This window comes from Rhineura floridana, chromosome 1 (assembly GCF_030035675.1).
Source record: "Rhineura floridana isolate rRhiFlo1 chromosome 1, rRhiFlo1.hap2, whole genome shotgun sequence".
Lineage (NCBI taxonomy): Eukaryota > Metazoa > Chordata > Lepidosauria > Squamata > Rhineuridae > Rhineura > Rhineura floridana.
In genome coordinates this window covers 232142137-232214225 of record NC_084480.1, presented here as the reverse complement: position 1 = coordinate 232214225, position 72089 = coordinate 232142137, and the positions used below count along the sequence as shown (strand labels likewise).

At 41.7% G+C, this 72089-nt stretch overlaps 1 protein-coding gene across 2 annotated transcripts; it reads right to left on the bottom strand.

The window, feature by feature from the left end:
• Positions 1–31647: 31647 nt before the first annotated feature.
• On the bottom strand, positions 31648–42980 carry DSEL (dermatan sulfate epimerase like). 2 transcript variants are annotated; one of them, XM_061594688.1, is made up of 2 exons: positions 42103–42980; positions 31648–41328 (listed from the first exon to the last, which is right to left on the bottom strand). In XM_061594688.1, the coding sequence occupies exon 2, from the start codon at positions 40415–40417 to the stop codon at positions 36758–36760; it is 3660 nt and encodes a 1219-aa protein (XP_061450672.1). In that variant the 5' UTR covers positions 40418–41328; positions 42103–42980; the 3' UTR covers positions 31648–36757. The 2 variants fall into 2 exon arrangements, with proteins under 2 accessions (XP_061450672.1, XP_061450677.1); XM_061594693.1 differs by lacking the exon at positions 42103–42980 and adding an exon at positions 41792–41870.
• Between the last annotated feature and the right edge of the window lie 29109 nt (positions 42981–72089).

The window sequence follows — 72089 nt, the reverse complement described above, 5'->3', positions numbered from 1 at the left end:
ATTGTTAAACCACTCTGAGAACTGTATGAAAATGCATATATTAGGAGGTGTGCATAAAAATAAATGTATTAGTGAAAATAACAAAAATGCATTGTTAGAAGAAATGGCTTGCAAAAATGTCAAAACTGGATATGAAAATGAGTTTATTAAGAGAAATTTGCATTAAAATGCTGAAGAATTTTCATGAGGATTCTTTTTTTAAAAACATGTAAATTGCATGAGAAATGTGGAGAACTGAATTTAGGACTGGAAAACTGAGAAAACTAGAACTGGTAGATCTTTCCATCCCTAGTAATGAGTGTGTGTGTCTGTGTGGGAAGGTTGCTCACAAGCTTCATGAACACCAGGCAAAAACCACAAGGAACCACAGCTTCCATGTTTGTAATCCTTAGTTTATAAGATTGGGTGCCAGCAACAAGCCTATAATATTTGGCTCTTTAGAAATCAAAATATGTAAAGGAAGGTTTATGGGAGAAAATTGATCCAGCTATTCTTCTTATGATCCTGCACTAAGTAAAGAAAGAAGGATTAAAAAAATGACCTTCAAGTATATTTTGCTTAAATATTACCACAAATCCACAATCCACTGCTCATCAATTAATTAACATCACTATCAATCAATCAGTACTTTTCTGTCACCACCCACCCAAAATGCTCATAAAAGTAATTTCATCAACAGCAATCAGCTCTATCATTCTCCTTGTCTTTTTAATTCATTAACACAGGACTGATTCATTCATCCCATGCTCCAGAAAATGTTCATTTCTGACAAAATGATTAACATTACAGAATCAATCAATTTATATTTTAATTTCCCTACTATTTTTTTTAATGGTTTAAAAATTAGATCCAGCTCCCAGACTGGTATATTTCAAATATTTGCCTCTAGCAAGAGCTGAGGTGGAATTTTCCTTTTCTGTCCTGCTCCAAGGAAGGTATAAGATTATTTGACTAAAATTGGGGGGGGGGACTTATGGTCCTCCAGATGTTATTGGACTCTAGCTCTCATTAGCTCTGGAAGGAATGATAAGTGGTAGAGGAAAATGAACAACATCTGGAGGGCCATAGGTTCCCTACAGCTGAACTGAGGACTGTAGAGCTCTAAGCTGATCCTGTCAAACTGTAGAGAAATGAGGGCAGATTATACCACACCTTCCCACATGTGCTGAAAGCCCATGAAGGGGTCAGAGGATCATGCCAGTTAGCCTTACTCCCCACCACCACCAATGAGCACACTTGTATTACCATGAAGAATTTGCTTCAGGAAGGTATTTTTTTTAATAATATTTGTATACCGCTTAATATACAAAATCCCTAAGCGGTTTACATAAAATACCATAAGGTCATAAAAACGAATATACATACAACATTATACACAGAAATATATCAGTAAAAACAGAGAATCCATCAATAAAACATTGTTAAATATCAATAAATAAATAATAAACCAGCAGTGTGATTAATCTTAGGAGCCTAATTGAGGGGAAGAGCTGTTTTCTGCCTCTATCTCAGACGTTCTTGTGATGTTCCTGATTTGTAATGTAAATATGGTAAGTGCTGGTATAATATAAGACATATGGTAAGTGGAGTGAGTGAGGAGGGGGAGTACATGGGCTGTAGAATGCTGGATGATTGGCTGAGCGTTTGAATGGCTGGAAGTATAAGTGAGAGGATGACAGTTGAATTGAGTTGGTGGTGTTTTGGTGGTGTGTTGTTGGTGTGTTGTTGGTGTGTTGGAGAGGTTGGTGTGGAGAGTATAAGGTGGCTGTTGAGAGAGTGAAATAGGAGTTCTGAGGCAATTATTAAGAAGTAAAGTACATAAGAGAACATATATGAAACCATACGCTTGTCAACAAAGTCTTAAGTAATCTTGTTATTTCTAATGCTTAATAAATATTTCTTGGTTTACTAAAAGTCTGATTCTTCAGCTGGGATACACAGACCAGGCGGGATGGCAGAGTAACCAAGGCTGAAAAGTAATTGTATCAAATGGTGGCAGTGGTGGAGGAAAAGATATTGTATCCAGTACCACAGAGAAACCCAGAGCTGTAAGCTTCAGAGGCAAGAGGCTGCAGGGGGGGTTGGGAATTACCTATACCCATAGATACAAGGTATTGAGATAGCCAGGCAGAGACTAAGGCACAGTCTATAGGCTATAAGGGATACAGAGTGTTGGGTAGAGTGGCCTAGCAGGGGGATCTTTTGAGATCTGTGCTAGTGCGGTGAAAGGTAAAAATAAACCTGACGTTCCTGACTGGGGGTGGCCAGAGGTGGGCTGCACATCATAAGGTGGGCCTGACAGTGGTGAGACATCACTAGTGATCACAGGCGGGGAAGGACATCACAGTTCTCCCCAATGTGAAGTTAAAAACCAAGTAACCTATAGGCATACTGATTCTGTCAACTATGAAATTTGTGTGTGTTTTGGTAATTTGCATTAAAATGTATGCCAGTAATAGGGATGTATGAACATGTCTCAATCTGATTTTTTAAAAAAACAATATGTTCATTGTAAAAGTTTTCAAATACATAGAATGAGAGGACATATGTCCAACAACAAAATAAAACAAATCTGTTCTGACATACGTCCACACTTTCATGTGGTACTTTATGTTCTGCTGCAATTGGTTTATTTTGCAAAAGTCTTTCTTCTGTTTCATCATCTGCTAATGTGGAAATACACATTTTTTACTTGTATCTTAACATACATGCATATCCAGCCATCAAGAGATATTTATAAATCAATTACATTCCCTGTGTGTTCACTTTCAAAATTAATGAATTTCCAGAGTAGTATATGACATCAAGTGTGGGACAGGTAAGGACATGGCTAAAAGGGGCTTGGAGGAACTACTGATCAGCTGATCAAAGGCATCTGCAAAACACTGTGTACCTGACTTCACAAGCTCCAACAATCAGTTGATTGGTCTTACAAAACTTCCTGCATATTGCTTCAAAAAGCCTGATAATTAGGTGATTCTCAGGCTTGCAGGGCGCTGAGCAAAGGTCATGTGAAGCCCCCATGGATAGCACTCAAGGCCCAAAATCAGCTGATTGCTGGGTTTGTGGAGTGCTCTGGAAAGGGTTTCACAAGACCCATGCAGGTTCATGCAGGTTGTGCTTTTGTCTATATGGTTTGATTGCAAACTGTGTGGATGAAAAAAGGGTCACCTGATGCCATCATGACTTCAAGTGATTAACAGGTGGCTGGCCCTAACCACCTGTCAAACTTGGCCTGGGGAGGGTGGGGGAGATAATAATCTGGCCCCACTGGCCAGATCTGTTTCCTCACTTGATTCAGTGGGTCAGAAATGAACAATCAAATCCAAATTATTCTCCCTACTTAGACAAAAAGACACAGACTTTAGCTGAGGAACACAGATAAAGTCATAGAATAGTAGAGTTGGAAGAGGCCTATAAGGCCACTGAGTCTAACCACTGCTCAATGCAGGAATCCAAATTAAAGCATATCCGACAGGTGGTTGTCCAGCTGCCTCTTGAATGCCTCCAGTGTTGGAGCGCCTACCATCTCCCTATGTAATTGGTTCCATTATTGTACTGTTCTAACAGGAAGTTTTCCTGATGTTCAGTCGAAATGTAGCTTCCTATTCGTTGAGCCCATTATTCCATGTCCTGCACTCTGGGGTGATTGAGAAGGGATCCTGGCCCTCCTCTCTGTGAAAACCTTTCAAATACTTGAAGAGTGCTATCATATCTTCTCTTAGCCTTCTCTTTTCAAGGCTAAACATCCCCAGTTCTTTCAGTATGCCCTCATAGGGCTTTATTTCCAGTCCCCTGATCATTCTTATTGCCCTCCTCTGAACTTGTTCCAGATTGTCTGCATCCTTCTTAAACTGGACACAGTACTCAGGATGAGGCCTACGCTGTGGTGAATAGAGGGGAACTAGTACTTCATGTGATTTGGAAACAATACTTCTGTTAATGCAGCCTAAAACAGCATTCACCTCTTTTGCAGCCACACTGCACTGTGATCAGCTTGTGATCAACAATAATTCCAAGATCCTTCTCACATGTAGTATTGCTGAGCCAAGTATCCCCCATCTTATAACTGTGCATTTGGTTTCTTTTTCCTAGGTTTAGAACCACAGGTAACAAAATATATCACTTCTGTCCATGTGAAAAAACAATAATGAACACTACACTTCACTGGTTTTTAAAATTCACAGTAGGAAGTGAATTGAGGCTGCAATCCTGATCCCATTTACCTGGGAGTAAGCCAAACTAAATTCAGTGAGACCTGCGTGTGCATGGTTAGGATTGCAGACTAAGTGCATATAGGTTGCCTATAACAACAAACAAATATTGGAAAAAGAAGAAAACAATGAGGTACCTCTTGGAACAGCAGCAATTATACATAAATATTGTAAATAGCACAGAATAAAACATTTAGGAACTTAGACAAAAAGCATTCATAGCAGCAGTCTATGCTATGATGGGGGTCAAATGGGCAGCTGAAAAGAAATCCATTTGATAGTCTGTTTTCAGAGGATTCTTTCAAGATCCCAAGCAACTAGTAGTTAGGAAAGCAGGATCCCATCTATTTGGAAGTGAAAGCAACTAGAAATACACAAATGCACAACTTTGTGTAAAAATCCACACACAAAAAGCATCAAATGAATGTATGCATATCGGCAGCCCTGTAGCCAGGGTGGGGCAAATGGGTGCACCGCCCTCCCAGAGCTCTGGTTCACCCCTTTGCCTAGGTTGTAGGTGGGTTTTTTTTGAAAATTGTCTTTTTAATTTGTGACAGAGAAGACAATCACAACTTTCATTTAAAGAATAACAGCTTGTTTTAAGAACAGGAGCAATTTAAGAGTAAGATCCTCTGAAAATTTCAGTGAATAAGGCAGGGTGAGTGCACAACAAAAGCCTCATCTGGAAGAGCTCCCAAAATTCTGCTCATTTAAGACTTTCCCTGACTGAGGGTACATTTTTCATATGATCACAATCTTATAATTACTTAAATGATCCTTAAAAACCAAACCAAACAAACCAAACTATACAAGTAACATGACTCTTGTAGAGTTAAATATTAGAACTTTGTATTATGGCCTAGTGATAGTCTCCACCTCTTGGACTTTCCTTTTGTCTGCTTTTCTGTTTAGTTTCAGTTGTGTTCTCTACCCAGGCAGCAATAAAGAACCATGTTTGTTGGCCTGCAGTAAGTAGTAAGAAGTTCTTTATTCTGCAGTTAGGATGATGAGAAGAGCAGGTGAGATTTGGGTACTAATTGCTAGATCGTGAAATAAGGATCAGGATCAGAATACTTTATTACGGTCACAAGACCAACCATAAATAAACACATTTTAAATTACATGGGAATGGATAAGATTAAGTAAATTTAAAACTACAAACATCATAATAAAAATATATCATGATCAAAGATAAAATAAACTTGGAGTTATAATTATAATTAAGTTCAAAAGAACGTCAATATAAATCTTAGATATTTAAAACCACATAACTACCATATATAAATTTAATATAAAAACGAATTAAACAGATAGTAAAATTAGTGGCAAAAATTTGCTTCACTTTGAGATTCAGGTAAAGTTTATAAAGACTCTTTCTGCTTATTTTTCTTAAAATTTATAACTATCAAGCTGAACTTGGCGACTGCTGAAGTTATCTCTGGATGGTGATCAGATAATAAGTGGTCCATCCAGAAAGATTCCGATTGATGCAGATAGGGGACTAGAATAGGGAGTATTAAGTGGGATCTGAAAGAATGATAATTCGGGCAACGAAATAGGACATGAGTGTTAGTCTCAATTTCCCCGATTCCGCACTGACATAGACGATCTTTATATGGGATTTTATTGTATCTTCCTTCAAACACCTCTGAGGGAAGAACATTTAGCCTCATCAGTGAGAATGCCCTACGAAATTTAGGAATTATTAATTTGGATATGTACGGCAATGGTCTTAAGAAGCTTAAATTACAGCGTTGATTTTTTATAAGCATTTGTTGGTGTTGTACGTCTATAATGAAATAAGGAAATAAATTAAAGTATCTTAAAAAATAACCAGTGGCGTCACTAGGGTTGGTGTCACCCAGTGCGGTAACTCATGGTGTCACCCCCATGGACCTCCTCCCATACCAGACCATACAGAATCCTTAGTAATGTTTTTTGTACTAATGTTACTCGTAAATCGTAATTCCCGTATATCACTGAATGTAATGGCAATAGTAGTGACATAAACAACTAGCAAAATTAAAATTACACCTTTAAATTACAACATCATACGCACAGCCTAAATGTATTTACATTTACATAGTTTCATGTGGTTAAAGTGAACATTCGGTAATAAAACAATAGAATTCGAAGTAAAAACATTTAAGAACTACATCAAAATTGATATTGCAAGATTGGAAAGCCTTGACTGTCCCATGGTAGATCGCAAATAGTTCTTTATAAGTACTTTGGAAGTTTCAGCTTTGAAAAACTCCTCTCACATGAAGTTGGAAAGACTCCACACACACACACACTTGTAAAAATACACCCCACATAATAGTTTATTGTCAAAACAGTTGGTCATTGCAGAACTGCCTAATAGTTTTAAAAATAGGATTGGAGAAGAAGGGAAAGATTTACAACACAAACACAATTCTTTGTTATGTTTACTCAGAAGTCCCATTAATTTACAACACAATCCTAACCATGTCTACTCAAAAGTAAGTCCTAATGAATTCAATGGGGTTTATGCCAGGTACATGGGATCAGCATTCCTTTACTCCTAGAAAAGCAAGTATTGGATTAAAGCTTTCATATTGGAAAGGTTTTCAAAGCACTGCCTTCTCCAACAGCCCAGGGTCTGACTGCATGCTACACACAAAAGAAAAAAAACTCTAACCCATATTCTTACTTACTCAAACTGAAGACCTCAAAACCACCATTTTGACGTTGTAATGAAGCCTAAGCACTGCCTGGGTCAACAGATCACAAGTCTGGCTCCCCTTATTGGCTACAATCCTGAAAGGGTGGGATTAGAGGCCAGAGCTTGGAAAAGTTATTTTTTGGAACTATAACTCCCATCAGCCCAATCCAGTGGCCATGCTGGCTGGGGCTGATGGGAGCTGTAGTTTAAAAAAGTAACTTTTCCAAGCTCTGGCTAAAAGCTGCTATACGGATCGGTTAAAAAACAGATTAAACAGTCGCGGGGGGGCTGACGTTTTGGTGTATATTGGGAACCAGATGACCTAGAAACAGTTTTTTTTTTAAAAAAAAAATGAAGCTGAGAGTCCGGAGATTAAGGTAAGTTAGCTGGGGACCTGGAGGGGACCTCCCAAAACCAGAAACTCCAGCCAAGAATCGGACACCTGGTAACCCTACTCCTGGGAAGCCACTCAGGCACGCAGCCCAAGAGCAGGCAGGGGATTCAAACCTCCTGCCTAAAATTCACAGCTGATGAGCAGGCAGGCCAGGCAGGATGGGGAAAAAACCACTCTGCCTCCGAAGAGCGGGAGATTCCCCAAGAGGGAAGTGGCTGGTGAGATGGCCGCTGCAGGGCTTCCTGGTGCCTAGGGATGGCTCTGGGTGTCACCCCCTTTGATGGTGTCACCCGGTGCAGTCCGCACCCCCCGCACCCCCGTAGTGATACCGCTGAAAATAACTACACTAAGCTACCCTTTACTCTTTTAAAAACTCCCTATACTCACAGTTATAGTGGCTTTTTCCCCTTTTTTCTTGAGTACTTGATGGCAAAGGATAAAAACAGTCATAGAGGAATAGAAATACTGCAGTGCACACTACAGTTAGTGTGAGGTGGTTGGCTACCTAGGCTGTAACTCAGGCCTAATTTCGGATTTTTCCAGTGTGAGACTTTTCAGTGTTTCTGGACAGAAAAATCAACCAGCAACCAGTAACAAATTTTTTGCTTTCCACAACCAATTAGTCCTTTATAAAGCAACCAGTTAAAAGGTTTTCCCTTGATTGTCCAACAGGAAGGAAAATCTAAAGGTCAGGAACAAAACTCAAGGAGAACACAAGAATTAACATAAAAATAACAACTTTGCTCTTCCCTAAACTGGTAATATGGACAAGTTTGGTTTTTTGGGTGGAATGTAAATCTGAGATACCTAATGCAGCATTAAAGCTGAGCTCAATGTCATTACTAAAGTAGTTGAGAGGGACAGACCACATGTGAAAGAGGACTGTAGCTATAGGCAAAGTCAAACTTTTGAGTTTGGTATTCCTGGGGATATCTCAAAAAAAGGTGAGACAATTCAACATATTAACCTTCATTCATACCCAAAGAACAATGAGGACTGTGATTTCAGACAAGAATAGTTCCAGAAATATGAATGGTTACAGTATTCTAAGCTTCACATTAGTTTTTTAACTTCTTAGTTATAGCATAAACTATTTTGTTTGTTTCACAGCTTTTGGTATCCCCTTGTTCATTGTATCCTGCCCTTCCTCCCAGAAGGAGCCCAGGGCAGCAAACAAAAACACTAAAAATACTCTAAGACATATTAAAACATATTTAAAAACTATTAAAACAAAACATATTTAAAACATATGATGCATGTTAACATAATCGGAGTGAGAAGTGAAAGGGAAGACTTCCGGGAAGGGTGACTTCGCTTGTGCCTGCTTTTGGGACGGGCTCCCGCCTCAAAAGAAGCTTATTCAGATATAAATCAGTCAGAACATTTTTTTTTTTTGACTGATGAAATTTCTCCCGGGCAGGGAGAAATGTAGAGATCAACCTCAAAAGCCTGTTTTTGTTGGGAGGACTGGATTTCATTAATTTATGAGATAAGGTCCAGCCAACAATGCCGGACGGACTTCCTAACAAGCTCTATCTGCTTAAGCGATACGTTTATCTTTTCTTTAAAGAGAGAACGGACTAACAGGCAAGCACCCTTCTTTCTATTATTTTTTTTACTTGGTTTAAATTGTTGCAGCAAAAGGAGATTTGTCAGATTGATCGGCTTTGGACAACTTCTGGGTGAGATATAGCTCTTCTCTGTTATTCACGAAATTAACAGCTTATCTCTGTTTCTGTCGCAAAAAGCTGTCCTGGAAGTGCATTCTAAAGATAATAAACAGAAGAGGGATTTCTATTCCTGATTTCTATTCCGAGGAATATTATATTGTCTGGGACTATTCTCTTTTTGGTCTATTTTATTTTGACGAATCTGCTTCTTCACGACGCCACTAACTGTTTTGATGCTGGGAACTAAATTTGTTTTGCATTCTTGAGCATAGAGAGATAAGGCAGGTTGCTCTGTTTATACTGTGATGTCATCAAGCCTGGAATATTAACCCAATTGTTGCTGAAATAAGAAGTGGTTCTTCTTTATTTTTGTTTTGCTTTGTTTTCGTGGTTTTAAAAATGGCAATCAAGAAAGTGGCTGAGAATCTGGAAGTAATTATGTTTCAGAAAATAATGGATGAGATTGAGATAACGAAACAAACCCTGCGACAGGGTAGTAAGGAGCTGAAAATTGAACTGAGCAAAATGACGCAGGAGCTTAAAGAAATAGGGGATCCTGTGAGAGAGGAGAATGAGATCAGAGATGAGAAAAGAAAAAATAAAGGGAAGATACAAGCCCTGGAGATTGGAACAAATGTGGAATTGGAAAAAGATCTGGAGTTTATGGATTTTAGAAATAAAATCTACTGTTTGGAATTTAACGTTATCTCTGAAGAAATTAATGAAGATATTAGAGATAAAGTTATCAATGGCTTGGATAATCTTCTGGACTGGAATGATGTGATGGAGCTTGATATAGAGAAAATCTATGGAATTAACTGCAGCCATGTGACAATGGAAAAACTCTTAAGAGCTGAGCCAGTGCATTTTGTAAAAAAGAAGAACACAGATATGACTTTACAACAGTATTTCAGCAACTTATTCAGAATGGATGGCAAGAAAATATTTGGGATAGAGGAAATTCCCATCAGACTCTTATTATATGACTATGGCTACAACAGCAAGATTATTATGGAATACTGATAATGGAAGATTGGACACTGAAATTACTGGACTTAACAGGACTATTGAAGATGGAAGATGGAACTAATAGGGATAATGGAATAATGGCTATTGAAATTATTGGACCTAACAGATTCTGATGAGATGGATTAATCGAAATGTTTATTTGGACTATGGTTATGACAATAAGATTATTATAATTATTAACGAGATGGATTAATTGACATGTTTATTTGGAGAAAAATTGATAGATATATTTCTTAAAGAATTGAAACCTCTCTTTGACTTTTTGTGGAAAGAATAAAGTAAGGTTTATGAGATTTGATGATTAATTAAGATAACTACTGGAGGAAAGTGATTTTATAATATGATTTAAGAGACAGGATTGTTGTATATTGTAGACCTATAACTGATTTGATATGTGACAAATGGGAAGTCAACATTTTATTTTTTTTTGTTTAATCATTTTTGTTTTGTTTTGTTTTTTGTCTTTGAATGTTTTATGATTTTGTTTTCTATGTTTTATGAAAATTTGAATAAAAATTATTGTAAAAAAAAAAAAAGAAGTGAAAGGGAAGACTACAGCCTTTCCCTTCCCCTGGCCTGGCCCTTGCATCCTCTCTACCAGTGAGGGAGGGGGAGAGATTGGCTTGTGCTATGCACCTCCCTCCCCCCCAAAAATACCCCACCTGGAAATGTGGTTGCCCCACCTAATAAGAAGTCTGGCTGCAGTGTTGCAGCCCTATGGATTGTATAAACAGAGAGAGAGAAAGAGAGAGAGCGCACACTGGGGAGATGTCATTTTGACTTTTCAAAAGTGTCTCAGCATGGGATGATCATCGAGTCATGTCCCAACAAAAAGACTTTATCCTTCAGAGCACATCTTCACAGTCTACATTTATGTGTTGGGCTGGGTAGGAGTAGACAAATCAAATACAACTGTTGAAAATATTAACAGTAAGAAATGCTACAAGGAGAAGATGGGTTTTTAAACAGAAAAGCTCTCCCTAGGAAAATAAGCAGTGGGCTATTTCCACTTTTTTAAAAAATGGAAGGTCAAATGAAATGCTTATAAAGATGTTCAAGGAGCTGAGCCAGGCAGCAAAGCTCTGCTGCAGCTCCATCAATATTCCAACTCCTACGGGGTATGCCAACCTGCCATAAGTTTAAAGTCACAGTCCCATGTTGACATTTGTCTTGGAAACTCCGTGCTGCTTCCTTGTCTGCAGTAATTTAGCAGGACAGCTTTGGTCTGCAACCTAACCAATAATTAACAGCAGCTTAGAAACCCCAGCCTAGTGATTCCCAGAAAATGTGCCACTCCCATCATCAGACACTTGTTCATATGTGAAAATATTTAAAGTGATTAGAATCAATTCTGTCTATTTATTCATAAAGTTAGGCATTTGCCTCTCCCTGGAGAAAGAAGAAAGCCCTGTAGCAGGGCCAGTTCCAAGGGGCGGCCAGGTGGGGCACTGGCCCGAGGGCCCCTGAGGCTACAGGAGCCTCTGAGGGGCCCCTCTGCTCCCCTTCCGTGATTCGTGACAGGATCACTGCCGCGGATCGCATGGCGAGAGCTTTCGGGCTCCACCATTCCCTTGTTTAACTTACCTTGTTCTGCAGTTGCGCACACAGCAGTGCCCTTAAGAAAGATGGCAGCTGAGGTTTTCCTAAGGGGCTGAAACCTCTGTCTCCATCTTGACTGATGGCACGCATGCGTGCTGTGCACTCGCATCCCTGCCATGAACCAAGTTGGCGGCAGAGGCTTCAGCTCCTTAGGGAAACCTCAGCCGCCATCTTTCTTAAGGGCACCACTGTGTGCACAACCGCAGAACAAGGTAAGTTAAGGAAGAGAATGGCGGAGTCCCGAAGCTCTCGCCATGCGCGAATCACGGAAGGGGAGAGCTGGGGCCTAGGGCAGGCTTTTGCCCAAGGGCTCCAGCATGTCTGGGGCTGGCCCTGGGTGCGCCCACACATGTATGTGTGCATGCACACATGTGTGCCATGGCTTAGTCAAGCTGGTGCCCAAGGGCCCCGGCATGTCTGCCGCTGGCCCTGCCCTGTAGCCATCCTTCTTTGTTAGATGGGACAGTCACATAACTAGGTGCAACTCTGTGTGTGTGTGTGTGTGTGTGTGTAGGCTTATAATGCTATCTAATTCCCCCCACCCCCACTCACTGGTGAAGAGGATGTGAGGGCTAGGTCAGGGGAAAGAAAAGTCAGTGATCTTCCCCTTACACCTCCTCCATGCAGAGAGGATATTAACTTCGGCTGCATTTGGACATGGGGTTTATTGCATTATTTTTTTCTGATTATAATGGTAGAGCTTCTTTCCTGATTTCTAACATTCCTTTCACACTGCAGTACCTGTTGCATTATGGAACTGTGTCTTTTTGTCCGATATGTCACCATGCTGTGCTAAATGTCATTCACACCAGTGGGTGTGGCGTGACACAACAATGATAGTCACCAACCATGTCACTACTCCCTCATTGTTTCTGGACATGCACATTTTCAGTTCCCCCATAACAACAGGAAATTATATGCCGGTATACTGACCCAAATTTTGTCATTTTACTCTCATGATATGACAGTCTGCGTCTGTGTTAGAACTGCTTGTTAATATGTATTTTTTTAATAATATGTTTTAACCCTTTTTAAAAATATGTTTTTAAAGCTTTTAAAAATGTTTTAACTTTGTTTTGCTTTAATGTATTTTAAGGTCTGTTTTCATGATGTTTTAAAGTGTTTTTAGCATTTCTGTTTGCTGCCCTGGGCTCCTGCTGGGAGGAAAGGCAGGATATAAATCAAATAATAAATAAATAAATAATATTCTGAGTTAACAGGGCTGCAAATGGAAGCAACTAATATGGAAATGAGTGCGAAACTTCCACTATATTCTGCTAGATTTCCAGAAGTGACTTTTATGTCACGTGAAAGTTCAAATAAAATGTGGAAATTATCAGGTAAGGAAACGTCAAGAAAATGGAATAAACTGCTGTCTGCATGCAGCCTTACATAATGGGCTATGTAAAAGTCAAATTAACAGAAAATTTAGCTTGAACTCCAGGAATTAAATGACTGGCATATTTTTTTTGTTTCATAAGGAAAAAAAGTATGCTAAGGATACAGTGAGCAAGGGCATACCAAAAGGTGCAAAACAAACAAAATAGTTTGTGGTATAATTAAGTTATTTAAACACTAGGATGGAGCTTGTTTCTCAAAAATTCAGTTTTGATCTTCTATCATGACAACACCAATACAAACAAAGTAAGCGCACATTGCAACGCAATGTCAAGCATTTGTTTTATTTATTATTTATTTATTAAATTTATATCCCACCCTTCCTCCTATAGAGTGGTGCTGGGAACAATATTCATAACTTCTTGTTCAAGTAGTGACACTGAGTCCTTAATTTTATAATAATATTTACTGAATAGACTTCCTTTCCTAAACTTATAAAAAATGTTTGATAAACATTCAAGAAAGCTTTCTGAATGGTAGGTTCACAATACACCTTTTTAGAGAGAGAGAAATGCATAGCATCTAAAAATCATACTTTAAAACAGCTGCAGCTTTCAGTTTTTCCAAGAATTATCATAATGTAAAAATTATAAAAATTAAAATTAACCGTCCTTACTTTTTCAAATGTTAGAAAAAAAATTATTAAATGCTTGTGAGTCATTGAAAGTTTCTGTGCCTGATTGACCTTGAGTTAGAACCAAAAATGTTGACAAAATCAGAAATTAGGCCTGAGTTATAGCCAGATAACTGTAGTATGCACAGCCGTGTTTCTATTTCTCTAGGGCTGTTTTCATCCTTCCCATCAAATACTCAAGAAACAGAAGGAAAAAAATAGCCACTCATATCTATCTATCCATGGCGATCACTCGTGACTAGGGTTGCCATGTCAGAAGCATCCCAAAACCTGAGATTTTAGGGGTGGGTGTGATACGTCCTTCCCTGGCTCTCCCTGTCAGGTTCCTACCTGCGCGTGGCTACTGCCTGTCACTAGGCACCACCAGGGACTCCACCAGTCCGGACCGCTCTCTCTTATGGTTTACCTATCCGCTCTAGCACAGATCTCAACAGATCCCCCTGCTAGGCAACCACCAGTAACGTCCCAATACTAGTATTCCCAGAGACTCTGAATACTGGTATTGTTATTCTCTTCACCGCTGCCACCATTTGTTACAGTTCCCCTTCAGCCTTGGTCATTACCTTACCCTCCCTTCTGGTCTGTGAAACCCCAGCCAAGGATCAGGCCTTTGGTAAACCAAATTAAGTATTTATTACAGATAACAAAGCTAACAAGATTAACAAGATTTCTTCTTAAGGCACATAAGCATATGGTTTTACTCAACACTAATCCGAACTCCACCTCCCTCCTTCTCCACTCTCTCCTGGTAAAACACTCTCTCCAACCCCACCAAGCAACCCACTCAGTTCTCTTCTCCCCCCCCAGATTCCACTCTCACTCTTCCTTTTATACATTCAGCCATTTTAAACACTCAGCCAATCATCTCGCATTCTACTGCCCATTCACTCCCCCTCTTTCACTCCACTTACCATGTATCTTCTAAACAACCAACACTTACCATATATACATTAATATAGGAACATCACAGTGGGCCAGAGTGATGTCATGGGGGTGGGCCCGAGTGATGTCATGGGGCGGGCCTGAGTGATGTCATTAAGCATGATACATTAAGCATCAATCACAGTTGCTTGGAGTGTACAATTAAAAAAAAATCTGACTGGAAATTAAGCTAGACATCTTAGCTAAAAGATGGAAACTGGGTAGGGAACATTTAATCTAGCCTACTTGCTTTCGGCAAGAAGGGTTTAAGTGCCTTCAGGCCAGGCCAGTCACCAGAAGGCCACTGTAGGAAGAACGGAGCCTAGTGTTGTGGAGATGTTAGATGGGAGCATTCAGGAGTAAAGATGGATGCCCCTGAAGGCTGCAATTCTAAACACACGTACTAAGCCCCCATAGAACTCAACAGGACTTACTTCTGAGTAGATATAGTTTGGATTGTGGTGTTGGTAAAGCTTGACTAGGGATCCTCTGCAAAGACATCCATATCCAAGCAGGGTTGGCAACCCCCTGCCTGGAATGCCCTGCCCTTATCTTTTAATGTGGCTGCTCCAAACTTCTTTACAGATTTGACCCTTCACTTCAGAAAGAGGTCTGAGAAATGAGTAAGAGTAGGAAGATTCTCTACCCTTTATGTCTGCATAGATGCCCTCATCCTTCCCCTGCGCCCAGAAGCAGCTCTGGGCCAGGTGGGATGGAGTGGCATCTCATAGAGGACACCCTCCCATTTCATGGGGTGTATGATTTGTCCTGGCCCAGAGCAGATTTTGGGGTGAGTACCCCCAGTTACTTTTTTTTCTATGTGTTTTTGTCCATTCTGATATTGCATTGATGCACCCGTGTGTGCCCTGCGCCCAACAGAAGCTCTCAGCCAGGTGGGACACAGTGGCATCTCATAGAGGACACCTTCCCCTTTCCTGGGGTATATGATTTGTCCTGGCCCAGAGCAGATTTTGGGGTGGGCATCCCAGTTACTTATTTTTCCTGTATGTTTTTGTATGCTTTGATTTTGCATAGATGCCCTCCTCCATGCCCTGTGCCCAACAGCATCTCTGGGCCAGGCGGGATGCAGTGGCATCTCATAGAGGACACCCTCCCGTTTCCTGGGATATATGATTTGTCCTGTCCCAGAGCAGAGTTTAAATGGAGGCTGTCATTGCCAGTCATCATATCACAAATTAAAATGACAACTTTAAAAAAAATCTTAAGGGTGAATCACAGCTTGGTGTATGTGTGTGTATCCATTTGCCCCACCCTGGCTACAGGGCTGATGTGGGGGACCCTTCTCCCTCATTTCTGAAGCTATTCAAATCTGGAAAACAGCAATCAACTGTAAATGAGAAATGTTTAAATTGGGAGGGTGGGTTTTCTTTTAAGAATATAGTTATAATCCTATGCCCATTTACCTGAGGATAAGTCACATGGATCACAGTGGACTGGTTTTCATGCCACGCTAAGCCAATCCATGGCTTAGTGTGAATGTACAGTATGAGGGTATAGGCTTCTGTAGAGGAGATCACAGGAGGAGATTCTGTTGTGCTATGCAGAGCCACGGTTTGGCTTGCTTGCTTGCTTGCTTGCTTGCTTATTTATTTATTTATTTATTTATTTATTTATATCCTAGCCTTCCTCCCAGTAGCAGCCCAAGGCGGCAAATCAAAACACTAAAAGCACTATAAAACATCATAAAAACAGAGTTTAAAATATATTAAAACATTTTTAAAAACATATTAAAACAAAACATCTCTAAAAACATCTTTTTAAAAAAGCTTTTTATTATTTATTTATTACTTTATACCCCACCTTTCTTTTCATGATAGAAACCCAAGCTTTAAAAACATCTTAAAAGCAATTCCAACACAGATGCATACTGGAATAAGGTCTCTACTTAAAAGGTTTGTTGAAAGAGGAAGGTCTTCAGCAGGCACCAAAAAGATAGCAGAAATGGTGCCTGTCTAATATTTAAAGGGAAGGAATTCTAAAGGGTAGGTGTCACAACACTAAAGGTCCACTTCCTATGTTGTGCGGAACGGACCTCCTGACAAAATGGTATCTGCAGGAGGCCCTCATCTGCACAGTGTAGTGATCAACTGGGTATATAAGGGGGTAAGATGATCTTTCAGGTATCCTGGTCCCAAGTTGTGTAGGGCTTTGTATACCAAAACCAGAACCTTGAACGTAGCCCAGTAGCTAATGGGCAGCCAGTGTGAACTTAAGCTTGTGATTTAGCTCTCCCAGAAAAACCACGAGTTGCACATCACAAGATAACCCTTGGTTATAACTCGTTATTCTGAAGTGAGCTAAACCATGATCCTGGGTTCAGACAATAGCTTAGCTCAGCAGTGGAAAGACTGGGGAGAAGCAAAGTGGCTGCAATCTATCTCCAGGAGCCACGTTCATGCTAAGCCATGGTTTGGTGTCGCATGACCTGCGAATCTTGCCAGTCAGGCCTACCTCTGAGTAGACATGTACAGAATTGTATTATACAGGACACATCGACAAAGTAGTATTGGGGAGTATTGTTTACTATTAATGTGTTCCTCAGACACACAGAGAGAGAGAAATGTTAATTAATATGGAAATGCATTTTGTTAATTTTAGGTGATTTCAAAGGAGTGGGGCATGCAAAGGAGTGGTCATGCGGATGGTCATGCTAGTAGTCAAACAATATGCCAGGCAGCAGAGCTCAAAGCAAAACCCTACTCCCCTTAACCATAAGGTGTCCTCTTCATACCAGTAACAGATGGAGGCAGCTGGAGGTTGTCAGGGACTCATACTTTTTTTCCTGTGACTCAATAACATTTTGATTATTGTGTCATAATTCACTGATCCGTTTGCTTCTACAGTTACACAAATCATCATCTAATGCTTTGTTCACATGTATACATCCAAATAACAATAGCCAGACACATTTTTTTGGTTAGCATCTAAATAACAGATTAAGAAAGCAATGGCTTGAATCATGAGTCGTTTATCTGATAATGCAGGTGGTGATTCCTGTCAACTGTCCCCTCCATCTGCTATTTGCCCCTCCAGGACTATAACCCAGACCATATCCCACACCATTCCCAAGGATCCCCCAATCCTTAGGAGCAGATTATTTTGGGGGTTGTAGGGGGGTGGTAGAGCTGTAGAATGGTGAGATGAGAAAGTCCCTTTCCGGGAACATGAAGTTTATTCTGTTCATAGAAGGAAAGTTAGGATCCAAGTATTTAAGAAAAAAAAAGTTTTTTAGTATATGCCTATGAAAAAGATATTAGTTTTTACAGCCAACAAGAATTTGATCCCCAGTCATGACATTGCCCTGATCATATTGTTCCTTCCCATACAGTGAACAATGGACAATGGAAAGGAGTATTGTTAGTATGATCAGTGCAACCTCCTATAAATGATGCTTCCATTAATTTCTGTTGATGTAAGAGCCAACCACACAGACACATTTGTTCAGTGGCTATTACACTATGAAAATTTGGGCCTTATCATGCACAAATTTAGATTGTTAAGCATGTATGTTCCTGATGGATGGTTTATAGCAATTGTGATTTATTTAATGCAAAACTAATCGAGACACACTAAACTCTTTGCAGACTTGCAATAAAATCACACCAGTGTTCATTCATGACCCTAGCTCTATCTACCAGTCATAAATTCAGGATTGATTCTAGTCATTTGAGTGGCAAACGGATCCATTTTATACCTCATTCATCACTAACAGTTTCCAAATCACCAACTCCTTTTAGTAGTTATGCATATAAAACCCTGACATGTCTAATAAAGATATAATCAATTGGTTATCCTAGAACCAAGGAATCTTTATATCTTCCAGACAGAATGATCTTTTATCTGAAACAACAAAAATAAAAGCAACAGATGTGACTCACTGTTTTTCAAATAATAATTGAAAATCTGAAATTGCAGTGCTATGTTGCAGCTAGTATAAATATTATTTTAGCGTAGTGTTTACATATAATGAATTTTAAAAATGTCACTAAAAACAAACTAAACAAGAAAACTGTGAGACACTGGAGCCCAATGAAAAATATCCATTATGAGTTTTCACACAAGAACTCTAACTCAGATAGTCGTACCAATAAATTCATTGGCAGAACTTCCGTTAACTCAAGTGAAGACAATTTTTCCTCCCTTTTCTGAAACAAAACTCCAGAACAATAAAGAGCATTTCTTTCCTTCTTTCTTTCTTTCTTTCTTTGAAGGACATGGGTACAAAAATTATACACACACACACACAAATCAAAACCATTTAACCCAACCACTGTGCTGCTCTGCTCAGCCTAGTTCCACCAGGAATTTGGAATAGCAGGGGTAGATAGGGTAGTAGTTCTTCATTGGCTGGCTGCAGCTATAGTGCTGGGAAGAAGGGGGAGGACCAGTTGGGCTTGACTTAGGTGGCCACCTCAAGCAGATGCTGGTGGGTTGGAACGGCAGTGAGATGAGGTGCTGTCTGCTTTCACAAGTTAGCCTGCTAGCCTCATCTATAGTGTAAGATACTGTCCCATTACCATTGTTGAAGATTTAGCTACATATCTGATTGGCTTCTCTACATGGACTAGTGAGGGAGAACACCTTGTCTTTCACCTCAGGAAGCAAAGTGTTTGGATTAGCCCTGACCTTGGCATAGGTCCTGGAGTACCCAACCAACAGAATGCACCTCCCAAGCAGCAAAGAGAGCAAGCACTGTGACCAAAAGACCCTGATCCAACTATTCACCTTCAGTAATCATTTGGGCAGGAGCTGGAGAGGACAACCAACCACTACAGAAAGAAGGTGCAGAGTCAATTTCCTCAGAGGGAAATGGCCATAAAGAGACAGTGACTCCTTTTCTCTTCTCTTGGGATTCTGATGAAGGGCAGGATCCAGTAAAACCTGAGCAGCACCTACTCAAAGACTGGGGCTTTACCATATGCATTTGACCTCACTCCTCACCTGGAATAGTGTTATCTTTCATAAATTATAGTCTTCAGGATCAATTAAAAAAATAACAATACTTTTATTTTCCTATGTTTATTATTTGGCATCTATTGTTTGGCATCTACATTTCTACCTTGGCATCCCCCTTTGCAAATTAAGGTTGCTATGTGTTCACTGGCTTCAATCCCATTATAAATGCTTACTTGCACATATCAGATTCTTAGCTTGCCACTGATGGACTGGCACTGTACTGATGGACTTGTACCATTCATCCAGGGCCTCAGGTGACTCTTCTCATCATCTCATTAATGGGCTTGGGCTATTATATACTGACATATCAGAGAACCTTTTGATGGGAAAATTTCTGATGGATTTTTCTGAATAAAAGAAGGCACCTCTTTACCCTGATACCTGAGACATGTAGTTTTAGGACCCACCATATTTTGGGATTTTAGGTTGTTTTTCAATTGTTTATAATGTTGTATTTTAAGATTGTTGTAATCTGTCCTGGGGCCTTTGGGTGAAGGGCAGGTAATAAACAATGATGATAATTATAAAAACAATCCTATTTTCCCAGCCATTTGGAGTAAATTAGTATGATTGCCCACAGGTTTAGTATTCTCATGCTGCTGTTCTTATTAGTAGTTTTAATTAATTGATTGTCTTAATCATTGTTATGCATTTTATGCATTTGTTGTATTTCTTGTTGCTGATATAACAGTCTAGTACATAGCAGTCCAAATGTCTTGAGACTTACTTCTTAATTTTATGTAGTGGCTTGATATAATTTACTAAGAACTGCTTATCTACCTGCAAGTTATATAATGCAGTAACATGGCAAAAACCCAGAAATGAAACCAACAGTCCTTCCAGATATATTGATGAATCATCCTGGTCTGTTTTCATAAAATATGCACACAGGTTATGCAGTGACACCAAGTAACTGTTATCCTGCATTTTCCTCTATAGTTTTTTCTCACTTTCCTTATCAGATAAAGTCTGCTGTTTTAAAAAAATATGTGGATTTATTGTGCATGTGTGCTGTTTAGTCATTGTTATTTATCACAATGCACCCCGTTTCTTTGCAGACGGTTATGAAGGTGCATTCTTATTCTGGAAAACCCAACATCTACCTGAATGTGTGAGAGATCCGTGGCAGTCTGGAAATTCCCTAATTTGCCTGAACAATGGGAATTGTGGTCCAACAACATCTGGTGGCCCACTAGTTGGGAAACGCTGCCCTAAAACATCCTACAAATTCCTGCTGGTGAAATACAGTGCTGTGGACTTTGGAAAACCAGCCTAGACAAACAGCTTCTACTGTGCAATTGTATACACAAGCTCTTAAGGACATATACCTTAGCCAAAAGATTGGAAAGAACATGAGCAAGATACATTTCTAAAATGGAGCCTTGAACAGTTATTTGTCAGATTTGGTTTATCAAAACATATGTTCCTATAAAACAGAATTTGGATGCGTGCTTCAATAATAACACAAATCCATATTACATCAGAATATCTATTAAGTTGCCAAAAAATTATGGCCTATCAACACTTAATAGTTGCTACTGCTCTGGACTTTGAAAGAGAAGCCTTCAAATAAAATAATATATCTGAAACATCTTCCTGTATTTTTATTAGTGCAACCTAAAAATCCATCTTTGACCAACACAGAAGTAAAGGTGTTAGGCCACCACCAATGAAAATGCTAGTTGTCATTTATCATCCAGTCCAGAGAATTAAGAGCTGGATGAAAACAGTCTTCTAAACGTCTCTACCTTGTTTGTGAGCAGAAAAAAAAATGTTTGTGTTTTTTGGGGCGGTGAGGGGCAATTATTCAATAGTTTGTAGGGAAGCAAAAAATAAACTGTACAGAGGCTGATTTCACTGTATCATTCAACAATATTAAAATTACATTAAATAATAAAATTACATCCACAGTTGTGCCATGTCACAGAATGGAATAACATTTTGTTGAATATTCCCGGGAGGACAGAATAAATTATCCAGCATGAGGACCACAAACAATTCTCAGAAAATTCTCCTGGGTGGCCACCACTTCATGCAAGGGCATGAATTTTCTTTTAAAAAGATAGTCCCTAAAGTATGCCATAAAAACAATGAGGACAAGATAAATTATTTCAAGGCAGTATCCACCCCTGGTTTAGAAATTACATGAAACAAACTAAAATTACATAAATTTGACAATCAGTCATAAGACACATGGCCAAGATGCTCTGAAAGTAGTGCTAGATTTCATTCATTCATTCATTAATCTCTATCCAGCCTTCCTCCCAAAGGATCCCAGGATCAGGGCCGGCTCTAGGAATGCCGGGGCCCTTGGGCATCAGCCTGCCCCGGGCCCCTCTGCTCCACTTCCACGATCCATGGCACGAGCTGTGCCACGGATTGTAAGACAAGAGCTTCTGAGCCACCCAACGACGATGCCCGCCACCATCCCCCCGCTTCACCTACCTTTCTCTGCTGTTCTTTGAGGCTGCACGCACTGCGCATGCAGGGTTGCCATCAATGAAGATGGCGGCCGAGGTTTCTGTGAGGGACTGAAGCCTGTGCCGCCATCTTGGTTGATGGCACACAGCGCGCGCATTGCTCCCATCAACCAAGATGGCGGCAGAGGCTTCAGTCCCTTATGGAAACCTCAGCTGCCATCTTGATTGATGGCAACCCTGCATGCACAGTGCGTGCAGCTGCAAACAACAGCCGAGAAAGGTAGGTGAAGCGGGGGGATGGTGGCAGGTGGCGGGCGGCAGCGGGGTGGCTCGGAAGCTCTTGTCTTGCTATCCACAGCGTGGCTCGTGCCACAGATCACGGAAGGGGAGTGGAGGGCCCCTCAGGGGCCCCCAAGGGCTCCTGTAGCTGCAGGGCCCTCGGGCCAGTGCCCGACCTGGCCACCCTTTGGAACCAGCCCTGCCCAGGATGTCTGGCAGTCTTTGGCATAGGCAAAAAGACTGGGAGCCCTTCTTAAGTATAGTTCTAACTATTGGCCAAAGTTCATTGAGCCTTCAATAGACAATTTGTTTATGGTCGGATTTATAGAGTTGGAACTGGATGACAGACATGTGCAAAATCAAGGTCTGACATTGTACTTGTATTAGCTGTGTTTGTTAGTTTTCTTATGTTTTAATTTCATTGTTTTAACTATTTTTGTTTTGGAAACTGTTTTATGATTGTGGTGTAAATTATATTAATAAATAAAATTAATAGGGCTTAGACTTTTTAAAAAACAGAAATGAACAATATCTTATGATTATATGTTATTTTTCTACTAGCAAATCCATCACAAAATGCAATCTCAGAAATTAATTGTGCTTTTAATAAAACTGCTCATTACAGATTTTTTATTAAATTCCAAAAGATAAAATATGCACCACCATATTTTGATAAAAAACAATCCAAAAAATGAAAGCTACAGTCATTGTTATCTATAAGAGAAGTTAGAATAAATTCTTTCAAGTGGGAGTTACCAGGTGTCGGAAGGCAATGGTAAAACACCTCTGGATACCTTTTACCATGAAAACCCTAGGAATAGACTATCCAAAATGCAACACGAGATAGTGCTGGAAGATCAGACCTCCAGGTCAGATGGCACTCATTGAGCTACTGGGGAAGATCCACAGACAAGTACGAGTAGCGCTGTGACTAAGGATGCAACTGGGTCAAAGCCAAAAGGAAGCCCAGAGGCTGATGTGCACAGATGCAAAAGGAGTCTAGGGTTGTACAATGTACACAATAGGAACATGGAATGTGAAAAGTATGAACCAGGGAAAGTAAGAAATTGTCAAGCAAGAAATGGAATGTATCACATGACAATTCCTGGCGTGGGTGAATTGAAATGGACAGGAATGGGACACTTTCAATCAGGCAACTATAAAATATTTCATGCAGGAAATGATAAATTAAGAAGAAACGAGTTTGCTCTAATAGTGAAAAGTGATGTAGCAAAAGCAGTTAGAAGCTATAACGCAAGGTCTGAGCAAGTGACATAAATGAGACTTAATGGGAAAACTATTAACATAGTTATTGAACTATTGACTTAATATCCCATGCAAGTAAAATGCTCAAGATTCTACAACAAAGGTTCTTACTATATATGGAGTGGGAATGCCAATGTCCAAGCTGGATTTAGAAAGGGAATAGGTACCAGAGATCATATTGCAAACATATGTTGGATAATGGAACACCAAGGAATTTCAGAATAATATCACCCTGTACTTTATAGATTACAGCAAAGCCTTTGATTGTTCTGATGTGCAACCTTTACTCTGGACAACAGGCTACCGTAAGAACAGAATATGGAAAACCCGTTTGGTTCCCCATTGGGAAGGGTGTGAGACAAGGGTGTATTTTATCACCCTATTTGTTTAATCTATATGCAGAACATATCATATAGAAAGCGGGTTTGGATCAAGAAAAAGGAGGTGTGAAAATTGGAGGGAGAATATGCAGACGATACCATACTACTAGCAGAAACTGGTTTTGATATGAAATGAATGCTGATGAAAGTTAAAGAGGAAAGTACAAAAGCAGGACTACAGCTGAACGTCAAGAAGACTAAAGTAATGACAACAGAAGGTTTACATAACTTTAAAGTTGACATTGAGGACATTGAACTTGTCAAGGATTACAAGTTCAAGGCACAGTCATTAACGGAAAGGGAGACAATAGACAAGAAATCAGAAGGCGGCTAAGTCTGGGGAGCACAGCTATGAGACACCTAGAAAATATCCTCAAATGCAAAGATGTATCACTGAATACTAAAGTCAGGATCATTCAGAACATGGTATTCCCCATCTCTATGTATTGATATGAAAGTTGGACAGTGAAAAAAGTGGATATAAGAAGAATCAATTCATTTGAAATGTGGTGTTGGAAGAGAGTTAAATGATGAACTGAGGTTATCATACTTTGGATATATAATGAGAAGACATGATTCACTAGAAAAGACAATAATGCTGGGAAAACCAGAAGGGAGTAGAAAAAGGATGATCAAACAAAATATAGATTGACTCCATAAAGGAAGGCACAGACCTAAACTTACAAGATCTGAACAGGATGGTTTACAACAGATGTTATTAGAGATCGCTGATTCATAGGGTTGCCATAAGTCAAAATCAACTTGAAGGCACATAACACACACACACACACACTGTACTGAAATGGTGTCCCTGGCAAACTATTTCATAAATCATAATCCAGGTGTTTGGTTTAAACATATGACAAATGCATCATTTTGTGTGTTTGCTTCTGACTGTCTATAGGTCAGGAAGGTGGACATACTATTTCCTTTGCTTTTGTGCACCTCTCATTCATTCAAAAGGGGTATTTCAGGAGAACTTCTGAGTGGACTGTGTCCAATCATGTCATGGTGTTGGGATCACTTAAATATAGGTTAGCCCTGACACCTGTTTTCAATTCCAGGGCTCAAAGGATCTTCCACCATGTAGCTAAACTTGCTTTCGCTGACATTGTTCCAAGGATTATTCTGTGCCAAAATATTTCCTGTATCTTTTTTTAAGAAGAAGAAGAGCTGCATAACATTTCAGCTATAAAGTTGGCTTGCTGTTTGTTTTCCACTGAAAACACAGAAAGAGGCCAGGTTAGATTATTTCCACATGATTTCAGAAGGTTACTGAGATCTTCTGTTCTGTTGGCAGTGAGACAGATGTGGTTCATGCCAGCTGTGCTGCTTTAAAAGCTAATACAGGTGGATAGCTTTAGCATTTTCACTATGCATTTCCATTACTTCCCATACTATTCCCAATGTTTGTATCTCCAGTCTTCAAAGATGCATTGCTTCTCTCTTATTTGGCAGGCAAAAGTAATTATGGAAAGATCTTCACCAAAATTTCATTTGCTTTCACGTAAGACTGTAGCCAACCTGTTCCTCTAAGTTCTCACCAGCATCCCCATAAGACTGCCCACTCAAAATATAATTCTAGCTTTTCCTGAAATCCAGTGAAATGTGTGGATTTTTTTTATTTCAACAATCCACATGTCAAATGCTCAAGCTCCAATCCATCTGATCTGAAGAATGCAAATATATTTTGCCTTACACAGTGGAAATATGGCAGATTGCATGGACCACAATCATTTTGAAATTATCCCCATTTATTATTTGGATAAATTCTGAATCAGCTAAAGATCCCCAGCAATGGATACAATGGGGATCCAATTTGCTGCACAAACATATCTGATTCTTGAGTAAGGTCTGTACTGATGCTTAGTTATTAATTATTAAATAATGATGAAAACAAAATAGTTTCAACAGCCCTTAACAAAATAAAAAAGATAAGTAGTATATATAGTTTGGGATGACAGAGAAGGCTTTCTTAACAGCTCAGATTCCCAGACTGTCTAATGCCTTACCATTTGAGATATACTTGGCTTCCTCTCCTTGCTGTTTTCCCCCAGCTAAATTAAAGCATTCCTGTTCTGACAACTGTTTGTCTTGCCAGGAAGAAAGATGCTTCCCCCCCCATTGCAGAACATCCTTCTCTGTTTTCATTTTTATGCCGTTGTTTAATTTCTTTTAGAGAAATATTGTCTTTTCTAACAGTTGTAACTGCTCTGAATGATGCAAACACATTAGAAGGCTGGGATAGAGGTTTTCTAAATACATTTTTAAAAATGTTACAAAAATACTCTTTAATGCATTTCAAATTAGGATAGTGCAATGGACAGCTACTCACATGGTGATTAACTTTACTGGCTTACCAAATTTTACAGAAACTTCAATGGATCACATTTTTCGATATAATCCTAAATTATGTAGCTCAGGGGTTCCCAAACTATGGTCGGTCGACCGCTAGCTTTGCTCAGGTGGTCTGTGGCATGTCCACATTAAATATTCATACTGATGTTTAAATCTATTTTTATCTGTGTTTAAATCTATTTTATGGTCTTTTTATTTCTTATATTGTATTTTATTGTATTACAGTTTGAATTCTATGGAATTATAGGACATAAAAGAAGCAATAAAAATGTGACTAAAAATCACAGAGCATCTAGCCCAGCGCATCACAGTTGCTACAATAGGCAGAAAAATCATTAAGTGGTCCGCCAAGGCCCTTGGCAATTTTCAAGTGTCCTGTGAGAAAAATGTTTGGGAGCCACTGGTCTAGCTCACCTTTTAAAGGGGTGTGTGTGTGTCAAATCTATTTCAGCAGGTAAACTATTAAAATGGTTTCATGTCTGTTGGGAACTAAACATGGAATTTGTACATTCTTCCAAGCCAATAAATATAGATATATTAAAACTGGCTAAAAAGAAAGAAAAAAAAATGAGTCTCATGTGATTACTATTAAGATATTTCTCTGAAATAAATTCATACATTGCAATGGATAATATATTCATATCTGCACCAATGTCCCAAACTTTATATTGTTCTTTGTTATGTTAAAAATGAAATTTGGGTAATGGTCATAATTTTAAAGCATTCTCTACCATTTATGAAATTCGCATTTTGTCTGAACTGCTGTTTGAAAACCTTCCTAAGCCAACCATAACATTAGTAACTGGCAAACCAGAAACATTGGACTGAAGAATCAAAGAAGAAAATTTACACGGTGACAGCAGCGCCTCAATGCATCAAAACAGATGGACTCATGCCACTAAAAGATTAAAAAGATCAGTATGTGATTTGCAATCTCACAGGCTCCATTTCAGAAAAACAAAACAGAGACGTAGGTCTACATGAAAAAACCACAAAATAAACTTAATGTGGAAAAAGGTTAGGATGCAAATCTACCTTCCAGAATATATGGAATTAAGGAATTTCATCTAACCCTCTTCAATGGGACCTCCCTGAGAATTTTCTTTTTCTCACCTCCCTCCCTCCCTCCCTCCCCCCTCAAAAAAGACAGAGCCACTTTGAAGCATTTTCTACAAATAATTTCCACCATTTCTTTGTGTGTAGTGGCCACCATCCCCTCCACCCTGCAATGCCGTGGAATGGCACTCAATCCAGGCTACTGTGAAGAACACAAAATCATGGCTAGGCTGCCAACATAGTTACTTCTCGTGCCACTTGTAGTGGTGGTGGTTGGGGGGAAGAATCCTGGAGGTAGGGGAGAAGCTGTGCTACTGTCACTGCCTACTTCTGAGACCCACCACCAAGAAAACATTGGAGAATTGTTCCTCTCACTGGAGAAATCTGGTGAAATAATCCTCCTCCAATCAGCCCATAAATAGGATGGAGAATTTTGAAGTTCGTACTAACAACTGTAGGACTAATTGATGTGACCTGCAAGGGACACCACAGTACTCGGATTTAAGCAACTAAATATCATAGAACAATATGTACCTGTTTGCTGGCTAAACTGGTTTGATTTTTGCCTGCAGCACACTATAATGGAATGAGACGAAGCAAGCCACATTATCTATAAGTGATGTTGTTGGCCTATGAATAAGCCTGCCTAAATTTCACTGGATAATCTCCAGGGTCTCTACATCCTACCATAATTAATTGTTCATTGGAAATCAGCAGAATTAGATGCTTGCTTGTGCAAGGCAACAAACATGTTTTAGATGCCTATGAGAATGCATTTTAGCTCCAGGAAACAACCGATTCAAAACTGCTATTTCCTTGACTTTTTGTTCTTCACTTTTTCTTTAACAGATGACCCCACAACAGGAAGTTTTTTCCTGCCTGTGAGTCTGTAGATAGAAGGTTTATGAGGCCATTCATTCATACCGCATTTGCAAGTTCTACCTTTGAACTAGACTGCAGATCATCAGTTGCTACAGCTTTGCTTTGAGAAGGGATCATGTTGTCTATGGTATTTCTAAGTGGAAAAAGAAGGAGGAAAATGTGAGAATATAGTGGATATGTCTGTTTTGCCACACATCTCTCCACTGCTAAACCACAATTGGGGTGTGTGTGTGTGTGTGTGCGCGTGCATGTGCGTGCTTGCCTGCATGTAATTGGCTTTCAGAAACTGCTAGACAAATAAATGGAAGGTAGTTCTATCAACATCTATTATCCGTGAGCTAAATGGAACTCTTGTATTCAGAAAAAAATGTATTTTTCTGAAATACTCCTTAAAATCACATGCTAGGAAGAAGCCCCAGGAGATAGCTGTTACCATCATCCCCTGCTTATAAACTTTCCAAAATAAACTAGCAGGTCATTGTTTGCTTGATGAACCTTTGTTCTGACCCAGCAGGAGCCTTCTTACAATGAATGCATTCTTACCCCTATAATAGGAAGAAATATTATTGATGAAGACAGCCTGATTGCCAATCCTATCTCTACAACACAGTAGCAAAATATAACAAAAGTTCTTAAGCAGCTATTTAGACCATGTCCTTACCCTCAAACATAATAAAATGCATATAGTGCCATTCCTAAGGAAAGACTTCCAAGAATGGGAATCTGATAACATTTGTGGTGAGGCTATGTGACTATCTGATACTTAAACAGAGACAATTTTATTTAAAAAGTTCTAAAGTTGATCAAAATTACTCATACTCATTTTTAAATACTTGTATTTTTCAGATTGCTATAATACATGGCTGATTCTTACTTTCCTCTCTTTATTTTCCTCAAGCACATAAGAACAGCAAGGGAACTCTCAGTTTGGAATAATGTCAATTACCAACTGATTAACCTCTATTTTTACACACACAGTTAGCTGATACCTGCCTTGGTTAATCAAGGAATAGATCTTGTCATCAGTGGTAAACTTTTCATGTATATTTGTTATACTTATAATTGCTGCTCTATCATTAAACAGAAAGTGCAGAGAATTCATGCTCCAATGTGGAAATGCCTACACCTTAACAGTAACATACTGTTATGGGTTTGGTGGTTGAGATAAATGATTTCTTTGAGTCCCCTTTCCAGCCTCTGATTTGGAACCCTGCACCTGGAGGTGGGCTCTGCAGCAGAGAAAGCTGATCCGCTGGTAAGATGTCTCTTTTGTTAATCGAATAGAGTGGCCAGGTGGGCTAATGGGGAGATCCTATTGTTACTGGAACTTTTCAGGATAACCCCCCCCCAGGCCAAAAGAGAGGTTTATGTTGTTAGTTGAGTCAGATAAAAGGCTGGGAACTGGAGACAGGCAGAGAGGCTGGCTCTCTGTAGAGCTTGGAAAAGTTACTTTTTTGAACTACAACTCCCATCAGCCCCAACCAGCTGCCTCCTGTAAGCCTGCTAGAAAATGCAATATCTTTGAACCACTCCATCTTAAGCTCAGGTTGGAATGTGTGTAAATAAACAAACCATATTTCATAAAGACATCACAGTCTCTGCTGTCCTTCTTTCCAAGGAAACCAAACCCTGGGTAAGTGCAGGGACCCCTGGAGATCTCTCACCGCTTGGAGATTGGGGTAGTGCACAACAATAGTTTATATGGTGGAATGTAAACTACCAATTTTCATCTCACTATTCCCCTCTTTTGCATGGAAATGCCACGTTGAGCTTTGTGTGGGCTGGTTATGTGCCCCATCTAATTGATGCCATTCAGACGTAGTGACTCCAACGATACTAAGTATCCACATTAGTTCTGATAGAATTGGAGGTTGTTTAAGGAATACTTTATCAGGTTCTTAAATTTGGTTACACCATATGGATTGATCCAAAGGATTGCTGGGAATCTCAAAATTGGGAACTTGATCCCAATATTGATCACCAAAGCAATACTTATTATAGAAAGTGATATCCATTAAGAAAATATATCCTGATAAGCATATAAAAGGTGTTTTGATAGTGTTATATCACTGGTAGTACCAGATCTTTTTTCCCAATGATCCTCTCAAGGTATGTCATCATAGTTGTAAACACATTTGGATTATCGGTTTCTGTAGAAATATCATGGAAGGGGTGAAATGTTGTAAAGATCTGGTAATGTTTTAATTTTAATAGTTTTGTTTCATGCAATCATACCCATGGTTCACACATTAAAAACATCCTTCACTAAGGATTCCCCTTGTTGCAGCCACATGGGAGAAGTGAAATGTGTTGGGGAGCTCATACAATTATCTAGATGCTTTACATGCCATACTTATCCTTCAAAATAAATGAGGGGGAGGTATCACATGAGAACAGTCTTTCAGAAACAGACATCAGTATAGACATCCCGACTCACATCCCTTACACAGCTACGGCAATATATCCATGCAGGGGTATTTTAGATATGAACCAGGGAATGTACTCCATTATCAGTTTCTCCCTTTTTGTACCATTCGATGGAAAAGCTAATGAACTTCTTTATACACAAACGTGTTTAGGATAGAGAAATACTAGTTCTGAATAGAGTTAGAGGTTATTTAAGGAACACTTATTGCAAACAGCCTAAAATTGATTTTTTTAAAAAAAATAAATAAATCTTGTGCCCATTTCCTTCTACCATTAGCTATTTCTGGATAGCCCTTTGAGATTAATGCATTAATGCTTCGCCCTCTTTCCCAAGCAAATAATTCTTCCGGCTTGATTCCACTGTCATTATTTCTGTTGCAAGGGCATTGTGTGTCCCATTTGTGAAGGGTAATTGAAGAATGCTGCTTGCAAATGGAAGTTCTCCTGTTTGTGGTTTGCAAAACAGCATTATGATTTTCCTACATTATATATCACTGTGGTTTCAGTACAAGGTTTCTTTCAAGCCTGGGAATCTTCACTGACCAGCAGGAAATTACACAAAAATATCTACCCAACAGTATCCTAATAAACTATGTATACAGTGCATGCAGCTCAGGTGCTAGATATGGAGACTCAGACTGCGCTGTGCCTGCATAGCCAATCCAAAATGCAGCAGCTGTGTACAGCAAGCCCGTAGGATGCTGATCCAAGGAAAGGAGGTTTATACAGAGAGTGGGCTGCAACTAGTTTGGTAGGTCAGTACAGACCTTTTCTAGACTATAGGAACAGACAACTGGGAAATTCTATAGTGTAGTGAAAGGGCCAAGCACTGCACAAGAATACACCCCTTGCTGATTTCAGGAAAGATTACATTGAAGTTCCAATATGTATTCATTGGATCTCTTCCCATGTAACACACACACACAGCACCTCTGAGCAGTTACGGCATTTACTCACTTTTTTTAAATTTAGCACACAAGAAATATGTGAAGTATCTCTAGAAGAAAATAAACACATTTTTTATTGGGGTAATCCATTCACGTTACCCAGAAGCCAGCAGTGCCTATGGTTGCCCTGATCAGCTATCCACTTGACTGGGAAACCTGTATTGGGTCATGTAGGGACGGACTACTGTTTTCAGTTATGCCACAGAAACACGTAAGAAGAGACCTACTGGGCTCAGAACAAAGGCTCATTTAGTCTAGCATTCTGTTCTCACACTGGCCCACCAGATGTCTATGGGAAACCCACAAACAGAACATGAGTGCAACAGTGCTCTCCCTTTGGTCCCCGGAGTTAATGCTATGAAGTTGAACCCCAAATGAAAGGTGTTTTCAAATGTCATTCCCGTGTTATATTAGTCCCAAGTTTCAAACTACTTACTCTCTGGAAACAGCAGTTGTAACTATTTTTAATCAAGATGAATAGTTGGAAGAATATAGCATCCAGGACAGCTATTACAAAACCCTTTCTGTTGGAAGAATGGCACTAGCAAGCAACAATGGCTCCCTAGCTTCTCTGAACTCTCCATTTCTTACCATCAGCACCTCTGAAAGTACTATTAGGGACCAGCCATTTTGCTGGTTTCAATCAAAGCCTCAGCACTGAAAGCAAATGATTTGACTTAAACCCTGATCTCGAACAAGGCACCAGGTGTCAGCTGACCAGTCTGAAGAGTGGTGATTAGCTTTGTTGACAATGGCAATGTATGGTGGCCATAATTTTTAAAAAAATCTTGTTGCATACGTTTGATAACAGGAGGGCAGGAAATGGAGAGAAATAGCTTGGCAGGAATAAAAAGCTGTGATCCAAGGTTTCACTGACACACCAATGCACATTAATACACTTTGCTGTTTCCTTTAGCATCTGACATTCTGTCGAGCCAGAGGAAAGCCCTGGAGGTAAAAAAGGAGGAGGGCTGCCAGTCCCTCTTCTAATACAAGACAAGTGACAGCCAAGTTATACTTCGTGCAACTGCAACATATCAACAGCTTTATCAGGCTAGAGGCACATTTTGACATAAAAATGAACGGCTGGGAACGAGCGACTTTTATCTAGGTCAGAATGAGAGATCACAGAATGTTGCAACATGTAAAGGGAGGGTAGGAGGGTGGGAGGATTAGAAGACTCCACAAGAAAGCATTCAAGATCATAGAGAGGATATCATATCAGTCTGCAAAGACAAATGCATTAAATTTTGACAGTTAATTGTTTGTCACCCCCCTCCAATGGCAATTACTCAACCAGCTCATTGCAACATTGTGGCATCAAACTCCGATTCTGGTTCAAACAAATAAGATGAAACATTTTATAGTAACTTCATTTGAAACGAAATGCCAGACAGAAAAAAAAGGGAGGGGAGGAGAGAAAAAAGCATGGATGTCTCTGATAGCATCCGGGGCTTGATTTACACAAGTGCAGACTTTTAGAGAATGTATTCTTCTCCAGAGAATATGAAGCAATAGATTAGGAAAATACATCCAACATTTCTTTGAAAAGAAGGGAAAAGAGTCTGTTGCTTAGAAAGGTGGAAGAGCAGTGTGCAGGAAGGTGGCTACATCTAAATCAAGCAAATATTTTGGTGCAAATTAAGGAACAATTGAGCTGATTTTCTATACAATGGAAAACACAAGTAGAATTCAAAAAGGGATTGGTGAGATTAAATATAATTCACCATCACCAGGATTTCAGGCACAAGTGGAAAGTAATCATGTGAGGCAAGGAGAAAGCATAAGGTCATCCCAACGTTCTTTATAAATTCAGTGTATTAATGCCACAATCCTAAGCAAATTCACTTGCAAGTAAGGGTGTGGTCCTTACCCCACTTTTCTGGGAGTAAGCCCCATGGAATTCAACATGATTTTTCTGAGTAAACATGGTTAGGATTGTGCTGCTGATCATAATCACAATTTATTTTTTAGTAAATGACTAATATGCACTAGGGGATGCACAGAAATAACACACACAAGTCCCTGCTTCCTCAGGTCCACAGTCTTAAAAGTCCCATTAAAATAGGTGCAGGGAATCTTTGGCCCTCCATATGTTGTTGAACTATAATTCCCATCATCCCTGGCCATTGGCCATGCTTGATGTGGCTGATGGGAGTTGTAGTTCAGCAACATTGAGAAAAATGTTTCCCACACCTGCATTAAAAAATTGTTTTTAGAAAAAAAAACTTTTACTTTTGAAGAAATACAGCCAAAAATAATTGCTGATAAACTTGTTGCTGGACCCACAGAAACACATCAATAAATGTGATTAACTTCCATTGGATTTTTACTTGAAAGTCACTATGACTTGTATTGAAGATAAGCAGCATGATCCTAAGCATGTTTTGTTAGTTGTCTCATGAGTTCAGTTCCCTAGTAATTCTAATTTCTCTGCTAAGTGTGCTTATATCTCAAGTCTTGATTCAGCTTAGCATTTTTGATGTACTAAAGTAGGGGTGGTGAACTGGATTCAGCTGATGGGCTGAATGCAAAATTGGCTCACCCTCTGTGGGCCATTTTTGACTGGTGGGCAAGACCACCTATTTGTTAATCACCTGACATTGGATGACATCAGGTGATTCAACATAAAGAACTGAGAACACACTTTAAGTTTGCTCCAACTTCTTCCTTTGCAGCCCTGGCTTGAATTCAAATCACAGCTGCAAAGCTTCCTGCTGAAAGCAAGGCATGCAGTGCCAAAAGGCAGGAATTAACTCCATTTGGGAGCTCTGATCCTGGCAGGGTTTGTATTCAGTGCTAAATTAAATTTAGCAGCTAAAGTGAGGACTGTAGCTCAGTAGTAGATAATCTGCTTTGCATGCAGACGGTCTCAAGTTCAGTCCCTGACATCTCCAGGTAGGGCCGGGAGAGAGTCCTGGTCTGAAAAGTTGGAAAGCCGCTGCCAGTCAGGGTAGACAATACTGAGTTAGATAGTTCAATGGTCTGACTCAGTATATGTCAGCTTCCAATGTCCCTATGAAAATGTGACAAGAAAGATGAGTTGCTATTTATTGTGTCATTTATGATGTAGCTCTTGCCAGTCCTCTAGCCATTTATGTTACCTCTCTCTCTTTCTGTCTCTCATGCATGGACACACATACTATAGATACATGTAGCACACATGCTTTGAGCATGGTCTTTGAAAAGAAGATTATGAGAAAATAGCCGCATAGGGTGTGTACATGATTTGGAACTCATATTGCAAAGTGTTCTCAATTGCAAAAAAGTCTTTGTGCATTCAGCAGTAAAAACGATTGCATTTGTATCCCACACTGCTTCAAGGAGATCAAAGGTGTGCACATGATTCTCCCTCCTCCAACCTCATTTTATTCTCACAACCTTCTCACTGTAAAGTAGGTTAGGCTGAGAGAGAGTGGTCTCCCAATGAGCTTTATGTCTGAGTGAGGATTTGAACCAGAAACTTTCCCAGTCCTAGCCTGACACTGTAAACACTACACCATAATAATGGCTCTAGGTAAGCACACAGGCTTCAATATGCATTCAGTATTCAGGGCTGAGGGTACATGTGACACCGGGGTGGGGTCATGAGGTATGGCCCCACTCCCTGACCACATATTTACCACTATGATTTCTGCAAAGGACTGGCATTATTTGACATTGTTCCACCTGGTAAAATTTAAATTTGCTATAATCCTGCCGCATGGAGATGCTACCACAATCATCTCTACCTTTATATATTGCACATGAAAGGAAATTTTTGGTAAAGATAGAAACCAGCCTTAGGCTGCAATTTTACAATAGTCATTCTATTAAAGGCAATGGAGCTATCCTGGAGTTAGTAGGATAAATACATTATAGTGAGGAGGGCATCAAATGCTGTGAGATCTGCATACATCTTCCCCATTGTTCCAGATTGAGCCAGAACTTAACTCAAACTCCACAGACTATATTCTATCCACCCCATGTGCACACGCACGCACACACACACACCCTTACTACCAAGAAGCTTCAGTGAAAATCTGTCACAAAGTATGTTACGCGTAGATTGCTTTGCTGCTGCACAGAAAGATCTTATGGAGGAAAAAAGAGGTGGTTCTACCTTATCTATAAACCTTCATTGGTCCAATACCTTTTTGCACAGCCAATCAGATAGCACAAGAATGGGGAATCTGTGTTCCTACAGACATCAGACTCCAACTCCCATCAGCCCCAGCCAGCATGGTCGGTGGACAGGGATGACGGGAGTTGTCGCCCATCTGGGGGGCCACAGGTTATCCAGTCTTGAGATAGCAAAGCCCACATGGGCTGTTTGCATGACCCAAGCTATTGTGTGTGTGTGTGTGTGTGTGTGTGTGAGAGAGAGAGAGAGAGAGAGAGAGAGATACACATATACATACATGTGTGTGACACACACACAGAACTGTTATCCTGAAGAAAATCTTCTCCTGACCCAAACTCTTCACTGCCGAGAACAAAGAAACACGTTAAGGAGTATTATTCTGCTTTCATATCAGTTTTGGTCTTGGTGTCTTTGCTAAGTCTGCCAATAGGATGCCAAAATTGTGCCAATATGTGTGTGCGTGTGTGTGCATGCAAGCACGAGAAAGAGATGTTGTTCTGGTGATGTTAGGCAATCATAAAACACAGTTTAACTGGCTGGTTAGGTTGAGTTTACAGCTTCTCAGCACCATTGGGGTAGTTGAAAGCAGATATAACATACCAGTAAATCTAGCCCAGAGGAGATCATTGCTGCCAAATGTGAAGTCTGTTCTGTGACACAAACAGTTCATTGAGAACTAGGGCTGAAACCTGCCTTCTTCCTACATTGGCCACCAAATAACCAGCAGATTATAGCAACACTTGGCAACTCCCCACCTGGCTGTGATTCATGCTGATAGCCTAGAAATGAAAGCCTACTACCCATCCCCTGAGCTATATCCAGTTCCCATCTGGAAAAGAATGTAAAGATCCACACAGCTTTATTTTCAAAGGCAGAAAAAGTAATTATGAGGGGTTTTTGTTTGTTTCTTTAGGAGGGGAGGAGGGGGAGGGGGGAGGAGGGGGAGGGGGGGGAAGCTTACTAGACCAAATATCTCATTTCCTTTAAAATAATCTCTCTCTGCATGTGTAACAGAATGTACAGACATTTTACAAGAATAAACCAGCTTCTTTGATTCTTATCTAGAAATTGAAGAGCCTGGGGATCCTTAGTGCAAACTACCGCTGACCTGCAGCTTCTAAATCAGTAAACTTTGGATAGCCTAAGCGGTCCATTACAGTCAAACAGATGTCCTCAATCTGCTTAATTTCCTCACGAGGCATATTGTGTTGCCAAGCCTGGATGCTCGCTGGGGAGACCTCTCCTTCATAAGGAAGGTAGAAAAGATTGGTGGATGTGGCAAACATGATTTGGTTTAAGCTAGTGGGAGACAGAGGGATGCCGAGAAAGGCATAGATGGACTCAGCTATCTTCTGAGGAAAGTTGACAAGGTCTTCAAACTTCACCAGTTGGTAATTAGCCGGCAGCAAATCCCCATTGAGTCTCAGGGCTGCTGCCGTGTTTGCCAGCCATAAATGGGACATCACAGAAACGGCATTGGAATGCGAATCAGAGAGTTCCTCCCTGAGCGAGTCATATTCAAAGGCATAGCCTGAATTTAAGTGACACTTTTTCCCCCTTCCCTCGGCTTGAAACAGCATTGCTAAGCGCTGGGGAACCTTCCTCAAGGAATAAAGGCTAGGCTGGCTTTTGTACAGTACTGAGTAGATCCATGCCCGTGGGTCTCGTACTACGTAGAGTGCTCTCAATGAAGGGCCTATGATTTCTTGAAAGAAAGGCAGCTTCAATGTCCAGCTCCCACTGCTCAGACTAAGCACAGGGCGTGCATTTGGATAAGAGTCAAGATGTCTCCTCAGGTCCCTAATGTATTCAGCATCTTTGTCTGAGCTCCCTTTCAATCGGTTTCTTTGTTCTGCTATGGATTCTCTCTTTCTGGGCCGTCTCTTTTTGTCTTTACTGGTGGCTGGATGCTGAGCTACCTTACTTCTGCTGGTGTCATGTAAATGAATATTCTGCAAGTGGAGTTTCGTGTCTTTGACTAGGGAATGCAGCCAGCCCTGGAACAGCCGGAAACGGCCACTCTGAACATCAGATGCCTTCCACTCGCAGGCATCTACGAAGGAGTCAATCTCAAATTCAGCTTCAGGGATATCAAGGTAGCCTGCAGGGATCCTGATATAGAGGAAGTCACTGCTGTTGAAGAACAGTTGCTTCAGAATTTCTGCACCTGAACTGGGGAGAGAGGTAATGATCACATCAGGCAAACTCACAGCGTGTCCCTGGTCCGTCCCTGCATTGCGCTCTGCACTTGCCACGTCAGTACTCCATCTTGCACAGATTGGCTGAGTGCAAGAGCTCCACACATCTACCAATTCAACAAACCACAACGCGATGACCAGGATTAGGATCCAGCGCAAGAGTTTGCTGAAGGAGATGTAAAACCGCCACTGAAAGGCCAGCACGGCCAAACTAATCCCCAGGATCAGCCCTGCAATGACATTCACTTTAAATCCAAAGGGGAAAACAGTTCTGTTACTCGGTGCCTGCTTTTCTATAGCTTCAGTGCCCAGGCCAAATCTTGTCACTTTTCCCTGAGTGACTACCTTGGCGTAGCCACCAAAGCCTAAATAACTGAACCTCGTCCTCAGATTCAAATAGTCTGTAACGACAGAGATAACTGTTTCTGTATTGTTGACATTGAGAGAAATCTGATACCCTGACTGGGCGTCATCAATAAACCCACAGCTAGAAATATTGACATAAGGCCCGTGGAACATGTAGGCAATCCTTGCCACAGTACTCTTTGTGGAGAAAGTGACATTTACAAACTGGGTCCACCTCTTTTTGAATTCGGCCGCCTGCTCTGCCTCTTGTATCCTAGCTACAGGGCTATTTCCATGATGGTCAAACCAAAACATTTTATAGTGGGCATCCCAGACGTCCATCATGGCTCCGTTGTATTTGCTCATAAATTTATATGGTACATATTTAAAGTCAATGTCCAGGTTATGAAAAAAGGCACTGATGGAGTTGATGGGAGAGTCCTCCTCCTTCTCCACATGGTCCACCACTAGCAATGTCTGAGGATTAAGCAGAAGCAACGAACGGTACACACTTTTCAATTTCATTGCTGATGAGTATGCAGACGCTGCCTCCCCGCTCACAAACATCATCTCCTCGTGCTGAGATGATGTTATAATCTCCCCAGCTGCTTCTCCAACTTCATCCCCAGTCCACTTAAGCCACTGAGTGCATTCCCCAAGCTGACCCTCCCAAGGCTGATTGCACTGACTTGTGGGAGATGGAGCAAACACCAGAACGTTGTTCAGGTAGCTAAGTTTGGGTCCATAAAGGGCCTCAGAGACAAACACCTGCCCATTAGGAGCAAAGGTAAAAGAGTTTTGATCAGGATGTTCGTGCCCTGGGTTGAAGCTTCGCCACCCATCAATCCAAGAATATGGCTGGAAGTGGACTATGTCGTAGACAGCACGGCCACCCAGCTTTCCAGATTTAAAAGAAACAAAGGAATTTGTTTGATCATTTGGCAACCCTGCTCCATATGTAACTACCCCCCAGTTAGGGAACACGTGCATTTTAGCAGTGCCATAGTCAGGTGGAGGGTGGGGAGTTAGACCCGGGTCATACCATATGTATTCAGTGTGAAGGGTACTCCACCTCTGGGCAGTGGATGGCACCATTGGACCATCCTTTGGACGGTGCTTTCTAATCTGTTGCGCAAGCCAATTACCTACCCCATTCTTCAGCACAAACCTATCTAGGAAAACCAACTGGCTTTCAGGGCCATAAAACCAGTTATAATTAGAATCAGCTATGCCTACAGTCCTCTGAAAGCCTGGCAAAAGGGTAGCATAATAAAACCAAAAGTGCATTTTGAGCCAGTGGTTTTCGAGATTGTTAATCCCAAAGTGGCGCTGAGCCAGAAAGACATACTGGGTTATCGATTTGGCTGTGTAGCTCCCGTAAGCCACACCTTCATCTAAAGAGCCATCAACAATATGGTTGAGCAAAAACATGGTTTTTTCCATCACATTCACTACAGCATGCTTCCAGTTATTTGCTTGGGACTCTAGGCCCCCTCCAGTTACCAGGGCCCCAATGAGCAATGCTAGCATATTAGTAGCTTGGTGATTATGAAGAAGTTGCTTGCCCCAGGCACGGACTTTGGAATACTCATACATTTCCTCAGTCATGGCCCATATCTTGGCAAAGTATTTTTGCCTTCTGACATCATCCAATGAGGCATATAAAAAATCAAAAGCAGTGGCAAAGCCGGTTAAGGAGTGCCCAAGAGGAACTTCATCACCTGGGGCATTCTCCACCAGCCAGTCTTTGTATCCAGCCATCCTGTCCATATATTCTAGCACAAAATCAAAGGCAGCTTTATCTTCAGGGCACAGCAGGCAATAGAATGCTAAGGGAGGCAAATTGTTTCCATATATCTCATTCCACTTTGCAGCAAAATCTGCATGCTTGGGTGGAGGTAGGTAGTAGGATGGATTGGACAGCATCACTGACACTGCACTTCTGATGGCTCTGAAAAGGTGGAGGTGGCTGGTGTGAGATTTTTGCCTCAGCGCTGGGACCTCTTCAGCATTAAAATATAAGCTTGGGTGAAGAACGGCTTTTTTCATCTTCTGACTAATCCTGAGATCTTCGAGCCTCTGCTTCTCGTACCGACCCACATCCTCGGTAAAAGTCACCCAGTCAGAGTAATTGCTTACAGACACTTCAAAAGTGGAGACTGCCAACATCACTAATGCTAGAAATAAGGAATGTCCTGTAAACATGAGAGCCATGATCCATGAGGCAGTTTCCTCCCTTCAGGCATACACTTCTTTGAAAAACACACTGTTCAGATTTCAAACATGAATCAAGCTACCGGCGTGGGAAAACACACTTGAAAGCTTTTGACACAAACCCAGGTGGTGATAGCGGTGGGGAACATAATGTTACAAGGTACACACAGTTCTCCGCAGATGCGGTCATTAGGCACAGCACTGAACAACGCTGAAATGTAGGTGTTTTGAGGAGAAACTATGTAGCCACAGTGAAAACCCAGAGGATAAAAAGAATGCACCCTCTCACCAACTTCCGTGTACACCAGACTAACATGTAATTTTGATGTCAAAAGGATGCCTATTAAGCCGTGAAGTGTAGGGGGATTTTAAAAAAAATCACATCCAGCATGATACTTTATCATTGAATCGTCCTTGCTTGTTTTTAAAACTGCAGCTTTAACATTCATGGCTTTCTGCTGTGGGAGGGTGGAACTGATACAACACATGCATAGAAAATTAGGAAACAAATGCAAGTTAGTGCCGAAGAGATGAAAGAATGAATCCATGTTGTCTTCTTTTCTCCCTTTCTCACACAGTACACACATACAAAAAGTTTGTCCTTTATTTTGGTGGGGGAGGGAGACTCAGCAAAATGTTCCCGTCAGCCAATTTTGGTAGAGCTGCCATAATTCTAACACTTGCTAACCTCCAGTTGTGAAAGCTCTGTTGGGTTTGATGCACATGTAAGAGATTAGTCACTTTCATGCCTCCCTTCATTATCTTCATGTTCTCATCAGTCTGTGAAGCTAGACTCTGCCTTGGAGTTTCAGTTAGCTTTATCTCCTCATCACAAAGCCAAATTAAAGATACCAGATAGGATGCACACACAGCTGGTTTTGGAGTCTGTTCACTTTGCATGTTGATCTTGTCTGTTAAAAACAAAACAAAACACATGTGTCCTTCAAAAATGTACAAGAAACTACTTTTTCTTTTAAAGACAGTCTTACCATAAACATCTTTTCAACAAATGAGTATCAGAATTAAAATGAGGTTAACACTTTTGGGAGTTTCTCTTTTAATAAAAAATCTACTTTTTAACACATTTTCTTTCTAGTTATATAACCTTTTAGCATTTGGAAAATCTCAGAAGTTAATGTAATGCTTCATTTAGTAAAGGTGTGTTGTTATTGTTTACTAGTTAAGCTTTAGTCTTCCCTTAGAAGCACAATCTGAACTGCTGTTTGACTATCATCTTCAAACATGACTAAACTAACAAAGTTTTTAAAAACCAAAATTAACTGCTCTACAATTAAGAGACCCTTTCACGTTTCTATACATTATAACCTGCAATACCAATGGGCTCCTTCTTTTTCAAGGGCAAATTTTACAAACCCTTTTGCTCCCGAAAGGCAATTGCTATGCGTAGTTGCATAGGTGTGTATTCCACCGCAATACATTTTCCCGCTCCTCACCTGTGACTTAAGAAATGGGATAGTTGCTTGCGAGTCACTAGAGGGCGCTATGAACTAATTAGTATACAATAAAATGTCTCCGGGCTGAAGAAGTTCGAACAAGTTTTTCTTTGCCAACAGCTGCAAATATTTAAAAGTCATCGCCGACAGAAGGTCGGCCATACAGAACGGGGAAAATGCCCTAATGCTCTTCCTTTACTTCTTTTTAAAGTTTTAAACCCATCAACTTACCTTAAGCAGCCTACTTTGCGGGGATCACAGCCCATCAGCGTTGAGAAGAATAAATATCCGGTTGCCACATGGCTCCTTTCTTTCTGCCCCCGCCCCTCCTTCTATCTTTATTCGCACTCGCCAGTTTTTGTTTTAAAACAGCATGGTTTTAACTTCAGCTGCCCATCAAAAGGCATTGTCCTCAAATCTGGACAGGGATACTACCTGTCAACTCTTCCGTACTTTGCTTTTCCAAAAAAAGAAAAAGTAGAACGATGCTATATATCAGGCAGCCCTAAAATAAAAGTCTTGACTTTCAAAACGGGGGAGGAAGGCAGGCAGTGGCATTCCAGCGAAAGAGTGATAATGCTTGCAGAGAAAAGAATTATTATTCTTATTATTTTCAAAGGGAGAAAGGGGAACAGACCACCACCATGCACTAAAATCCAACTCCTGCAAAGAACTTGACTTCCGCAGAGGCGATCCAGACGGGATGCCGCTAGTCCAGGGCGGACTCTGCCTGAAGTCGTGGACGCTCCTCCGGCTGAGATTGAGCCACGTTCCTTCCCGTTTAGGCTGGTGACACCGGCGTCTGCCTCTCTCCGCTTCAGCGACCGCTGCGGTTGGCAGTTCGGCACCGGAGAAGGCACCGGAAGAGCGGAACGGCGGGCAGCGGCGGCAGCTTTCTCAAGCCAGGCGGAGCTAAGGTGGGTCTCGCTGGCTTTGCAATAGCAAGCATCTGCTCATTTTCAGCTCAGCTTTGTAACTCCTGCTGCGCGCCCCCCTCCCACTGAGCATGTGCAAGGGCTTTACACATGCCCTTCGCGAGTCGGTGAAGCCGCTGCCCTTAGCTTGCCCGGAGCTCGGCTCTTCAAAGCTCGGAGGGAGAGGAAGGGAAGGATGGCTCGGCAACAAACACAAGGGACGGAGGAAGTCGGCGGTGATTACGTGCAGGGGATGGAGAACAGAAAGGCAAGCAGGCGGGCGGGTGAATAGAATGCACAACGTCGACGAGAAAGGCAAGAAGAGTTATTTATTTGATCTGAAGTACATGAAATATGAATGTTTCTGCAGGTTGAGACTTACATCCAAAATCATAAGGTGCAAACTGAGGTGCTTTAATCATCACCATCCCAATCCAGTAATAAATAACAGAATTCAAAATTCAAACCTTACTGTGTTGATCCATGGGGGGGGACCCAACAACAACAACTACTACAACTACTACAACTACTACTACTACTACTACTACTACTACTACTCCAAAATCAGCATTTAGACCAGCAGTGTAGAGGCGAATTCAGAAGTGCAGGGTCCCTTCCTGGTAGTCACATCTATGCCCCCTTTTTTGTAGCTGGGTTGAGTGAGATGTTTGTCAGTAGGGTTGCCAGGTTCAATCCCTGAGACTGATCCTGTATCTTTAGGAGAAAAGAAAGTCAGCCAAGTGCGAGTGTTCTTGCAACCCTGTAATGGGAAAAACCACAAGGTGGAATTCTCTCTTCCCCCTGCACAACTTTTAAACATACAAAAGACCTCTTGGAGGCTGGGCCTTGTGGGGTGGACTGAATGAACAGCATACGTTGGCAAACCACGCTGCTGTTCTCAGTACACTATCTCTCAAGACATTGCGATCTGACCAGTGGAAAAACAGGATGTGGTTAACTTTATGGCTGTAAACGATACTGACATCTGTAGTGGTTAAATAACTGCCTGCATATTGCCACGTAGATAATGCTGTTGTACTATGTATGTACGTGATGTTATACAATAGTTAAAGGTCATAGGCTGTTTATGGAGAGAAAATAATCCACGCCTCCAAGCGGAGGTAAAATAAAAGCGGAGACGAGAATTACGAGGGGGGCTCCGAAATTGAACTCTGGTCTCACCGTGTCTCACTGTGTCGTGATATCTACATCTGGTGACCCCGACGTGATTCAGAACAAACACCCTCGTACCCACTGGCAGGATCAGCCAACGGTGCACCTCAGCGTACAGCTCCCATTCGTGAGTATGGGGGGGGAATTGTCAGCTCAGCAGAAGGTTCATGCACAAGAGCTACAAAAAATTTTAAAACAGGATACCTCAGCTTTTATAAGTCGTTCTCACATTGAATCATTGTTAAAAACAATTCAATGTCAATGTCCATGGTATCCAGAGCAAGGATCACTACGTCAGTCAGATTGGATAAAGATAGGGAGAAAATTACATGAAGAACCAAGAGCACCTATTCACCATCTCTTATTATGGCAAAAGTGTGCTGAGGCCATTAGTCATTTAGGGATAAAAGAGACATCGCTGTTTGCCAATTCTGACCAGAAAACTCCTCTTTATCCCCAACTTTCTTTACCTACACCTGAAAAGGATATTGAGAAATTTGTAAATGCTCCTCCATATAGCCCTCCAGTTCAACAAGAACAGGTTACTGGGAAGGTTAAAGCAGCCATAGCTCAGGCTGCAGCCTCAGGATTATTATCTATGGAAGAAATGGGAGACTGGGAGGGTACAATTTCAGCTTTTCCCGTTACATATCAGCCAGATCCTAATAATGCTAATAATCGCATAGCAACTTGGACAGCTCTTCCGTTTTCTGTTATTAGAGAAATAAATAAGGCAGTAAGAGAATATGGGATTACGGCTAATTATGTACAAGGGATGTTGGAAGGAGTAGCTACTGGATATAACATGATCCCTCAAGATTGGAAGGATCTCTTTAGGATGATTTTGACTCCTTCGCAATATGTAGTTTGGGACCAAGAATTTAGACATGCTGCTATAGCAGCTGGGGATGCTAATATCATTCCCGAGCAAATTTATGGGTCAGGTAATTTTGCTACCATAGCACAACAAGGGGTATTGCCTGAAGCCGCATTTCATCGAACTGCTGAGTGTATACAGAAAGCATTTAAAAAGGTGCCTGCTGGGAAAGAACCCTTACGTTCTTTTACGAATGTACGGCAGCAAGCAACAGAGCCCTATTTTCAGTTTGTTGACCGTTTGAAAGAGGCTCTGACACGGCAGGTTGATAACCCTCAGGCACAAGGGGAATTATTGTTAAAATTAGCTTACGAGAATTCTAACACAGACTGTAAAAAGATTTTGAAAAACATTATTCATAGACCGCAATATGAATTGGGAGACATGATTCAAGCTTGTGCAGAGGTAGGTACACATGTTCATGCCATGACATTGTTAGCTGGGGCATTAAGACAGGGTAACAAACCTACAGGCAATTGTTTTAATTGTCAAAAGCCTGGTCATTTCAGAAGGGAATGTCGGGCTCCTGGCGGAGGAGCATTTAAAGGTGGGGGCACTGTTACAAACCGGCCAAAGAAAATCTGTCCGAAATGTAAAAAGGGTTATCATTGGGCTAATCAGTGTCGTTCAGCTCCCACTACCAATACCAACGTGTCTTCCCGTCCTATTGAGGGAAACTGAACTTGGGGCAGGCTTCCAGCCCCGAATCTCAAGGAAGTGTACCCACCCCTGCTACTCAAGGAAGCGCTGGAATTGATTTAATACATGCAGAGTCAAAAGATGTTCCTTTGCCTGGAGCAGTTCTTTTAATGCCTACCACACTCACTGGCCCTTTACCAGAAGGCACCGTAGGCCTTGTACTACCGCGATCCTCTGCTTCCAAGAATAATATAATGGTGGTACCTGGTGTTATTGATTCTGATTATCAGGGAATTATTTATATTCAGTATTGGAGTCACCTTCCCCTTCAGTTGAAGAAGGGAGATTCTTTTGCGCAACTATTGTTATTGCCATATCGTCTTTTCACATCGAACACTTCCTCCCAAAAACGTACTGGTGGATTCGGATCTACAAGGACGAAATCGCCGAGTGTGAGTATTTCAGGTAATCCTTTCCATCCACAGGTAGCTGCAGTACTGGCAGAAGTGACCAGGGAGAAACCGGTTCGTAAGTATTGTTTAAACAATGTTATTTTTGAAGGTATTATAGATTCTGGGGCAGATGTCACAGTAATTGCTGAACATAACTGGCCATCCTCTTGGCCAGTAGAAGTGGCCCCTTCTGTGTGGGGAGTGGGCGGAGCTCAGGATTCAAAACGGAGTAAGGATTGGATACAAGTTGTTGCTCTTGATGGTGATCGTATAGCCCACATTCGCCCTTGTATTTTGGACATTTCAGTAAATCTGTGGGGAAGGGATTTACTGGAGCAATTCCAGACCACCATTGTTATTAATGATTAGCCAACAAAAGGCAGCTCTTCCTTTACAATGGAAGACAGACATACCCATTTGGGTAGAACAATGGCCCTTACCCAAAGAAAAATTAGAAGCTCTGCACCAACTGGTAAAGGAGCAACTGGAAGCTGATCATATAGCAGAAAGTAATAGCCCTTATAACACCCCAGTGTTTGTGATTAAAAAGAAATCTGGAAAGTGGAGGCTCTTACATGATTTACGAGAAATAAATAAATTAATTGTGCCCATGGGTCCGCTACAATGTGGGACGCCCAATCCAAATTTAATTCCATATGACTATTCCTTAGCTATTATAGACCTGAAAGATTGCTTTTTCACAATACCGTTACAAGCGCAAGACGCACCGAAATTTGCGTTTACTGTTCCCGTATATAATAACTCTGGCCCTGCGCAACGATATCAATGGAAAGTGCTACCTCAGGGCATGTTAAATAGTCCAACCCTATGTCAACAGTTTGTAGACATGGCCCTGCGACCCTTTCGGGCTCAATACCCTACATTATTGGTCTACCATTATATGGATGACATCTTGGTGGCTGGGAGAACCCTCCCATCTATGTGGCAACAACACCTTACTGATCATTTGTCACAGTCAGGGTTGCAGATTGCCCCTGAAAAGGTACAACTCAAAGAACCATTTCTGTATTTAGGACATAAATTAATGCAATCCTACTCCACTCCTGTATTGCCCTGTCTTACTTTGTCAATGAAGCCAACTTATGTAGAACTACAACAATTCTTGGGTTCTATTAATTGGATTCGACCATATTGTAAACTTACCACTCAAGACATGGGGCCTTTATTTGAATGTTTAAAACAAGGACGTCAACCTGCAGATATTATTACTTTAACGAAACAGGCAAGGCAATCCCTAGAATTAGTTTCTACAACGTTAAAAGCTATTTGGGTGGATCGACAAATATTGAATAAACCACTGATTTTATTTGTTTTATTTGATGGAAGCCAACTTTTTGCTGCACTCACTCAGGAGTCAGGCTCCAATGCTACACATATAATAGAGTGGCTTTACTTAGCCCATACACCAAAGTCATCTATCACAACTTTGCCAATGCAAGCAGCAGAAATAATCCAAAAAGCACGATTACGATCAAGGCAATTATTAGGTATCGATCCGGTTGAAATTTCGTTGCCTCTTAAACTTTACACATGGGAAAATGCTGTTGCACTTTCTGATGACCTTCAATGGGCTTTAGTCTCTTATTTGGGCACAATTTCATGTCGTTCCTCATCAGATCCACGGCTTCAAATTACACAAAAAATTCCTATCCAGTTTCAATCTGTAATCAGTTTACAACCCTTACCTGCGGTCACGGTCTATACTGATGGCAGTCCAACTAGAGGGGTTGTTGCATGGCACGAGCAGGGGGTTTGGAAGACAATTTTCACCTTACCCCAAACTTCCGCTCAGAGATCTGAGTTGGCCGCTGTTAGTATGGCGCTGTTGACTTTTGCAGATCAGGAGGTTAACATTATTACCGATAGTCTTTATGTTAAGAATGTTGTACTTGCATTACCCGGTAGTTATGTCTCTCCCATGCTGGACACTAATCTACTTGCTCTTATGCTTACACTTCAAAAACTCATACATACTCGGTCTTGTCGATTTGCTATATTTCATATTCGCAGTCATCAACCTTTCCCAGGATTGTTAACAGAAGGTAATCAATATGCTGATCAGGCTCTTCGTGCCCTCCTTTGCACACCCATAGAAAGTCATGCCCTTCATCATCAAAATGCTAAAGCACTCCAGAAGCAATTCCATCTTACTGCCCAGGAAGCCTCTGCCATTATTCAACAATGTCCCCAATGCACACAGTTAACTCTATCCCCAGAACCAGGAGTGAACCCACGAGGTCTCATAGTTAACCAGTTGTGGCAAATGGATGTTACACATTTTCCTACTTTCTCCCCATGGAAGTATTTGCATGTTACAGTAGATACATATTCCGGATACATATGGGTAACTCCTCAGAAAGGGGAAAAAACTAAGAATGTTATTAATCATGTCATTCGTTCTATTGCCATCATGGGCCAACCTCAGACGATAAAAACTGATAATGGTCCTGCATATGTTTCACAGCAATTTGCACAGTTTTGCACTAAGTGGTCCATTACACATTTGTTTGGTATTCCTTATAATTCTACAGGTCAAGCTGTCGTCGAACGTACCAATCGTACCCTTAAAGAGCATTTGCTTAAACAAAAACAAAAAGGAGGAGTACCACTGGGATTGGCCACCAAAGAGGAGTGGCTGGCACAAGTGTTGTTTACCATTAATCATTTAAATTTGTCTCAATCTCCCAATACTCATTTTTCCTTTTCTACTCGAGCGCAGCGGCATTTTCAGCAGTCGGAGTCTCTACCTGCCCCGCGGGTGCAGTTTCGGCAACTACCAAATCCAGAGTGGAAAGGCCCAGTTCCGCTTATAACGTGGGGTCGAGGTTACGCGGCTGTGTCTACGCCTGACGGTCCTGTGTGGGTACCTGCTAGGTGTATCCGGCCCTGGAAAGACGATGTCCTGGCACGATAATCTTAAGAATCCCATCCCTAATTTTTCTCTGCAACTTCAGGATACTGGGATGTCTTCCAGGAAGCGTGGTCGGAATGTTCCGCAACCTCCCGTGACTTGGGGCCAAATAAAGAACTTAGCAACACAAGCAGAAAAAGCAATGGAACAAGCCGGGGTGGACAAGACAACTGAGAATACCATTCTTGCTTTAATTGCGTCTTTAAATACAAATTCTATTTTTGTACTTTGCATTTGTTGGATTTTAGGAAGCGCCGGGGCTGACAGGTTGGGGCAGGAGTTGGGGATGCGGTTTCAACACAATATCTGGGTTCAGTTAGCAAGAATGACAAATGTGAGTGACTTTTGCATGACTGAACATGTACAGGAAATGGGTATGTTGGGAACATGTTTAATACCCGTATGCAAAGCACCTGGGGATATTGGGAACATTACAGGACTTGGGCGGTTCATGAATACTTCAGAGATTAAATATCATACTGTTTCGAATTGGGGAACTCCAACCTTCCAGCTGCCTGTTAATGCTTTTCAATTATTTACATCACATGTTGCAAATTCCATTAATAATACGTGTGCTCGGATGGTTAATTGTAGTCGACATAAGGTGCAGAAGGGATGTCTAAAGGTTGGGAGACCCACATGGAATTGTACACAGCACATTAACATATCCAGTATGTACGGACACATTCCTTTACCAGGTGGATGGTTTTGGACATGTGGAGAAACCACTTTTAATTATGTTCCCGCTAATATTTCTGATACCATCTGTTGCCTGAGTCGACTGGTTCCCATTTTCCTTCATAAAAAGGAGTTGCTAGCCCAACGTAGGAAAAGAGAAGCTGTTGCCATGCCGGCTGATTGTAATGACAAGGTGGAATTGCTTAATAAAGCAGAAAGTGTATCACTAGCCATCTCCCTTGTTGGACTTCCTGCATTGGCAGTAAGTAACAGCAATCAATTACATAAATTAGCCTGTAATTATGTTAAGATGATAAATGCCACCTCTCGAGCCATTGCTTTGTTAAATGAAGAGCAGGGTATATTAAGACAAGCTATCTTGGATAATCGTGCAGCTATAGATTACCTGCTATTACAACATCAGTTGGGGTGCGAAACTATAAAGAATATGTGCTGTTTTAATTTAACTGACAACAGTTTTGAAATCAGAACACAGGTAAAAAACTTGAAGGATCTAGCTAATAACATTTTGCAGGACGCCCCTACAACTTGGTGGCAGTGGCTTTGGAGTTGGCTGCCCACTGGATGGCTAAGTCAGATTCTTAGATATGCTATTCTTTTACTCATTTTAAGTATAGGCTTATGCTGTTTTTTACAATACCTTTTCCAGACGTGTACACCTGTTGCTCCGCGACCATTACGTAGTAATTACTTTTTGCTAAAAAATAAAAAAGGGGGAGATGTGGGGTGGACTGAATGAACAGCATACGTTGGCAAACCACGCTGCTGTTCTCAGTACACTATCTCTCAAGACATTGCGATCTGACCAGTGGAAAAACAGGATGTGGTTAACTTTATGGCTGTAAACGATACTGACATCTGTAGTGGTTAAATAACTGCCTGCATATTGCCACGTAGATAATGCTGTTGTACTATGTATGTACGTGATGTTATACAATAGTTAAAGGTCATAGGCTGTTTATGGAGAGAAAATAATCCACGCCTCCAAGCGGAGGTAAAATAAAAGCGGAGACGAGAATTACGAGGGGGGCTCCGAAATTGAACTCTGGTCTCACCGTGTCTCACTGTGTCGTGATATCTACAGGGCCTGGCAACCAAGAGGTCTTTTGTATCTTTAAAAGTTGTGCAGGGGGGAGGGAAAATTCCACCTGGTGTTTTTTCCAATCACAGAGTTGCAAGAGCATCTGCACTTGGCTGACTTTCTTTTCTCCTAAAGATACAGGATCAGTCTCAGGGATTGAACCTGGCAACCGTATTTGTCAGTGCCTTCTCACACATCAGCAGTTGTCCTTAGGAGCCAATAAGCACGAAAGGGGAGAGTGCTAGGCTGCAGTCCATGTCTACTCAGAAGTAAGCTCCATAGGATTCAATGAGATTTACTCTTAGGTAAGTGTGTACTGGATTGCATCCTTAGTTACTGAAGAGTCTTCTCAGATGCTGACTCACCACCTTTCACTTTGATTGGCTCCAGTCAACATGAAAGGACAAGGAAGCATATCAGAAGACTCTTTTCAGTGGCTAACACACTCCTCTTTCATGCCAATTGGCTTGTAGGACACCTTACATAGGGAACCTACTCCCAAAAAAGTAAGGGATCTTCGGCTCCCTGAGACCCTGGACGACTACACCCCTGATTTAGACAATGTCTTGGGACCAAAGTATCATGAAACAGTGGGAAGCTTTTGAGTGCTCCAGAACTCTTCATCAGGCAGGATGTTACACAAAGTGGGGGGAGGGGAGGAAGTGAAAAGGACTAAAAATAAATAAATACAAAAATTAGGCTAAATGTTTTACCCATGAGGTCAGATTGTAGACTTAGTTCTAAGACTGAAGAAGTCCCTCCTTCACGGGTGCTATAGATATCAATTACACACCCGAGATTCTGGAATACAGTAGGGCCCCGCTTTAAGGCATTATTATTATTATTATTATCTATTACATTTGTATACCGCCCCATAGCCGAAGCTCTCTGGGCGGTTTACAACAATTAAAAACAAATATACAAATTTAAAAACACTTTTTTAAAAAAAAAATAATTTACAGTCACAAGCACAGTACGACATAGACATTAGCCAGTTTCTGGTAACAGAGACATTTTTGGCATTTCTCAAGCAAGAAAAGGAAAAAGAGGCCTAAAATGAAAAGCTCCATTTTGCTCAGAAATGTCATTCCCCCTCAGCCCAGAACAACAAAAGAGGTTCAGGAAAATGGTTGAAATTCTGCTTTAAGGCGTTCCACTGGCTTTTGTTTTTAATTTAAAAGCTATTTTTTTCTCTTTTGTGACGTTTTTGCGTGACGTGACCCATTAAAGTCAATGGGGTTCCACTTTACGGTGTTTTCCGCTTTACGGCGGGGGTCCAGAACGGAACCCGCCATATAAGTGGGCCCTACTGTAATCTTTTCTGAGAAATTAAAGTCTGTCCCATATTAGACAAGAGCCCTGATAGATGAGGCCAATGATCTATCTAGTCCAGCATCCTGTTTCCCAAGTGAGACAGAACAGATGCCACTTCTGGGAAGCCCCCAAGCTTGAGGCAGGTCATGAAGGCAGCACTAGCTGAAAAGGAAAAGCAAATTGGACTCTTCCCTCCCAACCATCTCAAGGTGCATAGTATCCCAGCCTAAGCAAGGGGTTTTTTGGCACCTGAGGTGGCAAAAAAAATCCCACAAGTGCCTCTCCCACTCCTAGCTATAAACATGATGTTGATGGAAAGGGTATAGTTCAGTGGTAAAGCATATGCTTTGCATGGAGAAAGCCCCAGCTTAAACCCCCTGACAAAGCTACAATTTCCAGAGTGCTTTAACAATCCCTCTTCCCAAGGAACTCTGGGAATTGTAGCTTTGTAAAGGAAATGGAGGTCTCCAAACAACTCTCAGTACCCTTTACAAACTACATTTCCCATGATTCTTTAGGGGAAGCCATGGCTGTTTAAAGTTGTATCATAATGCTTTAAATGCATAGTGTGGATACGGCCACTGTCACACTTGATGTGTAGTGTGCAACAATGGTCTGGATTTCTTTAACTACAAGTGCAGGTGGGGGACTGCAATGTATAGGGAGTTATGATTGTTGTTTGTGTTGCTGTAATTATTTATTGCTCTCTCAAACCCCCTCACCACGTTAAGGTGTGCATCCTAGAGGAGGTGTGCATCCTAGACTCCTAGCAAGGTCACCCAAGGTGGAATGGTCAAAGCTGAGACACCAGACTAAGATGTGTCCAGACTCAGAAGAAGGGAATGGTAAACCACCTCTGAATACCTCTTACCATGAAAACCCTATGAACAGAGTATCCAAAATGCAACACAAGATAGTGCTGGAAGATGAGACCCCCAGGTCAGAAGGCACTCACCAAGCTACTGGGGAAGAACAAAGGGCAAGTACGAGTAGTGCTGTGACTAATGACGCCGCTGGGTCAATGCCGAATGGAAGCCCAGAGGCTGATGCACACAGATGCGAAAGGAGAGTCTGGAGATGTACGACATTCACAACAGGAACATGGAATGTGAGAAGCATGAACCAGGGAAAGTCAGAAATTGTCAAGCAAGAAATGGAACATGTCAACATTACAATACTTGGCATGAGTGAATTAAAATGGACAGGAATGGGACATTTGCAGTAAGGCAACTACAAAATATTTTATGCAGGAAATGATAAATTAAGAAGAAACAGTTTGCTCTAATAGTGAGAAGTGATGTAGCAAAAGCAATTAGGAGCTATAACGCAAGGTCTGAGCAAGTGATATCAATGAGATTAAATATGAAACCTGTTAACATAACCATCATCCAAGTCTACGCTCCAATGGCAAACACAGAAGAAGAGGAATTGGGAGAGGTTTTATGCAGAAGTACAGGAAGAAAATGACCACACACCAAAACAAGATGTTCTGATAATCATGGGGAACTGCTGGAATGAAAAAGTAGGGAACAGAGAAGAACTAGGAATTGTGGGAAATGGGGCTTAGGAGATAGAAATGAAGCAGGAGAAAGACTTATTGAGTTATGTGAAGCCAGTAATTTGTTTCTTGCAAACACATTTTTTGAGCAACTGAAAAGATGACTGTACACGTAGACATCACCAAATGGTCACTATAGGAATCAATTGATTATATAATTGATAGCAGAAGATGGAGAATTTCCATATTTTCTGTGAAAACAAGACCAGGAGCAGATTGCGGTACAGATCATGAACTGGTAATACTGAAAATCAGAGTAAAGCTAAAGAAGAAGAACAAAGCATTCATAATGCCAACATACAATTTAAATTTATTTATTTATTTATTATTTCGATTTATATACCGCCCTTAGCAAAAGTAGCTCTCACGGAGGTGAACAAACAAAGTAAAATACAATATATCATAATAAAAGACCACAAAAACATATACAAACAAACAACAAAAAACACGACAAAAACGAAATACAACACAAATTAAAGAAAATACAGATTAAAAGATTAGAAAGGTTAAGAAGATTAAAAGATTAAAATGTCTGGGAGCATAAAAAGGTCTTTACCTGGCGCCGAAAAGATAGGAGTGTAGGCGCCAGGCATACCTCTTCGGGGAGGCTGTTCCACAACTTAGGGGCCACCACAGAAAAGGCCCTAGATCTGGTGACCACCCTCCGGGCTTCCCGATGGGTTGGTACCCGGAGGAGGGCCTTAGATTCTGAATGAAGTGAACGGGTAGGTTCGTAGCGAGAGAGGCGTTCCACAAGGTATTGAGGTCCCACGCCGTGTAAGGCTTTATAGGTCAAAACCAGTACCTTGAATCTCGCCCGGAAGCAAATAGGAAGCCAGTGCAGACGCGCCAGAATAGGTGTTATATGCGAAGACCAACTGGTCCTCGTCAATAGTCTGGCAGCCGCGTTCTGCACCAGCTGAAGCTTCCGAACTGTCTTCAAGGTCAGCCCTACATAAAGCACATTACAGTAATCTAATCTTGAAGTTACCAGAGCATGAACAACGGAGGCGAGGTCATTCCTGTCCAGATAGGGGCGTAGTTGGGCTACCAGACGAAGATGGTAAAATGCATTCCGTGCCACCGAGGCCAGTTGGGCCTCGAGAGACAAGGAAGAGTCGAAAAGAACCCCCCAAACTACGTACCTGTTCTTTCAGGGGGAGTGTAACCCCATCCAGAACAGGGTGAACATCCACCATCTGAGCAGGGAAGGCGCTCACCAACAGTGTCTCGGTCTTGTCTGGATTGAGTCTCAGTTTATTAGCTCTCATCCAGTCCATTATCGTGGTGAGGCAACAGTTCAGCACATCAACAGACTCACCTGAAGAAGATGAAAAGGAGAAATAGAGCTGCGTGTCATCAGCATATTGATGGCGACGCACTCCAAAACTCCTGATGACCGCACCCAGCGGCTGCATGTAGATGTTGAAAAGCATGGGGGACAAGACCGACCCTTGGGGGACTCCACAATGGAGAGTCCATGGTGTCGAGTGATGTTCCCCAAGCACTACCTTCTGGTGACGATCCGCGAAATAGGAGCAGAACCACTGCCAAGCAGTGCCCCCGACACCCAACTCCGCGAGTCTCCCCAGAAGGATACCATGGTCGATGGTATCAAACGCCGCTGAGAGATCAAGGAGAATCAACAGAGTCACACTCCCCCTGTCCCTCTCCCGACAAAGGTCATCATACAGGGCGACCAAGGCTGTTTCAGTGCCAAAACCGGGCCTGAAACCGGATTGAAACGGATCTAGATAATCGGTTTCATCCAAAAGCGCCTGGAGCTGGCTGGCAACCACCCGTTCCAAAACCTTGCCCAAAAAAGGGACATTCGCCACCGGTCTATAGTTATTCAAATTATCTGGGTCCAAGGAGGGTTTCTTTAAAAGAGGTCTCACTACTGCCTCCTTGAGGCTACCAGGGACTACTCCCTCCCTCAAGGAGGCATTAACCACTTCCTTGGCCCAACCGGTGGTCCCAGCCCTGCTAGCTTTCACTAGCCAAAATGGGCAAGGATTCAGAACAGATGTGGTTGCCCGAACCATTCCAAGCACCTTGTCCACTTCCTCAAGCTGCACCAACTGAAACTCATCCAATAAAGAAGGACAAGGCCGTGCTCCGGACACTTCAATAGATTCATCTGTCACAACATCAGAGTCAAGATCCCTGCGGATACATGCGATCTTATCTTAAAAGTGTCCAGCAATTTCGTTGCAGCGGGCTTCAGATGTTTCCATAGTATCGTGGGGGCCAGAGTGTAAAAGCCCACGCACGACTTTGAAAAGCTCTGCTGGGCGGCATAGAGATGATCTAATAGAGGCAGCAAAATAAAGCTTCTTTGCTGTCCTTACCGCTTTTGTATACAACTTATTGGTGGCACTTACCAAAGCATAATTGTATCCGCTGGGAGTTTTCCTCCATCTGCACTCCAGCCTCCTCTTCTCATGTTTCATCGCTCTCAACTCCGGGGTATACCACGGAGCTGTATGAGCTCTACACCGGAGGGGGCGCGCGGGAGCGATCATGTCAATAGCCCGGGTCATTTCCGTATTCCACAGTGCGACCAGGGCTTCGACAGGAGCACCGGTCCTATCAGCCGGAAAATCTCCCAGAGCCCTCTGAAAACCTACGGGATCCATCCGGCTCTGGGAGCGGATCAACTTAATAGATCCTCCACCCTTGCGGAGGGAAAGAGCTGCTGTAAGTCTAAATCTCAACAAGCTGTGATCTGTCCATGACAATGGGGTAGATGAAAAACACCCCACCACCAGATCACCGTCTCCATGTCCAGTGGCGAAGATCAAATCAAGAGTATGTCCTGACACATGCGTTGGGCCGGTAGAAAATTGAGACAGCCCCATTGTTGTCATGGAGGCAATGAAGTCCTGAGCTGCGCCAGATAGGACAGCCTCAGCATGGACGTTGAAATCCCCCAGTACCAAAAGTCTAGGGGATCTCAACAGCACCTCCGAGACTACCTCTGTCAGCTCAGCTAAGGAAGCTGTTGGGCAGCAAGGTGGACGGTACACCAACAGTATTCCTAGTCTGTCTCCCTGGCCCAATACAAGGTGGAGACATTCCAGACCAGTCGCCGTCTGGACAGGGTGCCTGGTGAGAGGGAAAGAACTCCTATAGACCACAGTGACCCCCCCCTCCCCGGCCCTCAGATCTACCACAGTGCTGAACCAAATACCCGGGTGGACAAAGCTTGGAAAGAGCAACTCCTCCCTGATCAGCCACCCAGGTCTCGGTTATACATGCCAGGTCGGCACCCTCCTCCAGAATTAAATCATGGACAAGGGAGGTTTTGTTATGTACCGACCTGGCATTCAAAAGCAGCACTTGGAGATCCGAGAGCCGGCTGATAGGACCACCAACAATCCTGTGGATATGAGGAGAACCGGAACAAGGCAGAGACACAATTTGTCTGGGACGAGTTCCCCTTACCTGGCCTGTTCTCCTCCTAACACCAAATAACATTCCAGAAGAATATAAAGATCAAATAAGGAACATATCTGAGGCTTTAAACTTAGTTGACAGAGAACCAGAAGAACTATGGAGTGAAGTCAGGGCCATTATCAGGGAAGAATGCAAAAAGACAATACCTCTAGTTAAAAAGAGAAAAAGACCTCAATGATGACTGATGAGACTGTTAAAATGGTTAAAGAAAGAAGGAAATCACAAGCAAAAGAAGATACACGGTCAGAACCCTAAATGCAGAAACTAGTACGTAGGGACAAAGAGAACTATTACAATAGTTATTGTATAGAAATAAAAGGTTCAACAAAAAAGGTATAACAAGAGCACTATTCCAAAAGATTAGAGAAATGAAAGGGAGATTTAAACCAAGAGTAGGGATGTTGAATAATCAACAGGGGAATACACTGACTGACCGAGATGAAATAAAAGGAAGATGGAAGCAATACACTGAAGATCTCTATAAAAGAGATGACAGGATGACAGATTCATTCATGGAGGAACCGTGTGATGAAAAACCAGAAATTTTAGAATGTGAGGTGAAAGTTGCTCTTAAAATACTTGGAAGAAACAAGTCACCAGGAACAGATGGCACACCAATAGAGTTGCTACAAGTTACTGAGACTGAATGTCTCCAAATGTTGACAAAAAATTGTCAACAAATTTAGAAAACTAAACAAAGGCCCACAGACCTATTATGCCATTGGAGCGTAGACTTGGATGATGGTTATGTTAACAGACCATCTGGAGCTCCCCGCATTCCAGCTGATCTCACCGGAGGAGGGAAAGATCAGCTGTAGCTCGCTACAGCCGATCTTCTCTTCTGGCACGATCAGCTCAAACCGAGGAGGGGAAGATCAGCTGTAGCATGCTACAGCTGATCTTATCCTACTCGGGGGCGGTCAGACTCGCGCATTCCAGCTGATCGCGCCCGAGGAGGAAAAGATCGGCTGTAGCGAGCTACAGCCGATCTTCTCCTCTTCTGGCGCAATCAGACTTCCGCTCGAGCTGATCGTGCCCAAGGAGGGGAAGATCTGATCTTCTCCTCCTCTGGTGCGATCAGCAGGTTAGGTTCCAGACCCCCACACTACAGCTGATCCACTTTTTGGCGGTTTTCGCTTTCCGGTGGGGGTCTGGAACCTAACCTGCCGTATGAGTGGAGCCCTACTGTAGTGCAGATTGGACCCTGTTCAATTGCTTATGCACACTATCCATTTTAGAATTTGCTCTGTGAGGAGTTCCCTTTGCTTTATTTTATTTTTATCAGTTACACTGGGATGAAATCAGACACTTGGTCAAATATTTAAAGACACTGGGCTCCAGGGCATTTATATGTTGCTATCTGAATAAGCAATAGAAGAATCAGATTGTATCACACAAAAGGGTGTAACACAGACTAATTTGGTGACTGGCTAAATATAGTCCCTCAGGCTACACTGTGTTCGGTCCTTTTGAGAAGATTTTTTAAAAAGGTTTTTTTTATTAGTTAAACTATACTTATCCTTCTGGTTCACTAGTAGTGCAATATACCATTCCCATAGAGAGGATGAAAAAATAACCTTGCTGTGTGGCAAAAGGAACGAACGAAGGAAGTTGAATACTCCAGCATGGGGGAGGTATATTCACAGAATTCAGAGAACACACATATATAGATACATTATGCATAGAAGTGGTGAGACCATGTTATTCTTACTTGATCTCTCAGCAGTTCTTGATACCATTGGCCATGGTATCCATACTGAGCTGACTTGGTGAGATGGGTATCTGAGGTACTGTTTTACAGTGGTTCAGATCCTATCTCCAGGGTCATTTTCAGATAACAGCATTGGGTGATTGTCTTCCCCCCCCCGGCAGTTGTGTTGTGGGGTGCTGCATGGTACTATCTTGTCCCCCATGCAGTTTAACATCCATATGAAGCTGTTGGGATCTGTCATCAGGAGATTTGGGGCAAGGTGTCAGCAGTATGCTGATAATACCTAGCTCTATTTCTCTGTAATGCCTGAATCAGGAGAGGCTGTGCAAGCCCTGGACTGGTGCCTGGACTCAGTGGTGGGCTGGATGAAGGCCAGTAAACTGACTCTGAATCCTAGCAAGATGGAGATGTTGTGGGTAGGTGCTTCCCGAGTTGGGATAACTGGTCAATTACAGATAAAAGAGAAAAAGCAGGGGGTGGCTAGCATCCAAAAGAGAAACCAAAAAAGGGGTCAAAGACCAAGATGCTGGAAAATAGGAACTTTTATTATAGATAAAACCCAACGCGTTTCAGCCTGTTATCTGCAGGCTTTCATCAGGGGATGATGTCTCAGACATTTGACTTTGACACAGTACAGAAAGCGATTTGCTGGTCTTATAATCTTATAAGCCATTATCCCCTGATGAAAGCCTGCAGATAATAGGCTGAAACGCGTTGGGTTTTATCTATAATAAAAGTTCCTATTTTCCAGCATCTTGGTCTTTGACCCCTTTTTTGGTTTCTCATAATTGGTCAATTGCCTGCTTTGAATGGGGACATAATCCGTGTGAAAGAGGAAGGCTGTAGTCTGAGGGAGTTCCTGGATCCATCTTTGTCATGAAGGGCCTATGTGACTTCAGTGGCTGGGAGTGCCTTTTAGGAATGGAATCCGCCAATTTGCTGCCATCCCCCGCCACCCCTTACTAACATGGAGAAGGAGAAGGCAAGAGAGGAGGGCCTCCCAGGTGGAACAATGCTACAGAGGCCTTCACGACAGCCTTCCTAGCAGGGCCATACTGTAGAGGAAGAAGAGGAACAGGAAGACAAGGTGCCGCACTGCTGGGAAAGCAACAGGCTGCAGGCTGCAATGGGTGACTATCTGCTTAATTCAGACCCACCATCTGCCCGTGGTCGGAATTAAGCAGATATTTGACCATCCCAGCCTACAGCCTGTCGCTTTCCCCACAGTGTGGTGCCTTATCTTCCTGTTCCTCCTCCACAGTCTGGCCCTGTTGGGGAGGCTGTTGCTGAGGCCTCTGCTGTATTGTTCAGCATGGGAGACTCACCTCTCCTGCCTCTTCCTTCTCCATGTTGGCGGAGGGGTGAATTTGCGGTGGGTGGATCCCATCCCTTGTGCCTTTTACCAGCTTCAGCGTCAGATAAAGCCCTACACTGCTTGGGACCAGGATACCTGAAAGATCACCTTACCCCTTATATATCCAGTCGATCACTGTGGTCTGCAGGTGAGGGTAATACATAAGTAACAACAGCCTCCTGAAAAATAAGGGAGGGGAAAATCAACCACAGGGTATAGCAGGCACAGAGCTCATCCTTTAAACTAGTAAAACTCCAACAAAAATAACACTTTCAAAAGTACACAGAATGACATGGAGATGGTGGAGAAGGGGTTGCATGGCTTATCATTAGGGAATGCCATACTTATTATCCAGAAGGCGACAACATTTGTGCAACCACATTCCACACACATTCATCACAGTAATGGATAGGTTATGTGGGAGAAGACAAATACTGTTCCAGTGACAAATATTGCAATATTATTTATTTATTACATATTTTTATACTACATTTCCTCTAAGACCTTCAAACTGCATAAAAGGTTCTCTCCCCCCCCCCGCTGTTTAGTCTCACAGTTACTGTCTGAGGTAGGTTAGGCTGAGAGAGAGTATGGCTGGCTGATCTCCCAGTGGGCTTCATGCTGAATGGACGAGGACGAGTCATAGTCTGACACTCCAAGCACCACACAGCCCTCCCCAGGAAATGTGCTGTCCTACCCTGCAATAGAAGCATTTCTGTATCCTGCATAACCAATGTCTAAAGCCCCCTTCATGCATTACTAATATGAAGTGGGGAGAACTGTAGACATGGTCTATGAGGCTGCACTAATAGACTTGCTGTGACAATGTGAGGCTTCACCGATGCACACTGTCTGTGCATGTGAACTGCTGAGGCAGGGAAGCCTACTTGCACATACCTCTACACAGGTAGGTTTCCCCAGATCCTGGACCCTGCACAGAATGCTTCCTCACCTCAGACTGAGTGGTGAAAGTAGCCCTGGGTTGGTGGGACTGGGGCTACTGGTACAAGCTCACAGCCCCTTTCCTCAGCCTTTGCAACATTATTGTGAAGGTGGCTTGAGAAGTGCACATACATTGCATGAAAAACAAACAATTGTTTGGAAAGCTTTCTCCTAGCTTAACCCACACAGTATAGTGCAAAGTCTGACATAATTATCATTTCTGTTGAAGGGTGTTGTTATTGTGTATGGAGACTACTTTAAATGATGAGGTTTTTTTAAAGCAAGCAAACTGCTGATGCCCTACAGTGAATCCATTTTTACTTAAAATATGTAGTTTTGGGATGGAGAAGGAATCAGTTCTACTCGGATTCCATAGGAAACTCACCTGATCCTATCAAGGCAAATTATGACCTGATCAGTTCAATGGTCCACTTCAGAATCCGTAATCTGGCAGATTCCATTGTAAGGTGATCTGAGGGTTGTGCACTGCCTTTGCCTATCTTCCCCGTCCCCAGTTATGTATTCATTTGCTTTAAAACTGCATCCAGCCACCAACAATCTGAGCGCCGACACTTTCACTGCACATAGAGCAAATTCTCCTGAAGCAATGACATTCTATTACTCCAAGTGGGACTTGTAGAGAGAAAAAACATGTCTGTTCCCAGTGTTTACTCTGAGAGTCACAACTAAAAGCCAAGCTAAGCATCCATAGATGGAACTTCCTTGTGTTCTCCCTAAAATGCTTGCTACTTTACCACTAGCCACCTGCATCTCTCCATCTGAAAGCACCCAAGTACAGATCATGTTGCTATGCTTGCCACCCTGTTAGAAAATGTCACAGTGGTGCAGAGTGCAAAGCCTGGGAATGAAATGGCAGTTGATATAAAGTTTTCTGCAGAGAACAACCTGTGAAGGGCACTCTGGCAAAAAATGGTTATGGGGCTGCAAGGCTTAGATGATGCATTATCCCTCCAAGTGTACATTTTCCCCAAGTCTCTTAAGAGCAGGATGCAATTCAGTAAAGTGCACTTCTGTTTTTTTTAAAGCAATGTGGACAGTGGGCCCTCATTAAATCAGGTCGCAAATAAATTAGTTACACCAAGCTGGGAAAATATCTGAAGATCAATGTGAAATTGTGTCAACAAATTGTGGTATACTGTGATCATTCTAAACATTTCTCATGATGTGCTATAGACTAAAAAACAGCCTGCTTTATCACTACAGGCAGAGGACAGCTTGTATTTGTTGTATTACTGTATCTTCCATGAAAAACCAAGTTTGATTTCACTTGCTTAATATAACATTCCTCAACCCACATTTTACAATCATTCTTATTTATATAATGCAGGGATGCTTCCCTGCAAGCCAGATACAGTCCACTGCCCCTTTGAATCTGGTCTGTGGTGTCTCCTCACCTGCCCCCCAGCAGTAATTAGGCATAGAAAAAATGCTCTTGTTGGTGTCAATGGAAATTTCCCCTCCTCAAATCTAATTGCCTCTTCGAGAAGATTCGTTGGGAAGGCTCAGCCTCCCATCTCTTGTGCTGCAACATACACACACCCCAAAAAATCCCATGTGGCTTAAGAAAAGAGCTTCTGTTGGCACAAATGGGAGCTTTCCCTTGTAAGCCTGTTTGGTGTGCGGAGAGGCAATTTCCATCAGGGTAGAAGGAGAGAAGGTACCTGTTTTGCAGGGTTGTTGTGAAATAAAGGATAAATTATGTATAGCAGAATAATTAATTGCCACTCTGGGCTCTTTCTGGGAGGAAGGGTGGGATAGAAATTTAATAAATTAATAAATAAAATTAATCCTCTTCAGGAACAACATAACAAATACAACAAGTATGGTGTAGTTGTTAGAGTGTTGGACTAGACCTGGGAGACCAGGATTCAAAGCTCCAGCCAGCTAACGCATTGGATAACTCTGGGCTAGTCACTGTCTCTCGGTCTAACCTTCGTCACAGGGTTGTGAGGAGAAAATAGAGAGGAAGAGAACAATGCAGGCATTCTTGAGCTCCTTTGAATTAAGGTGGGGTATAAATGAAAGAACAAAGTCAACATGGAGGCAAACTCAAGGTTGTCAAGGATTGCCTCTGAATATGAACTAACACTGAGCAGTCACAACTTCTTATTTTTTAGGCTTAAAAAGTTGGTGTACATTAATAAATATATATATATATAATTTGAGAAGTGTACCAGAGGTTTTTATAACACAAAAGTATTATTTGGTATTACCCTGGTGAAAAATCATGTGACTGATGATGGATGCATCCTGTCTTCTGAAATAACTGAAGAATTCTCATGTTCTTCAATAACTTGTAGATTTCGTGGCTAGGTAGGTACCTGCAGAGTTGGCATATAGAAAATATTTTCTAAATCCATCAACTTGGAGCACAAATAAGTGACTGAATAAAATTTGACAGCTCCCAGGAGAGACACTTCCATCACGAAAGTCTGCAGCTAGCTTCATTCAAATACATATATAAATAAATAGTGTCCTGGTTGAGGTGGACACTAGTATGCCACTTTCTTTGTATGCAGGCATACAAATGCTTGTTAAATATACAGTGCCCCTCCCCTTTTTAAAGACAAATAGGGATGAAAAGTGCAGCTATGCCTATTTTACTTTTGGCAAATTCCTGGTCCTTCCATATTGGCTATAAAAAGAAGGCGCTTGATAGGTTTAATTATAATAAAGCCACAAAAAATAGAAGATAAGGGTTTGCAGCCAAGGACTCGTTTCTTTTTTTTGTACTTGTGCCAGTCTAGCATAAGAATCTCTTGAAACCAAGTCTGTCAGCAGCAAAAAAAAAAAAAAGGAGTGACTGCGTGTTCCTGTCAGTTGCTTATCTTAAAACCAGCCAGTATCCATGGCATAAGCTTCCAAAAATATGTGCAACATGTTCGGTTAAGCCAAAGACCACTATTTGAAAAGCTTGCATATTGCTCAAAAAATAGCACAAACTGCTTTCCTACTAGGAAATCCCATTTTTATAATAGTATATATATTTAAGTGCCAAGATCTGTAGTGGGCCCACTGCACAGACAGAGCTTACATATATCGGCAACGTTTTGCACAATTGATCTTAAAAGGGGAGGGTGTATGCTTTATATAACAAGAATTGTGAATAAAGAGTTTTTCCTTCCACTGAAATGAATGGGGGAAACCAATAGTCATCTAGGTGTGTGCATCAGACCACATACAGGGCTTTGTAAATGTAAAAAGTTCTTTCTCTTCACAGTCTGTCTATAAGAAATGGCCTGCCACTCTATAAGCTGAGTTTTTTTAAAAAAAAAAACTATTTAGTTTTTATTTTTTGTGTGGTTCCCCCACTCCATTCCTGTGAGGCACATATTTTAAATAAAAGAAAGAAAGATAAAGGGTGATACAGTAGTGTAGTGGCAAGTTCAGAAGTGAAGGGTCTCTTTTTGTTAGTCACAGCCATCCCTCCCCCTTTTTTGCTGCTGAGTTAAGAATAAGATCCTTGTTAATGCCTTCTCCCACAACAACAGGAGCCAAGAAACTTGAAAGGGGAGAGTGTTAGCTACTGGGAAGAGTCTTCTTAGTGGCTGACTCGCCTCCTTTCACTCTTATTGGCTACAACCCACAGGAAAGGACAAGGAAAAGTGGCTATCACACTCCCCTTTGATGCTGATTGGCTTGCGGGATACAGGATACATAGAGACCCTGTTCCCAAAAAAGTAAAGGGTCTAAATCCCCCTGAGACCCTGGACGACTGCACCCCTGGTGAGAATGGCTGATGTCCTGCCTTGTTCTGGTAGCAATCAGATACCAGGGCGATCCAGAAACACAGGCTCTTAAGGAGAAGCTGAGGGCAAGCAGGGCGAGACAATTCAAGGCTAGAGTGTGGATGTGGTTCAATATCAGAGTCATGAGACAAAGACAAAGTCATGCTCAGTGGAGCAATTCAAAGATAGGCAGGATGTCAAGAGCAAGGTATGAGCAGAGTTCAGTAGCACATGTGTTAGACATATATGTGTGAACCCCTAATGTGTGTTAACCCACTAGAGACCCAGATGTATCCCTGAGAGCGTAGCAGGACCTTTTGCTGGAAATCAAACCTGCACATCACTATAATGTGTGTGGATGCATCCACACAACCCCAAGAAAACACACACAAAAGGTAAAATAAATAGTATTCAATCAACAGTTAAAACACAGGCAGCATCCTGAGTAATACAGTCACGCACTAGAACTATGAAAGTGTGGAAATGTGTTACACACACTCAAACCCAAGACTCACACTACAGAGAGAGAAAGAAGAAAAAGACCAATTAAAGAATGTCTCTTTCCTGAAGAGAGTTAAGTCGTCAGGTCAGAAAAAGAGCTATATGCTTGGTGAGAGCTATGCTCACTCTCCACCTCCTAGATATTGCCGAGTGGCCAAGCATATCATTCTTACCCTTTCCCTGCCTGGTGTCTCAAGCCACATGTTTAGCCGATCTTAGGGAGCAATTTAATGTCAAAAGTTTGTTGGCACCAAAGTCTTTTTCCCTGGCAAAGTCTCTAGTTTAAATATATTTTTGGGTTCATAGAATTGCATGTAAGTTGGGAGGAGGAGAGGAACGTGTGGTGAGGGAAGGGAGAACAAAGAAATACTTTGAAATGTAGGGTTAGTGTCTGGTTTCACCAGATGGATTTTAAGATAAGCATGCACTCTCATGTGAAAAATGTGATGTAAATTCCTGTTTTGGGGACCTCTGGTCCTTACTTCTGTGAGGGTGTCATAAATCTTGTCAAGATGGCACGTTTGTTTAGCTGACTGGATTACTCCTTGGGCAAATCTGGAATTTGAATCCTTTCTTTGTATTTATTAGCTTAGTCAACACAAGTTTTCCAGAGATCAGGAAACCAGTTTTGGCCATCCTGAAATTGTGGTCAGTGAGAGGGTTGCTTCCCACAGGTCTCTGCACTGAGACTTCCATGTCATGATTCATTAATATGAACCACAGAATAAAAACCCCAATTTATGCATAGCCCTTTACACACAGTGAGCCAAGGCAGAGAACACGACCAAGAAGGCGGATTGCATAATGCTACAGACCTGTGTTGTTCCAGCAACTGGGAAGCTCAAAGGAAGGGGTGATATAGCCTGGCCTCCCAGGCCATGCCTGATCCCAGTGTGTTTTAAGAGCCCCTCCTCTTGATGAGGGCTTGTGCTCATAAGAAGTCATTTATTCCTGAGTTATCTAACAAATTTGGATTCTCTGGACTGATGTAGTTCTATGAGCTGGACTTGAATCTTTAGATGGCTGCACTCTCAAGAGCTGGGGGACGGGGAACTCAAGTTTATCCACTGCCACTCAGACTGGAATTCACCCCAAGGGCCCCTTAAGAGGACCCTCTGCAGATAGTCTTGGGGGAGGCCTCCCTTGAACACAGAGGGTCTTCAAAGAAGGAAACCCTGCCTCCTCTCCCAAATCTTTGATCAATGGAAATTCTGGTTCATCCTCTGAGGAGTCAGTGTCCAGCTCTGGATCAGGGCTGGGCTTGGCAGCTGTGTGACATAGGAAGCTGTCTTAGAATAGTTCAGTATTGTTTACAATGACAGGAAGCTACTCTCCAGGGTTTCAGACAGGGGTATTTGCCAGAGATTAAACTAGGACCTTGTGTATGCAAAGGATGTGCTCTGCAACTGATGAGGTGTGTTCTGGGAGCCCTTCCTTTTACACACACTGTAGGTAACCCCCACCCCACCCCATGCAGAAAGGATAATCCATCAGTTACATAAGGATGGTCTCCAGGTCTGCCCTTGAGCAGGTACAACACACTAGCACCTCCAGACACTCAGTATTTTGTGGGAGGGATTCAAGCATGTACCAGGAAATTTAGTTTTGTACAGTCAAAGGGGATTAAAGGGCTCTGTTGCCCTAGCACAAGAATCCACTTAAAAAAAAATAGACCTTTCACTGTTAGGAAGGTGATGTGGAAATCCATTGAAAAGTGTGGAACGAACAAATGATTAATAGGAAGACATGTAAACACCCTGTAAACAAATCAGGATAAATGCTCATTCTCATATAACCTCAAAACAAATCAGCTCAATAAAGACTGTATAAAATCTAACCCCCATGTAAGCTTGGTTCAAGAAAATCAGGATGAAGATCAATAAACTGGTCATCTGGGAGAAATCTAGTTTTATTCATTATCTCAAAAGGCCAATGCTTCAAGAGGTGGAGTTTAGTGTCAAGAAGCTAGCACAGGTAATGGCCAGTAATTGAAAATGGCAAGTGAAGAGAGCCAATGTCACAGAAAAAAATTCCCTATCAAAGCTTTGTTGTTGTTGTTATATGCCTTCACGTCAACTATGACTTATGGCGATCCTATGAATCAACGACCTCCAAGAGCATCTGTCATGAATCACCCTGTTCAGATCTTGTAAGTTCAGGTCTGTAGATTCCTTTATGGAATCAATCCATCTCTTGTTTGGCCTTCCTCTTTTTCTACTCCCTGCTGCTTTCCCCAGCATTATTGTCTTTTCTAGTGAATCATGTCTTCTCATGATGTGTCCAAAGTATGATAACCTCAGTTTCATCATTGTAGCTTCTAGTGATAGTTCTGGTTTAATTTCTTCTAACACCCAATTATTTGTCTTTTTTGCAGTCCATGGTATGCGCAAAGCTCTCCTCCAGCACCACATTTCAAATGAGTTGATTTTTCTCTTACCCACTCTTTTCACTGCCCAACTTTCACATCCATACAGAGAGATTGGGAATACCATTGTCTGAATGATCCTGACTTTAGTGTTCCGTGATACATCTTTGCATTTGAGGGCCTTTTCTAGTTCTCTCACAGTTGCCCTCCCAAGTCCTAGCCTTCTTCTCTTGACTATTGTCTCCATTTTGGTTAATGACTATGCTGAGGTACTGATAATTGTTCAATGTCCTTGTTGTCAGCTTTAAAGTTACATAAATCTGTTGTCATTACTTTAGTCTTTTTGACGTTCAGCTGTAGTCCTGCTTTTGTGCTTTCCTCTTTAACTTTCATCAGCATTCGTTTCAAATCATTACTGGTTTCTGCTAGTAGTATGGTATTGTCTGCATATCTTAAATTACTGATATTTCTCCCTCCAATTTTCACACCTCCTTCATCTTGGTCCAATTCTGCTTTCCGTATGATATGTTCTGCATATAAATTAAATAAATAGGGTGACAAAATACACCCGTCTCACACCTTTTCCGATGGGGAACCAATCAGTTTCTCCATATTATGTCCTTACAGTAGCCTCTTGTCCAGAGTATAGGTTGCACATGTCTTGCCTCCAGAGTAAGGGACAAACAAGGTGATACATTAGCTAGATATCTGTGCCCTTAAGTGCAAGGTTTTCCCCCACACACACATTTTGCCAGCGTGCCCCCCCCAGTTTAGATCTGGATCCTAAGAGGGGCAGGGGAGTAGGGGGCTTTAACCATTGGCGCCACTATGGTCGGGAATCAGATGGGGGGATTTGTTTTAAAACAACCAAACCAAACCCCTGCATTTAAGTGCATGGATACAGACCTAATATACTGTTTAGAGGAACTCTGAGAACCTCAGCGTTGTTCACGCTGTGTCAAAATGTGCAGGTGAATGGAGTGATATTCTCATTAGACTGTTGTCATTAGCAAAAGGTCTGAACAGAGGAGTGCATGGTTCCAATTGTATATATGTAGAATCTCTTGCTTACAGAGAGGGAGGATGCAATTATTTGCCCATTGGTTGGAGGAACCTCTAGAATGGTGTGTGAGGTGATGCAGAGGCTGGGAGGGAAGGAAAAATCCTTCCTTCTATGTGCAGCAGCCTCCATTGGATCATCAGCCCTTCCTTGAATGGAAGGAACCCCATAATCATACCCAGGTCCATTCAGAAGTAATTCCAAACAATTACAATATGGTTTACTCCCAAGAAACCATACAATGCATTGCATTGCCACCTTCTCTTTACAATTTCACTTAGCCTACTCTTTGCCATATTCTGCCAATCCATCTTTTACATATGGGCAGTGCTGGATACTGCAAACTGCTGCAGTTCATTCCCTTTTTGTGAGAGTTACAATGGACGTCCTTATAGATCTTCTGTAAGTCTGGCCGGTAGGAGTAAGCTTCTGAAGATGGTCAGGAGGAATGAAGAACAAAGGGCAAAAGAGAAGGAAAGACAACAGGGACTGGATGATGATGATGATAAAATGTTGACTTTGATCCAGGGAGTCCTTGTACTTCAGAAGGCGCTGATCACAATTCCCCCTCCCCCCCAAAAATTCTCCATTATAGAAGGGTGGGAAAACTTTTTATGTGTGAGACAGCCATATTCCCTTGGGAAAAATCTTTGGGGCTGCATGCTAGAAGTGAGCAAGTCTGCTCTCTCTCTCTCTCTGCCAAGCTGGCTACCAGAGGAGAAAGACTTTGCTTTTGCCAGACATTTGCAGAGAGCTTTCCACACCCTTCAGGTTAGGCTTGGCCATCAACTAATCTTTGTGGCTAAGCAGGGATTTGAATCTGAAACACTCTGACCACTAAACCACACTGTAACAATAGCAGCAGCAGCAATTACAAGCTGGATTTAGCAAGACAGTGAATAGGATAAGGAGTAGGGTTGCCAGGTCAGAAGCATCCCAAACCCTGAGATTTAAGGGGTGGGTGTGGGTGATGTCATGGGGAGTGGGCCCTAGTGATGTCATAGGCGGCGGGCTCTAGTAATGTCATTAAGCATGATACTTTCAGCATCAACCCCAGTTCCTTGGAGCATACCACCCAAACAAAAAAGATTATCTTATTGGAAATTAAGATAGAAATCTTAGCTAAATGAGCATGTTTCCAGGTCCAGCTAAAATGAGGGGATCATTCCTTCTCACCTGCTCAGAGAACATAGATAAGAAACATTTAATCTAGCCTACTTGCTTCTGGCAAGAAGGGTTTAAGTGCCCTCAGGCCAGGCCAGTCACGAGAAGGCCATTGCAGGAAGAAGGCCTAGTGTTAGATGGGAGCACTCAGGAGTAAAGATGGATGCCTCTGAAGGCTGCAATTCTAAGGGACTAAGCCCCATAGAACTCAACAGGACTTACTTCTGAGTAGATATGGTTAGGACTGTGCTGTTGCTAAAGCTTGACTAGGGATCCACTGCAAAGATATCAATATCAAAGCAGGGTTGGCAACCCCCTGCCTGGAATGTCCTGCCTGCCTTTTAATATAGTTGCTCCAAACTTCTTTACATACTTGACCCTTCACTGCAGAGAGAGGTTTGAGAAATTAGGAAGAGTTAAGAAGATTCTCTGCTCTTTCCTGTCTACTCTGGGTTGCTATAAACACTCTTTGACACCCAACCCAATTTCAATGAGTAAGAATTGTCAGAGACCAAACACACATGGTTTGGTCTACCTTCACAGGCAGGTAGGGAACAGCAGCAGTGGAAGCCACACTTTCCAATATGTGAATTCTCTTTTACCACTATTGCGCAAGTAGCAAACCATTATGCAAATAACAAGGTACATTAACAGTGGGTTTAAGGGGGTTGAACTGAGCACATGGAACCACTGTTGTTGCTTCTATGGATGTAAAACAGTATGGTCAGAGGTAAATGAAATGGAAATAGAAAAAGAAATGACAGTGATGATTTCCTAAATGAAATACTATACCAACCACAACAAGTTACCTATGAGTAAGACAGAAAACTTACCATCCCACAACTGGTCTGGTTCCTAACCAAAGCTAAAAAAAAAAATCCTGGCAGTCAGTCAGCCAAGGTCACAGAAATCCCCATGCAGCACAACCTGACCTGGGGGCTATAGTTAGTGCAGAATGCTGTGGCATGATTGTTGACATGAGTGAGACCCTATCAACACATAATACCTCTGCTCTAAAATCTGTACTGGTTGCTGATTTACTACCAGGCCAAATTCAAGGTGTGTTTTCCATGTTACGGGTTCCACATAGTACTTGTTCTGCTCTTGTAAGAAATCGATCCTTTAGTGAGGCAGTACCTATGCTTTGGAACTCCATGCCGATTGACGTTAGCAGGTGCCTTTATTGAACTGTTTTTAGCACCTGCTAAAAACATTTTTGTTTAGGCAAGCCTACCCAGGCATACAGAAGCTATTATGTTTTTGACTGTTTTTAACTGTTAGTTTTTTATTTTGAATGTTTTTAAATACCTGTCTTTTAACTGTTTTCCCCAATAATTTTATTGTTTTAATTACTTCTATAAACCTCTTTGAGGTTTTTTACAAGAAAGAAGTACATATGTTGTAAATAAAATACATAAATAAATTTTGGAGTCACTGTGGCCCTTGGGTTTCTTTCCGCTTTTAGGCACAAAGGAATCTGCCTTATACCGAGTCAGGCATTTGTTACCATCTAGCTCAGTACTGATGACATGGACTAGCATTGGCTCTCCACGATTCTGGGCAATAGTCTTTTCCAGAGATTGAATTTTGGACCTTTGCATGCAAAACGTGTCCTACCACTGAGCTAGAGCCCTTCCCCCATCTAAAAACTTAACTTTTAAAATTGTTTTTTTCAATTTATTAATGAATGCATAGCATACTACGGCAGATCCACATAGTGCATTTAAAGCACATTCAACATTCATTTGAAGCACATGAATCCCACCACAGAATCCTGGGAACTGTAGTTTGTTAAGGGTGGTAGAAACTAACTATGAGGAGGAAACTACACTTCCCAGGATTCTTTGGGGGAAGTCATGCACTTTAAATGCTAGTTCGATGCGCTTTAAATGTATTATGTGGATCTGCATAACTTTATAAATTTTTCCTGCTTATAAATCATTGTAATTAAATTTTTAAATGGAAATAAGCTACAAAGTTTACTGGGTGACCATGGGCTACACACCATCTCTCAGCCTAATCTGCCCCTCAGAGTGAATACAACGGAGTGGGACCATGACCACCCCAAGGAAAAAAGGCACACTTAAAATGTAGAGGAAAAAATAATTTACAACCATAATGTGAAATCCAATGCATATGAAGACATAGCATGTAGAAATAACATGTATATAAGCACGAATGGCATCCACCCGAGAGTTCTCAAAGAACTCAAAGGTGAAATTGCTGATCTGCTAACTAAAATATGTAACTTGTCCCTTGGGTCCTCCTCCGTGC

Bases quoted from the DNA above. Each gene is read 5' to 3' on its own strand.
- DSEL (XM_061594688.1), bottom strand. From the start codon at position 40,417: ATGGCTCTCATGTTTACAGGACATTCCTTATTTCTAGCATTAGTGATG.